Source organism: Coregonus clupeaformis, unplaced genomic scaffold, assembly GCF_020615455.1.
Source record: "Coregonus clupeaformis isolate EN_2021a unplaced genomic scaffold, ASM2061545v1 scaf0176, whole genome shotgun sequence".
In the NCBI taxonomy this organism is placed as follows: Eukaryota; Metazoa; Chordata; class Actinopteri; order Salmoniformes; family Salmonidae; genus Coregonus; species Coregonus clupeaformis.
Window position 1 is genome coordinate 28,575 of NW_025533631.1, and position 72,089 is coordinate 100,663.

At 44.6% G+C, this 72,089-nt stretch overlaps 2 protein-coding genes across 3 annotated transcripts; both read left to right on the forward strand.

Moving 5' to 3' along the window:
• The first annotated feature begins 7,695 nt into the window (after positions 1 to 7,695).
• LOC121567554 (toll-like receptor 4) lies at positions 7,696 to 38,593 on the forward strand. The gene is given in 7 exon segments (XM_045213943.1): positions 7,696 to 7,749; positions 9,355 to 9,473; positions 12,008 to 12,099; positions 13,242 to 13,288; positions 13,372 to 13,543; positions 20,547 to 20,877; positions 38,491 to 38,593. Coding segments are annotated over 7 exon segments (918 nt in total).
• A 25,456-nt stretch (positions 38,594 to 64,049) lies between these two features.
• On the forward strand, positions 64,050 to 68,040 carry LOC121574702 (zinc finger protein 883-like). 2 transcript variants are annotated; one of them, XM_041887249.1, is made up of 2 exons: positions 64,050 to 64,205; positions 66,127 to 68,040. In XM_041887249.1, exon 2 carries the CDS (start codon positions 66,277 to 66,279, stop codon positions 67,927 to 67,929), a length of 1,653 nt encoding a protein of 550 aa, XP_041743183.1. In that variant the 5' UTR covers positions 64,050 to 64,205; positions 66,127 to 66,276; the 3' UTR covers positions 67,930 to 68,040. The 2 variants fall into 2 exon arrangements, with proteins under 2 accessions (XP_041743183.1, XP_041743192.1); XM_041887258.2 differs by lacking the exon at positions 64,050 to 64,205 and adding an exon at positions 64,690 to 65,158.
• The last annotated feature ends 4,049 nt before the right edge of the window (positions 68,041 to 72,089 follow it).

Sequence of the window (72,089 nt, forward strand, 5' to 3'; positions counted from 1 at the left end):
CTCCTACAAAACCTCCCTGCTCATGGCTTAGGCCTTGGCTAAACATGTTGGGAACCTCCACGCGTTATCCATACACCCTTCCTGTACTCAGTTCGCCCTGGGGGACTCTAAGGTGACGTTGTGTCCAAATGTGGCCTTCGCCCTGAAAGTCATGGCTATGTCCTACAGGTCCTTAGCTATTTCCCTTTTCGCCTCCTCCATTTGCTTCTGAAGAGCAACAGAGGTTACATGCCCTGTGTCCAGTGAAAGCTTTACGCACATACATTGAACAAACCTGAATATCCGGTTATGTGACCAGCATTTTGTCTGTTTTGCTAATCCAGCTTGGTGGCAGGGCACTCTCTAAGCAGCGTCTCTCCCACTGGATTGTGGAGGCTATTTCCCTGGCATATAACAGCAAGGGACAAGGGTTACCTAGCGGTGTATGCGCAAACTCCACCATGGGTCTGGCAGCGTTTTGGCCGTTGTTTAAAGGTTGACTATAGGAGATATTTGTGCTGCGGCGAGTTGGGAATCACGACACACTTTTGTGAGGTTTTATCACTTGGATGTCACTGCTCCCATTATAGCACACAACGTGCTTACGGCTGGGATAGGGGAAAGTCACTAGGCAGTGCACCGGGTGCGCAATACCCAGGGGTCAGGTCTGGGTGGTCGTTTCATTTAGTATCCGTTGGGGTCGGCTTGGTGCATGATTATATTTCCCCATAGTATGTTGTACCAAAGTTGACTGACTGAAAGGGAACGTAAGGTTATGATTGTAACTACTGTTCCCTGAAGGAGGGAAACTAGGTACAACACCTGTTTGGCCCCGCACCGCCTGTTCCTGGGCTCGGTGAAGAGCGGTATTAAATTGAAGGAATGAATCCGAGCCTCAAGCTTATCAACTGTGGAAGGCGGGACTTCCAGCGAGGCGTGGATTTCATTGGCTGTGTCAGGTGTGATTGTATATCCTTTACTATGGGGAGTTGTGAGCGTGTGACTCCCCATAGTAACAGTAGTTATAGTCATAACGTTAATTTTTCTTAAAAATATATATACAGTGCATTTGGAAAGTATTCAGACCCCTTGACATTTTCCACATTTTGTTACGTTACAGCCTTATTCTAAAATGGATTACATTGTTTCCCCCCCTCATCAATCTACACACAATACCCCGTAATGACAAAGCAAAAACAGGTTTTTAGAAATGTTGGCAAATGTAAAAAATGAAAAGATCACATTTACATAAGTATTCAGACCCTTTACTCAGTACATTGTTGAAGCACCTTTGGCAGCGATTACAGCCTTCTTGGATATGACGCTACAAGCTTGGCACACCTGTATTTGGGGAGTTTCTCCCATTCATCTCTGCAGATCCTCTCAAGCTCTGTCAGGTTGGATGGGGAGCGTCGCTGCACAGCTATTTTCAGGTCTCTCCAGAGATGTTAGATCGGGTTCAAGTCCAGGCTCTGGCTGGGAATGTGAAATGTCAAAATAATAGTAGAGAGAATTATTTATTTCAGCTTTTATTAATTTCATCACATTCCCAGTGGGTCAGAAGTTTACATGCACTCAATTAGTATTTGGTAGCATTGCCTTTAAATTGTTTAACTTGGGTCAAATGTTTCGGGTAGCCTTCCACAAGCTTCCCACAATAAGTTGAGTGAATTTTGGCCCATTCCTCCTGACAGAGCTGTTGTAACTGAGTCAGGTTTGTAGGCCTCTTTGCTCGCACACACCTTTTCAGTTCTACCCACAAATTTTCTATAGGATTGAGGTCAGGGCTTTGTGATGGCCATTCCAATACCTTGACTTTGTTGTCCTTAAGCCATTTTGCCACAACTTTGGAAGTATGCTTGGGGTCATTGTCCATTTGGAAGACCCATTTGCGACTAAGCTTTAACTTCCTGACTGATGTCTTGAGATGTTGCTTCAATATATCCACATAATTTTCCTTCCTCATGATGCCATCTATTTTGTGAAGTGCACCAGTCCCTCTTGCAGCAAAGCACCCCCACAGCATGATGCTGCCTCCCCGTGCTTCACGGTTGGGATGGTGTTCTTCGGCTTGCAAGAACCCCCTTTTTCCTCCAAACATAACGATGGTCATTATGGCCAAACAGTTCTATTTTTGTTTCATCAGACCAGAGGACATTTCTCCAAAAAGTATGATCTTTGTCCCCATGTGCAGTTGCAAACCGTAGTCTGGCTTTTTTATGGCAGTTTTGGAGCTGTGGCTTCTTCCTTGCTGAGCGGCCTTTCAGGTTATGTCGATATAGGACTTGTTTTACTGTGGATATAGATACTTTTGTACCTGTTTCCTCCAGCATCTTCACAAGGTCCTTTGTTGTTGTTCTGGGATTGATTTGCACTTTTTGCACCAAAGTATGTTCATCTCTAGGAGACAGAACGCGTCTCCTTCCTGAGCGATATGATGGCTGCGTGGTCCCATGGTGTTTATACTTGCGTATTATTGTTTGTACAGATGAACGTGGTATCTTCAGGCGTTTGGAAATTGCTCCCAAGGATGAAACATACTTGTGGAGGTCTACAATTTTTTTTCTGAGGTCTTGGCTGATTTCTTTTGATTTTTCAATGACGTCAAGCAAAGAGGCACTGAGTTTGAAGGTAGGCCTTGAAATACATCCACATGTACACCTCCAATTGACTCAAATGATGTCAATTAGCCTATCAGAAGCTTCTAAAGCCATGACATCATTTTCACAGTCAACTTAGTGTATGTAAACTTCTGACCCACTGGAATTGTGATACAGTGAATTATAAGTGAAATAATCTGTCTGTAAACAATTGTTTGAAAAATTACTTGTGTCATGCACAAAGTAGATGTCCTAACCGACTTGCCAAAACTATAGTTTGTTAACAATACATTTGTGGAGTGGTTGAAAAACAAGTTTTAATGACTCCAACCTAAGTGTATGTAAACTTCCGACTTCAACTGTACATGTACAATACCCATCAATCCAATGCAAAACAGTTGCTAATTACCGTAATAACACTTCCTCATGCCAATACAATTCATTTCCAATCGCGGAAAGCAAACAATAATGTACAATGCACTACCACGACTTATCTGTACAATGCAGCTTGGACGCAGCTACCAAGCTGTCTTCCCACAAGTATTCCATAGCATCGAGTTGTTTATGGCAACACTATAGCTACATTGTTACTCAACCATTGGTCAAGGTCTGCCCATCCTCATCAATGTAATGCAAAGCACCTCTTCTACATTATAAAACAACATAAAAAACAATCCGATTATATTATAAACCAAACATTTCCAATCCAATCACATCACAGAAATCAAGCAGTAGACTCGGCAGCAACGCCAATAAAGAAAATCACGTCTACGCCTATTTCTGACATTTGCCATGCATTTCCAAAAGCTAGAAAATAACAAAATAATACAAGCCCAGCCAAGCTGCCTGTTCTTACCCAGATTCAAAAGAGTTGCAGCCGCCTTCATGCTGTGTTGAACCTCCTCAGCAGTCTCTTGTTCCACTTCCCACGGAATTTGCTTGTAAGATCCCTCTCAAATGCCAGTTGAATCAGCACAGGAGCTTTCCTCCTGTGCAACATGCTCCGTCTGTGCTCACTGAATACGTTTTTCAACGTTGAAAAAGAGTTCTCGCAAGTTGCCGTGGATGCTCCAAATGTTAATCCCAGTTTAAATGCCATCATCACAGTAGACATTGCTGTTAGAGGCCCGGAGTATCTATCCAAAATGCTCTGCGTTGTCAATTTTTCTTCTCCAGATCGGCCGATTTCAGTCTGTAGAAACTGGTATGCGACAGTAAACGCAGTTTCCACAACATCTCCTGAGATTAAGTCCAGCAGTGGTTTCACTTTTTCCACACCACATCCATAAAGGTTTCATTCTATGGGTGCAAGGCACACATGGCCTCAACAAGTTGGCTGTTTCGTTTGTTAAATGTTGCTGACATTTCACCCAGTACAGTATCCAGAGTGCTGAAAAACTGTATTTTGCACTCCCTCTCATTATCCTCTTCTCGCTGGCCCATTGTTGTTTCGACCACATATTCTTTCAGATTACTACTCACTACTCTTTACTTGGAGCGGGGGTTTCCGTGTGCTTGTATTTCTCCCATAACTCATCAAACTGCATCTGCCTTGCAGGAATATTCCATTCACTCTCTGCCTTTGAACCACGCACTACAAAATGCCAGTTTTCTCCCACAGTACAGGCGGGTTGGGTATTTCCCCAGACAAACCTGCGCTGGCTCCTCATCGCTGAGGTCGTCAGGCACTAATGGAGGCGTCGGTGCTTGTAATATACTGGCGGTACTGCTGCTAGGTTTGGTTTTGGTGGCTGCAGGCTCCTCCTCGGGTTGGTTACCTCCTATGTCACCAGGCTGCAAGACGGTTGCGCAGTGCCTTTGCTGCTGGGCTCGGCGGCCTTGGCCTCAGTGATTAGTGTCGGCTCAGCGGCCTTGCCTTTGGCAGGCTTCTCCCCCTCCCCGCCGCTTTGATCCGATGCTGCCATTGTGCCCTGGCGAAGCCACTTTCTAATAGTCCTCTGTAGCTCAGCTGGTAGAGCACGGCGCTTGTAACGCCAAGGTAGTGGGTTCAATCCCCGGGACCACCCATACACGAAAAAATTTATGCACGCATGACTGTAAGTCGCTTTGGATAAAAGCGTCTGCTAAATGGCATATTATTATTATTATATCCGTCACATTCTCAGCGCAGTGATTATTTTTTTTATTTTTTTTAATGTGTATGACGTACGTATGATGCGTACAAGGGAGTTGCATGAATGAAGCATACACAACAAATCAGTTGAGCATGACGGCGGGGGTAGATTGTGGGACAGAATAGGGATACAAACCTGAGGGGGCACAATATTCCAACTAAGGGGCATTGCCCCCTTTTGCACCCTCATGGCGCCGGGCCTGCATAAAGGCCTGATTGGTATAGTGCTGCAGAGATGGTTGTCCTTCTGGAAGGTTCTCCCATCTCCACAGAGGAACTCTGGAGCTCTGTCAGAGTGACCATCGGATTCTTGATCACATCCCTGACCAAGGCCCTTCTCCACCAATTACTCAGTTTGGCCGGGCGGCCAGCTCTAGGAAGAGCCTTGGTGATTCCAAACATCTTTCATTTAAAAATGATGGAGGCCACTGTGTTCTTGGGAACCTTCAATGTTACAGACATTTTTTGTTACCCTTCCCCAGATCTGTGCCTTGACACAATCCTGTCTCAGAGCTATACAGGCAATTCCTTCAACCTCATGCCTTGATTTTTGCTCTGACATACACTGTCAACTGTGGGACCTTAATACAGTGCCTTGCAAAAGTATTCATCCCCCTTGGCGTTTTTCCTATTTTGTTGCATTACAACCTGTAATTTAAATGGATTTTTATTTGGATTTCATGTAATGGACATACACAAAATAGTCAAAATTGGTGAAGTGAAATTAAAAAAATTACTTGTTTCAAGAAATTCTATAAAATAAATTACAGAAAAGTGGTGCGTGCATATATATTCACCCCCTTTGCTATGAAGCCCCTAAATAAGATCTGGTGCATCCAATTACCTTCAGAAGTCACATAATTAGTTAAATAAAGTCCACCTGTGTGCAGTAAGTGTCACATGATCTGTCACATGATCTCAGTATATATACACCTGTTCTGAAAAGCCCCAGAGTCTGCAACACCACTAAGCAAGGGGCACCACCAAGCAAGCGGCACCATGAAGACCAAGGAGCTCTCCAAACAGGTCAGGGACAAAGTTGTGGAGAAGTACAGATCAGGGTTGGTTTATAAAACAATATCAGGAACTTTGAACATCCCACGGAGCACCATTAAATCCATTATAAAAAAATGGAAAGAATATGGCACCACAACAAACCTGCCAAGAGAGGGCCGCCCACCAAAACTCACGGACCAGGCAAGGAGGGCATTAATCAGAGAGGCAACAAAGAGACCAAAGATAACCCTGAAGGAGCTGCAAAGCTCCACAGCGGAGATTGGAGTATCTGTCCATAGGACCACTTTAAGCCGTACACTCCACAGAGCTGGGCTTTACGGAAGAGTGGCCAGAAAAAGCCATTGCCAAAAGGCATGTGGGAGACTCCCCAAACATATGGAAGAAGGTACTCTGGTCAGATGAGACTAAAATTGAGCTTTTTGGCCATCAAGGAAAACGCTATGTCTGGCGCAAACCCAACACTTCTCATCACCCTGAGAACACCATCCCCACAGTGAAGCATGGTGGTTGCAGCATCATGCTGTGGGGATGTTTTTCATCGGCAGGGACTAGGAAACTAGTCAGAATTGAAGGAATGATGGATGGCGCTAAATACAGGGAAATTCTTGAGTGAAACATGTTTCAGTCTTCCAGAGATTTGAGACGGGGACGGAGGTTCACCTTCCAGCAGGACAATGACCCTAAGCATACTGCTAAAGCAACACTCAAGTGGTTTAAGGGGAAACATTTAAATGTCTTGGAATGGCCTAGTCAAAGCCCAGACCTCAATCCAATTGAGAATCTGTGGTATGACTTCAAGATTATTGTACACCAGCGGAACCCATCCAACTTGAAGGAGCTAGACAAGTGTGTGCCTTTCCAAATCATGTCCAATCAATTGAATTTACCACAGGTGGACTCCAATCAAGTTGTAGGAACATCTCAAGGATGATCAATGGAAACAGGATGTACCTGAGCTCAATTTTGAGTCTCATATTAAAGGATCTGAATACTTATTCTAAAATCGATTAAAGTACTTTTTCCCTCATCAATCTACACACAATACCCCATAATGACAAAGCAAAAACAGGCTTTTAGAAATGTTGGCACACTTATCAAAAATAAAAAACTTAAATATCACATTTAAAAAAGGCTGTAATGTAACAGAATGTGGAAAAAGGGAAAGGGTCTGAATACTTTCCGAATGCACTGTATATATAATGGCTAAGTAATATAACAGTGCACCAGGAGTACTTGCTACTGTGATTCCTGAAATGTATTTTTCAAATGCGAAATTATACTTTTGTTACATTGTTTGCTAGCGCAGCTGGTTAGCCATGTCTCTGTCTCATTGACCACCAAATGTTGCTAACGCTGGCTGTTTTCTCAAAATGTATGTTAGCTAGCTAAGTTAGCAATGTTATGAATACAACTCCCATCTGCTGTCGACATCAGGATACAATTTGAGTGCACTAGTTAGCTCCAAAAGTGGTTATAGCTTTGACTGCATGCTGACAGTGAATTCAGAGCCATTCAGTGGCTAGCTACACTACAAACATAATTCTACCATGTTCCCGTGAAGCAATTGTAATGACAGTCCACCACAACATACCCAATAGTTTCCTGATTAGCAATGGGTAGTCTGTGTTTAATTTAATTGTTTATTATAAACACAGTTTGAGATCATTGTGAGGGGATTTCGCTAATGGTTGGATGGGGATTTGAGCTTCCCGGGAAAATATTGCAAAGGTTGCAACAGTAACCAAGGGGGCGTAGCTTAGCGAAGGGTCAATTGGGTGACCATTCATTTAAATTTGGCCACAAAAAAGTATGTTTTATAGATTTATGTTGGTTGATTTATGTTGTATTGTTGCTTGCTTGACAAAAATGACAAATGTTATCAGTTCTACCAGTTGAATTCAATGTTGAATGATACTATCTAATTGTGTAAGTAGTTGTATTCGTGTGAATAAATAATATATCACAATGTTCCAGGTAATTCAAAACATGCACTATTCATGAGCAGGTAGAAACCTCAGCTACAGTGGGGGAAAAAAGTATTTAGTCAGCCACCAATTGTGCAAGTTCTCCCACTTAAAAAGATGAGAGAGGCCTGTAATTTTCATCATAGGTACATGTCAACTATGACAGACAAATTGAGATTTTTTTTCTCCAGAAAACCACATTGTAGGATTTTTAATGAATTTATTTGCAAATTATGGTGGAAAATAAGTATTTGGTCACCTACTAACAAGCAAGATTTCTGGCTCTCACAGACCTGTAACTTATTCTTTAAGAGGCTCCTCTGTCCTCCACTCGTTACCTGTATTAATGGCACCTGTTTGAACTTGTTATCAGTATAAAAGACACCTGTCCACAACCTCAAACAGTCACACTCCAAACTCCACTATGGCCAAGACCAAAGAGCTGTCAAAGGACACCAGAAACAAAATTGTAGACCTGCACCAGGCTGGGAAGACTGAATCTGCAATAGGTAAGCAGCTTGGTTTGAAGAAATCAACTGTGGGAGCAATTATTAGGAAATGGAAGACATACAAGACCACTGATAATCTCCCTCGATCTGGGGCTCCACGCAAGATCTCACCCCGTGGAGTCAAAATGATCACAAGAACGGTGAGCAAAAATCCCAGAACCACACGGGGGGACCTAGTGAATGACCTGCAGAGAGCTGGGACCAAAGTAACAAAGCCTACCATCAGTAACACACTACGCCGCCAGGGACTCAAATCCTGCAGTGCCAGACGTGTCCCCCTGCTTAAGCCAGTACATGTCCAGGCCCGTCTGAAGTTTGCTAGAGTGCATTTGGATGATCCAGAAGAGGATTGGGAGAATGTCATATGGTCAGATGAAACCAAAATAGAACTTTTTGGTAAAACTCAACTCATCGTGTTTGGAGGACAAAGAATGCTGAGTTGCATCCAAAGAACACCATACCTACTGTGAAGCATGGGGGTGGACACATCATGCTTTGGGGCTGTTTTTCTGCAAAGGGACCAGGACGACTGATCCGTGTAAAGGAAAGAATGAATGGGGCCATGTATCGTGAGATTTTGAGTGAAAACCTCCTTCCATCAGCAAGGGCATTGAAGATGAAACGTGGCTGGGTCTTTCAGCATGACAATGATCCCAAACACACCGCCCGGGCAACGAAGGAGTGGCTTCGTAAGAAGCATTTCAAGGTCCTGGAGTGGCCTAGCCAATCTCCAGATCTCAACCCCATAGAAAATCTTTGAAGGGAGTTGAAAGTCTGTGTTGCCCAGCGACAGCCCCAAAACATCACTGCTCTAGAGGAGATCTGCATGGAGGAATGGGCCAAAATACCAGCAACAGTGTGTGAAAACCTTGTGAAGACTTACAGAAAACGTTTGACCTGTGTCATTGCCAACAAAGGGTATATAACAAAGTATTGAGAAACTTTTGTTATTGACCAAATACTTATTTTCCACCATAATTTGCAAATAAATTCATTAAAAATCCTACAATGTGATTTTCTGGAGAAAAAAAATCTCATTTTGTCTGTCATAGTTGACGTGTACCTATGATGAAAATTACAGGCCTCTCTCATCTTTTTAAGTGGGAGAACTTGCACAATTGGTGGCTGACTAAATACTTTTTTCCCCACTGTATATACCAGCTGTCTCTCCATACACAGAATGTCTGGATTTCAGCTTTAACTACTTAAACAACTTGAACCTGACAATATTCCCCATGCTCCGTCATTTAAAGGTCCTGGATCTCACAAGGTAATTTGATTAAAGGTTGGAAAAAGAAAAGGAAACCCGCACACTCTAGGAGCTCAGATGCAATAATTTCATATCTTAATAACCAACGTTTCGACAGACAAGCTGTCTTCATCAGGGTGTAATGACAAACACTGCGGGTCACTAGTTTATACAGTGAGGGAAAAAAGTATTTGATCCCCTGCTGATTTTGTACGTTTGCCCACTGACAAAGACATGATCAGTCTATAATTTTAATGGTAGGTTTATTTGAACAGTGAGAGACAGAATAACAACAAAAAATCCAGAAAAACTAATGTCAAAAATGTTATTAATTGATTTGCATTTTAATAAGGGAAATAAGTATTTGACCTTCAGCTCCCTCCACAGATTTTCTATGGGATTAAGGTCTGGAGACTGGCTAGGCCACTCCAGGACATTAATGTGCTTCTTCTTGAGCCACTCCTTTGTTGCCTTGGCCGTGTGTTTTGGGTCATTGTCATACTGGAATACCCATCCACGACCCATTTTCAATGCCCTTGCTGAGGGAAGGAGGCTCTCACCCAAGATTTGACGGTACATCGTCCCTTTGATGCGGTGAAGTTGTCCTGTCCCCTTAGCAGAAAAACACCTCCAAAGCATAATGTTTCCACCTCCATGTTTGACGGTGGGGATGGTGTTCTTGGGGTCATAGGCAGCATTCCTCCTCCTCCAAACACGGCGAGTTGAGTTGATGCCAAAGAGCTCGATTTTGGTCTCATCTGACCACAACACTTTCACCCAGTTCTCCTCTGAATCATTCAGATGTTCATTGGCAAACTTCAGACGGGCCTGTAGATGTGCTTTCTTGAGCAGGGGGACCTTGCGGGCGCTGCAGGATTTCAGTCCTTCACGGCGTAGTGTGTTACCAATTGTTTTCTTGGTGACTATGGTCCCAGCTGCCTTGAGATCATTGACAAGATCCTCCCGTGTAGTTCTGGGCTGATTCCTCACCGTTCTCATAATCATTGCAACTCCACGAGGTGAGATCTTGCATGGAGCCCCAGGCCGAGGGAGATTGACAGTTATTTTGTGTTTCTTCCATTTGTGAATAATCGCACCAACTGTTGTCACCTTCTCACCAAGCTGCTTGGCAATGGTCTTGTAGCCCATTCCAGCCTTGTGTAGGTCTACAATCTTGTCCCTGACATTCTTGGAGAGCTCTTTGGTCTTGGCCATGGTGGAGAGTTTGGAATCTGATTGATTGATTGCTTCTGTGGACAGGTGTCTTTTATACAGGTAACAAGCTGAGATTAGGAGCACTCCCTTTAAGAGTGTGCTCCTAATCTCAGCTCGTTACCTGTATAAAAGACACCTGGGAGCCAGAAATCTTTCTGATTGAGAGGGGGTCAAATACTTATTTCCCTCATTAAAATGCAAATCAATTCATAACATTTTTGACATGCATTTTTCTGGATTTTTTTGTTGTTATTCTGTCTCTCACTGTTCAAATAAACCTACCATTAAAATTATAGATTGATCATTTCTTTGTCAGTGGCAAACGTACAAAATCAGCAGGGGATCAAATACTTTTTTCCCTCAATGTATAGTGTCAAAGGACACACACAGGTGTCTGTAATCATGGCCGGGTGTGGCCTAATAGCATTGGTTAATTCACAGTTAAACAGAACATACAAAAAACATGGATAGCATACGATCATAGATACAACTTACATTTTACATTTACATTTTAGTCATTTAGCAGACGCTCTTATCCAGAGCGACTTACAGTTAGCGCATACATTATTTTATCGAACCCACAACCCTGGCGTTGCAAACGCCATGCTCTACCAACTGAGCTACATCCCCTTGGCTTCATAGGCCCACAAACATTAACAATGAATAGCAAAATCACAAGAATGGCTTCAAATCAAAGTCTACGTTGAGACCGAAGGGAGCAAGGGTCTTTAAATTAAAGATCCAGGCATCCTCTCGTTTTAACAATAATTTGTCGAGGTCACCCCCTCTCCTAGGGAGGGTGACATGTTCAATGCCGATATAACGTAGGGACGAAATCGAGTGGTTCGCTTCCAAAAAGTGGGCAGCGACTGGGTATGTCGAGTTTTGTACCTAATGGTGCTGCGATGCTCAGAGATTCATACTTTTAATTTGTGCTTTGTTTTACCCACATAATGTTTACCACAAAGACAAGTTATAAGATAAATAACTGCCTTAGTGGAGCACGTAATAACACCTTTGATTGGGATCTGTTTCCCTGTTTGGGGTGTTTAAAGGATCTACATTTGTAAGTGCCATTGCATTGAGTGCAGCAATTACACTTGTAGTTTCCATCCGGCAGAGGCGCAAATAGACGTTGTGCAGGGATATTTAGGGGTGCTAAATCAGAGATTTCAGCTTTAACTACTTAAACAACTTGAACCTGACAATATTCCCTATGCTCCGTCATTTAAAGGTCCTGGATCTCACAAGGTAATTTGATTAAAGGTATCTTATGTCAGTATTTGCTACTTGTAGTGGATGTTGTACTTATTATTTTGTCATATCCCTTGGTTCAACAGATGTCATATTAAGGTTATTGCTGCCAATACTTTCCACACCGTGAGGGATGTAACAACGTTGATTCTTACTGGGAACCCCATTGAACACATTGTAAATAATGTCTTAAAGGTCCAATGCAGCCGTTTTTATCAGTATCAAATAACTGGGTAACAATTAAATACCTTAGTGTGATTGTTTTCAATTAAAATGGTCAACAAGAAACAAAAATAGCTTCTTAGCAAAGAGCAATTATCAATCAATTAGCTGGTACTGGCAGAGAGGTTTGGAACTCTCTTTCTCAAGACACTGGCACTTAAAATTAGGGTGAAATTCGAGCTGGCTCGAACAGAATTCTCAAATTCGAGTTGGGTCGAGGGAAACCCGTGCTAGCGCAGCCCAGTTTCACAACTGGTGCCAGCTCGATTAGAATTTGGGCTGGTGACGCCATTACTATGCAACCACCAGCTGATCACTGCTGGATGCTGACACCACGTTTAGCTAGCTCGTCTGGGCTTGTTGCTGTTAGCTAGCACATGGACAAGCAGTACTGCAGTATTCAGACATGACACAAATTACCACCATAGCTGGATCCTTCATTAATTTTTTGCCCTACAAAATAAACTTTTATGAGAACAGTCAGCTCTCAAATGCTAGCGACCTAACGTTAGCTAGCAAATCAGAGTTGAAACAAGCTTGCTAGCTAGCTAACGTGAGTTGCAGGAATTTTAGCTGGCCAGGTCATATTGAAAGCTACATCATATCAAACCTGTCGTCTGGTTTGCTTTGTTAGCAAGCTAGCTAATAGCCAATGCCATGGCAAGCAAGGTAGGAATTAAGCTAGCTAGCTAGCCTGAGTCTGGCTGACACTGGCAGGAGTATGGGGTAATGTTAGTTACAACATGGTGAGGGTGAATCAAATTCTTCAACATCTTGCTAGTTAGCTAGCAACATTAGTGAAGCCAGCAGCACAGTCACATATTGGCTACCTAGCAACATGGCATCATTTCTCATTTCTGGAGGTAGTGGAAACGCAATTCGAGCTAGCACACCAAGGCCAGCGTAATCCAGGTTGACTTCAAAGTGCCAATGGAAACTAATGGGAGGGAGTTTTGGCCTTCAACAGGCTGAAATTTCAGACAGTCTTTTCAAACAGCTCTTACACTAAATGGGCATAATTTTCACAATTTCAAAGTATTATTCCAACCTCATAATGTGGATATATATATAAAACACAGGAAAATCATATTTTTGACTGCACTGGGCCTTTAAACTCACTGCATCTCCTACAAAAGCTTGTTCTTGCTGATACTGGTCTTCTATTTATTTTGTTGTATTTTTACCCCTTTTTCTCCCGAATTGGTATTTACAGTGTTGTCCCATTGAGGCCGATAGTGGTCTTCTCTACATTGAGAATCAGCATATAAACAATTTAACCAACCTGCAGGAGGTAAATCTCAGGATAAACAATCTCCTCTCCATGTCCATCCCATCTTATGCCATCAACTTCACAGACTTCAGGATGATGGACCTGCATGCTAATAACATACCGTGCCTTCAGAAAGTATTCATACCCCTTGACCTATTCCACATTTTGTTGTGTTACAGCCTGAATTCAAAATGGATAAAATATTATTTTTTCTCAACCATCTACATACAATACCCCATAATGACAAAGTGAAAGTATGGTTTTAGAAATGTTTGCCAATTTATTGAAAAGGAAATACAGAAATATCTCATTCACATAAGTATTCACACCCCTGAGTCAATACATGTTAGAATCACCTTTGGCAGCGATTACAGCCATGAGTCTTTCTGGGTAAGTCTCTAAGAGCTTTGCACACCTGGACTGTACAATATTTGCCCATTTATTCTTACATTTTTTTTTGAAGCTGTGGTTGTTGATCATTGCTAGACAACCATTTGGAAGTCTTGCCGTAGATTTTCAAGCAGATTTAAGTCAAAACTGTAACTCGGCCACTCAGGAACATTCACTGTCTTCTTGGTAAGCAACTCCAGTGTAGATTTTGCCTTGTGTTTCAAGTTATTGTCCTGCTGAAAGATGAATTCATCTTCCGGTGTCTGGTGGGAAGCAGACTGAACTAGGTTTTCCTCTAGGATTTTGCCGGTGCTTAGCACCATTCAGTTTATTTTTTATCCTAAAAAACAGGCTTCCTTCTTTTCACTCTGTCAATTAGGTTAGTATTGTGGAGTAACTACAATGTTGTTGATCCATCCTCAGTTTTCTCCTATCACAGCCATTAAACTCTATAACTGTTTTAAAGTCACCATTGGCCTCATGGTGAAATCCCTGAGTGGTTTCCTTCCTCTCCGGCAACTGAGTTAGTTACACCATCCAAGTGTAATGAATACCTTCACCATGCAAAGGGATATTTAATGTCTGCTTTTTTTATTTACCAATATGTGCACTTCTTTGCGAGACATTGGAAAACCTCCCTGGTCTTTATGGTTGAATCTGTTTTTGAAATTCACTGCTCGACTAAAGGAACCTTACAGATAATTGTATGTGTGGGGTACAGAGATGAGGTAGTCATTCAAAAATCATGTTAAACACTATTATTGCACACAGAGTGAGTCCATGCAACCTATTATGTGACTTCTTAAGTACATTTTTACTCCTGAACTTATTTAGGCTGCCATAACAAAGGGGTTGAATACATATTGACCTAAGAATTTTTACCTTCTTATTTATAATAAATGTTTAAACATTTAGAAAAAACATAATTCCACTTTGACATTATGGGGTATTTATTGTGTGTAGGCCAGTGTCAAAAGGCTGATGTGGATGCGGTGTTGGAGTCAGGCGCACGACACAGAAGCTTAGTCGATCTGACTTTAATAGTCACAGGAGCAAAATACAAATCCAACGGGCCTCATAAACAGGAGGCGAGCGAATACGCAAAACACTGCGTAAAGTGCGAACAGCACTAACAATAAGCAAACAAATAACCTACACCAACAGACAGGCGTACAACGACACACAACTACAAACAAAACCAAAGGAAACTTATAGGTGACATAATCAATACGTGATAAAGAACAGGTGCACTAATCAGACAAAACCAAACAAACATAGATAACATCAAACGGTGGCAGCTAGTACTCCGGGGACGACGAACGCCGAAGCCTGCCCGAACAAGGAGGAGGAGCAGCCTCGGCGGAATTCGTGACAGTACCCCCCCCCTTGACGCACGGCACCAGCCGTGCGCCGACCCCGGCCTCGGGGACGGCCAGGAGGACGTGGAGCAGGGCGCGTAGGATGACTACGATGGAACTCAGTCAGGAGGGATGGATCTAGAATGTCCCTCCTAGGCACCCAGCACCGTTCCTCCGGACCGTACCCCTCCCACTCCACGAGATATTGTAGACCCCCATCCGACGTCTCGAATCCACGATGGACCGGACTGAGTACGCCGGAGCCCCTCGATGTCCAGTGGGGGCGGAGGGGTCTCTCTTATCTCACTCTCCTGGAGTGGACCAGCTACCACCGGCCTGAGGAGAGACACATGGAATGAGGGGTTAATGCGATAGTCATTAGGCAGTTGCAACCTGTAACACACCTCATTCAATCTCCTCAGGACTTTAAATGGCCCCACAAACCGCCGGCCAAGCTTCCGGCAGGGCAGGCGAAGGGGCAGGTTTCGAGTCGAGAGCCAGATTCGATCTCCAGGGGCGTAGACTGGACCCTCACTGCGGTGGAGGTCGGCGCTCGCCTTCTGCCTGCGGATGGCCCGCTGCAGATGTACGTGGGCAGCGTTCCACGTCTCCTCCGAGCGCCGAAACCACTCATCCACCGCAGGAGCCTCGATCTGGCTCTGATGCCATGGTGCCAGAACCGGCTGATAACCTAACACATACTGAAAAGGGGTCAGGTTAGTTGAGGAGTGGTAGAGAGAGTTCTGAGCCATCTCTGCCCAGGGGAAATACCCCGACCACTCCTCCGGCCGGCCCTGGCAATAGGATCTCAGAAAACTACCCACATCCTGGTTCACTCTCTCCACCTGCCCATTACTCTCCGGGTGGTAACCCGAGGTAAGGCTAACCGAGACCCCCAAGCGTACCATGAACGCCCTCCAGACTCTAGAGGTGAATTGGGGACCCCGATCAGACACTATATCCTCGGGAACCCCGTAGTGCCGGAAGACGTGGGTGAACAAAGCCTCAGCGGTCTGTAGGGCAGTAGGGAGACCCGGCATTGGAATAAGACGACAGGCCTTAGAGAACCGATCCACAACGACCAGAATAGTGGTATTCCCCTGAGAGGGGGGAAGGTCCGTGACAAAGTCCACCGAGAGGTGAGACCACGGCCATTGTGGAACGGGCTGAGGTTGTAACTTCCCCCTGGGCAGGTGTCTAGGCGCCTTACACTGAGCGCACACCGAGCAGGAGGAGACATAAACCCTCACATCCCTAGCCAATGTTGGCCACCAGTACTTAACACTAAGGCAGTGCACTGTCCGACCAATACCTGGATGTCCAGAGGAGGGTGACGTATGAGCCCAATAGATGAGACGATCACGGACCTCGAGCGGCACGTACGTCCGACCCACTGGACACTCTGGGGGAGTAGGGTCTGTGCGTAACGCCCGCTCAATTTCCGCATCGACCTCCCATACCACCGGTGCCACCAGACAAGACTCCGGCAGTATGGGAGTGGGCTCAATGGACCTCTCCTCTGTGTCATACCGCCGGGACAGGGCGTCTGCCTTACCGTTCTGGGACCCTGGGATGTAAGTGATCTTAAAAACGAACCGGGTCAGGAACATGTTCCACCTAGCCTGACGAGGGTTCAATCTCCTCGCTGCCCGGATGTACTCCAGGTTGCGATGGTCAGTCAGAATGAGAAAAGGGTGTTGAGCCCCCTCAAGCCAATGCCTCCACACCTTAAGGGCTTGAACCACGGCTAACAGCCCCCTGTCCCCTACGTCATAATTACGCTCCGCCGGGCTGAGCTTCTTAGAATATAAAGCGCAGGGACGGAGCTTAGGAGGTGTGCCGGAGTGTTGCGATAGTACTGCCCCAATACCGGCCTCTGACGCGTCCACCTCTACCTGGAACGCTAAAGTGGGGTCCGGGTGCGCCAGCACCGGAGCTGAAGTGAACAGGTCCTTCAGTTTACGAAACGCCCTGTCCGCTTCAGCCGACCACTGCAAACGCACCGGGCCCCCCTTCAGCAGGGAAGTAATGGGAGCTGCTACCTGTCCAAAACCCTGGATAAACCTCCGGTAGTAATTGGCAAAACCCAAAAACTGCTGCACCTCTTTAACAGTGGTTGGGGTTTGCCAGTTACGCACGGCTGACACCCGGTCAATCTCCATCTTCACCCCTGACGCGGACAACCGATGACCCAAGAAGGAGATAGATTCCTGGAAAAACAGACATTTCTCTGCCTTGACATACAAGTCATGCTCCAACAGCCTACCCAACACTCGGCGCACCAGGGCTACATGCTCGGCTCGTGTAGCAGAGTACACTAGGATGTCGTCAATGTACACTACCACTCCCTGCCCATGCAGGTCCCGGAAGATCTCGTCCACAAATGATTGGAAGACTGAAGGAGCATTCATTAACCCGTATGGCATGACAAGATACTCATAATGACCTGAGGTGGTACTAAATGCTGTCTTCCATTCTTCCCCCTCCCTAATGCGCACCAAGTTATAAGCGCTCCTGAGATCCAGTTTTGTGAAGAAAAGCGCTCCGCGTAATGATTCAGTCATACTCGCAATCAGAGGTAGAGGGTAACTGTATTTCACAGTAATCTGATTGAGACTACGATAATCAATACACGGGCGCAAACCTCCGTCCTTCTTCTTCACAAAAAAGAAACTCGAGGACGCAGGGGAAGTGGAGGGCCGTATGTATCCTTGTCTCAGGGACTCCGCTATGTATGTTTCCATAGCCGCCGTCTCCTCTTGAGACAGAGGATACACATGACTCCGCGGAAGTGCCGCAGCTGTATGGCGGTTTATCACACAATCTCCCTGTCTATGAGGTGGCAATCACGTCGCCCTCGTCTTGCTGAACACGAGTGCCAAATCCTCATACTCAGGGGGAATGTGCATTGCGGGCACTTGGTTCGGACTCTCCACCGTGGTCGCCCCAACGGAAACACCTAAACATCGCCCAACACACTGGCCAGACCATTCCTTGAAAGCCCTCTGTTGCCACGAAATAGTGGGGTCATGGGTGATTAACCTAGGAAGCCCCAGCACCACGGGATACGCAGGAGAGTCAATGAGGTACAACTGAATAATCTCCTCATGACCCCCCCTGCATCTTCATCTTTAGTGGCGCTGTGACCTCCCTAATCAACCCAGATCCCAACGGGCGGCTATCTAGGGCATGGACAGGAAAGGGTGCATCTGTAACGATCCCGGCAGTCTGAGTCGGGTCCTGTCTGTGGACTAGTTTTTCTGCTCGTGATCTCCAGTTTCCCGAGGGTTCTGGAACGCTCCGGGGAGCTCTCTTGATTTCCGCACCTGCATCCCATCAGCAATCTGCACACCTGGTCCTGATCATCACCCTTCTTAGGCTCTGGCCTAACATCCATTCCCTGCCAGATCGTTAGCCATGAACAGTAGGTTTACCAGAGTATCAGTCTTAGAGCTTCTAGCGTTAGTTTTGTTGTTTTGCACCTTGTTGGTTTGTTGTTTACTTACCTCCGTTTTGTTCCATCTGCAGTCACTCGTCCGGAACCTTCATCCAACCTCTGCCTGGTGGTCGGCGGCTGCCGAGCCATGATTGGATCAACCACTGCACCCCCAACAACTAACCAACGCCGCCCGCTCTGTTCCCTGGATTATTCAGCATCACTCTTGAATTTGTAAATAAACACTCACCTTCGTTTCAACTAACCTTGTCCTGGTCTGCTTCTGGGTTCTGGCTTTGTAACTCGTGACAGCATCAACGGGCAGGAGGGGAATCCCTAACTTAGAACAACATTTCAGATCAATAAAATTCCCAGCTGCGCCTGAATCGACTAGCGCCTTATGCTGGGAATGAGATGCAACCTGAGGAAATACCACAGGTATACACAAGTGAACAACAGAGAGCTCTGGGTGAGTGGGGCGCCTACTCACCTGAAATGACTCCCCAGTGCGCGACCTGTTGCCTCGATTCCTCGGAGACCCTCCCCAGCACCTAGCCGCAGTGTGTCCTCCACGGCCACAGCTGGTGCAGGGGACGGCCCCCCTCGGGTTCTCTCTCCTACTCTCTCTTGCGCCAGCACCCCCGAGCTCCATCGGGCTCGGCTCGGAGGTGCTGGGGGATGGAATGGATGGCCCCATCTCGGGACGTCCGCGGGTGGCCAGCAGGGTATCCAGACGGATGGACATGTCCACTAGCTGGTCGAAGGACAGATTGGTGTCCCTGCAGGCCAGCTCTCGACGAACGTCCTCACGCAGGCTACACCGATAGTGATCGATGAGGGCCCTCTCATTCCACCCCGCATCCGCCGCTAGCGTCCGGAAATCCAGGGCGAACTCCTGTGCACTCCTCTTCCCCTGTCGGAGGTGGAACAGACGCTCCCCCGCCGCTTTACCCTCAGGAGGGTGATCGAAAACTGCCCTGAAGCGGCGGGAGAACTCCGCGTAGCTGATGGTGGCGGCGTCTATTCCCCTCCATTCGGCGTTGGCCCACTCCAACGCCTTGCCGGAGAGACAGGAGATGAGGGTGGAAACGCTCTCGTATCCCGAGGGCGCCGGGTGTATGGTGGCCAGGTAGAGTTCCACCTGAAGGAGGAACCCCTGACACCCGGCTGCAGTGCCATCATACGCCCTCGGGAGCGAGAGCCGAATCCCACTGGATTCCGGAGCTGGTCTGGTGGGGCTGGCCGATGGTGGTGGTAATGTAGGAGGAGGTGTGGGCACGCCTCCCCTCTCCCATCGGCGCAGGGTGTTCATTACCTCCTGCATGGCGGAGCCGAGTTGCTGGATCATGGCGTCCTGGCAGCTGACCCGATCCTCCAGCGACTCGGTCGCCGCCGCTGCTCCTGCTGACTCCATGTATGGTGTGTCGTTCTGTCAAAAGGCTGATGTGGATGCGGTGTTGGAGTCAGGCGCAGGACACAGAAGCTTAGTCGATCTGACTTTAATAGTCACAGGAGCAAAATACAAATCCAACGGGCCTCATAAACAGGAGGCGAGCGAATACGCAAAACAGTGCGTAAAGTGCGAACAGCACTAACAATAAGCAAACAAATAACCTACACCAACAGACAGGCGTACAACGACACACAACTACAAACAAAACCAAAGGAAACTTATAGGTGACATAATCAATACGTGATAAAGAACAGGTGCACTAATCAGACAAAACCAAACAAACATAGATAACATCAAACGGTGGCAGCTAGTACTCCGGGGACGACGAACGCCAAGCCTGCCCGAACAAGGAGGAGGAGCAGCCTCGGCGGAATTCGTGACAGCCAGTGACAAAAAAACAAAATCTTATCCATTTTAAATTCAGGCCGTAACACAACAAAATGTGGAAAAAGTCAAGGGGTGTGAATACTTTCTGAAGGCATTGTATCTGTTGTTGGAGTGGATCACACAGCTGTCTTAAGGCAAATTATGAACAACATCACAATTACACTCAACAGAAATCCAATACTACAAATAGAGCCAGGAGCATTTCAGAACTTTTACCTATGGGAACTCAACCTCCGTGATACATTTGTATCAACGGATGTGACTAAAGACTGTCTTAAGGCACTAGAGGGTCTCAATGTTGGGAAGCTACTGATAGGACATTTCCGCAGCAACGTTAGGATCAACACTTCAGATTTCAACTTCTTGGATGGACTGTGCCACATCAACATTCAGGAAATATATTTCTATGTACAAGATACAACCCCACCCCATAAACCAATGCATTTGTTGCGTTGTTTGAAAAATGCTGCAACAATTTATCTTGAAAATTGTAAATTGGAAGACATGGAAAAGCTTCATTTAAGACAGAGTAGACTAGCCAACATTCCAAGTCAGCAACTTTCACTTCAGCACACAATAGAAAAACTAACCACAGATAATGTACATTCTGTTGCATTTTTCGATGCCATCGAGGACATGCCTCTCCTGATTTAAGTAATAACGAAATATTCATAAGAGGCTGTTGTGAAACACTTTTCAAAGGTACCCCTAAACTCCAGCAACTCAATAATGGCCTCAACTCAGAAATTATGTTAATTTACTTGCCATTCGCTGGACTAGAGTCCCTTCAGGTGCTGGACTTCCACCATACAAAGCTCAATTCAGACTTTTTCAACCTGGAGAACCTTAAATAGCTGAGGTATTTGGACATATCCCACACAAGCATGAACTTCACAAATGAGTTTCTCTTCCAAGTACTTGGGAATCTGAGAGTGCTAAAGATGTCAGGCATTCGTTACCAAGGAGATTTCATTCCTCCAATGTGTTTTAACCTTAATCTTCTGGAAACATTGGACATTTCATCTTGTGGTATTGAGAAACTGCTTTGCAACTCTTTAGCTAATCTGGATAGGTTAAGACATTTCAGTCTCAATGGAAATAAATTGACAGCTGTGGATTTCTTGGTCAATCCTAGCCTTGCTGCACTTACATGGATGGACATAGGCCAAAATCGCATTACTACAATTCTTATCAACATTCACCATAATCTACAGGAAAACATGACAGCGTTTGATCAGTCTTCATTTTGGCACTCTTTTTTTTAGATTTAGTCTTTGTCATTTTGATTAAAATATCATTAAGTCACATTTTTGTCATTTGAATCATGATTTAGTCTACAGTTATTGTCAAAATAACGAAAACAGTGGGCAATTTTAGTCAAGTAAATGCTATTTCATTTTAGTCACATTTTAGTCACATCACATTTGTATTGCATCATTAACCTATAGTAAACATAAATCACTGACTTCCATGTGCACAAACATACATAGCCTTGTCCTACCAACATATTTTTCCTATTCTCTTCCCAACCACAGAAATATGACAAACATATATAAGAAACAATTATCTGGCCATGTAAATTCCTAATCCAGTTTACATAGATATTGCACATTACCTACAAAACCAACAGACACACACAAGCGCAGAGAGAGAGAGAGAGAGAGAGAGAGAGAGAGAGAGAGAGAGAGAGAGAGAGAGAGAGAGAGAGGAGAGAGAGAAGCACAATCATGAGATGGTGCCGCAAAGTATTGGCAAAATAGTATGGGTTGCACCTCTGTCACTTGGTCACATCATTGTCATTGTTATCAAAATTCCACAGCCACATTGATGTCCAAAAGTAGAACGGGGGCTAATGACTGTTTCGCCCAGTGATGTAGTAGAGTCACTTAACCTCGAGTCCGAATCGCAAAGTATTGGCAAAATAGTATGGGTTGCACCTCTGTCACTTGGTCACATCATTGTCATTGTTATCAAAATTCCACAGCCACATTGATGTCCAAAAGTAGAACGGGGGCTAATGACTGTTTCGCCCAGTGATGTAGTAGAGTCACTTAACCTCGAGTCCGAATCGAGTCCCAAGTCCCCTGTGCTCGAGTCCATGTCCGAAACACGAATGGTTGAGTCACGAGTCGAGTAAATGGTTTGCTATCCATTTTCCTTTCTTTATGTGCCACCAAATGTTTGCATATAGGCTACTGGTAATGTTACCAGGGCCACGTTCAGTTGCAAACATTGTTGAACGTTGCAGATAGAAATTCCATGAATAGAGACAACGTAATTCCTTATCCATACTAAGAGAGGCATGTTTGTTCTACATAGCATGTTTTTATCTGAACGTTCCAAAAAGTTGGGTCCTGCTGAACGCGCCCCAGGTTGTTTGCTATAGCTAGCTAATAAGGTAACATGACTGAACAAGGTGAAGCCTAAACAAGTGGATAACGGTCCGGTCTGCAAGTAGCTTAGTTTTAGAATGGCCTTCAATATTCTTTATGAATGTAAAATGCGGCCCGTCAATGCATGATAGAGAAAACGTAGCACCAGTATTATGGGTCTTATCTCTTGAACGTTAATGGCTAGAATCAAGCCGTTTTCTCTGAGGAAAAGAGGGAGACTTAACTAATAGGCCTACGTTGGCTACAGAACCTGGCTATGAAATGCAGTGGGGAAAGTGGGAGCGAGACTACAAATTAAAAAACGTTTCTATACTCAAGGGATAGTAAAACATAGCTAGACTGTTGTTTTACTATTAAACTTAATGCTGCTATTGTTTTTAGTTTCTTAAAGCAGCTTGTGTTTCTTAACCAGGCAAAGGGTAGCTAATTAGAAGGCTGGTGGTGACTGGTTAGCTACGGGAAAAGAGAGTTGCCAGCGCGATGTGCATAATTGGAGGTGGAGCCAAAGCAGAGCCTGTCTGCCTGTCTGCCCACACTCATCACTTGCTCCCCGCAGCTCACCAGCTGATGTAGGCTAGGCTGTGTGTGCCGGGTGTGGCACGTCCTTCCCACTGCTGAACAGAACTGCGCTGTGCGTCTGTGCTGCTAATATTAATTGTGCTTATACTGTAACTGAAAAGTTCTCAATCTTTCCAAAAACTCTTGTCTAGCCCACTTAGTGTTCCGATTTTAGTCACAGAGATAATTTAGTCTTGTCTCGTTTTAGTCAACTGAAATGAAAAATAATTTTTGTTTAGTTATCGTTTTTTCTGGGTCTATTTTTTTATGGGTAGATCATCTTTAATATTGCTGATAGATTGTAACTTCCATCAATATAATTGTCTGCATCGCTTCCAATCCCCCATATGTTTTTTGTTTTCTTCTCGCAAATATATATTTATATATATATTCACATACATACATACATATATACATACATAAATACATACATATCTATATATACATACACATACAGTGAGGGAAAAAAGTATTTGATCCCCTGCTGATTTTGTACGTTTGCCCACTGACAAAGACATGATCAGTCTATAATTTTAATGGTAGGTTTATTTGAACAGTGAGAGACAGAATAACAACAACAAAATCCAGAAAAATGAATGTCAAAAATGTTATAAATTGTTTTGCATTTTAATGAGGGAAATAAGTATTTGACCCCTCTGCAAAACATAACTTAGTACTTGGTGGCAAAACCCTTGTTGGCAATCACAGAGGACAGACGTTTCTTGTAGTTGGCCACCAGGTTTGCACACATCTCAGGAGGGATTTTGTCACACTCCTCTTTGCAGATCTTCTCCAAGTCATTAAGGTTTCAAGGCTGACGTTTGGCAATTCAAACCTTCAGCTCCCTCCACATATTTTCTATGGGATTAAGGTCTGGAGACAGGCTAGGCCACTCCAGGACCTTAATGTGCTTCTTCTTGAGCCACTCCTTTGTTGCCTTGGCTGTGTGTTTTGGGTCATTGTCATGCTGGAATACCCATCCACGACCCATTTTCAATGCCCTAGCTGAGGGAAGGAGGTTCTCACCCAAGATTTGACGGTACATTGTCCCTTTGATGCGGTGAAGTTGTCCTGTCCCCTTAGCAGAAAAACACCCCCAAAGCATAATGTTTCCACCTCCATGTTTGACGGTGGGGATGGTGTTCTTGGGGTCATAGGCAGCATTCCTCCTCCTCCAAACACGGCGAGTTGAGTTGATGCCAAAGAGCTCGATTTTGGTCTCATCTGACCACAACACTTTCACCCAGTTCTCCTCTGAATCATTCAGATGTTCATTGGCAAACTTCAGACGGGCCTGTAGATGTGCTTTCTTGAGCAGGGGGACCTTGCGGGCGCTGCAGGATTTCAGTCCTTCACGGCGTAGTGTGTTACCAATTGTTTTCTTGGTGACTATGGTCCCAGCTGCCTTGAGATCATTGACAAGATCCTCCCGTGTAGTTCTGGGCTGATTCCTCATCGTTCTCATAATCATTGCAACTCCACAAGGTGAGATCTTGCATGGAGCCCCAGGCCGAGGGAGATTGACAGTTATTTTGTGTTTCTTCCATTTGTGAATAATCGCACCAACTGTTGTCACCTTCTCACCAAGCTGCTTGGCGATGGTCTTGTAGCCCATTCCAGCCTTGTGTAGGTCTACAATCTTGTCCCTGACATCCTTGGAGAGCTCTTTGGTCTTGGCCATGGTGGAGAGTTTGGAATCTGATTGATTGATTGCTTCTGTGGACAGGTGTCTTTTATACAGGTAACAAGCTGAGATTAGGAGCACTCCCTTTAAGAGTGTGCTCCTAATCTCAGCTCGTTACCTGTATAAAAGACACCTGGGAGCCAGAAATCTTTCTGATTGAGAGGGGGTCAAATACTTATTTCCCTCATTAAAATGCAAATCAATTTATAACATTTTTGACATTCATTTTTCTAGATTTTTTTGTTGTTATTCTGTCTCTCACTGTTCAAATAAACCTACCGTTAAAATTATAGATTGATCATTTCTTTGTCAGTGGGCAAACGTACAAAATCAGCAGGGGATCAAATACTTTTTTCCCTCACTGTACATATGCATATACATATCCTTTAAAAATATATATATTTCCCTTTATTACTTTCCAACCCCACCACCCCTTCCCTAATTGGAGTAAACTAGTGAACAACAATGCTTAGGCTTCTACTTCCAGCTTATACATACATTTTATGGACACAATCAATTTTACAATAATTCTATTTTGTTTGTTTTTACTCCTGAACTTCCTCTACCCTCAACCTCTCCGATCATTTTCATGATGTCCATCCGGTTTGCTTCTATATGCCATATCTTTCTAGCTGTGCTCTTTCACAAAAGCTCTCAACCTATAACCTATATACTTATTATAGACACAGTATGCTTACATTATTAGTTATCTTGTTGTTATTAGTTGTTGTTAATTGTTATTAGTCCCATCCTTCAACTCCATTCAACACCACCCTTCTATCTCTTAACACCATCCATATTGGATTTCTATTTGCCATAGATTTTTCAACTGTACTGTGATGTTTTACAAAAGTTCTGAACCTTTTTATTCTCATTGTTTCTACAGATTGTAAATTGAAAATAAACATTTTTGCTAAAAGTATTATATATATATTATAAATGTATATTATTGATCGATTATTGACTATGACTTTTCAGATCACCCTGTAATGCTATCTGCAGGGTTAGCTCCAGGTAAATATTGCAATCCTTTAGCCATTCTTGGACCTGTGTCCAAAAACAAGCTACAAATGGACAGTACCAAAACAAATGATCTAATGATTCTGTCTCTTCGCAGCAAAATCTACAAAGCTGGGAAGATTGTATCCCCCATATAAATAACATTCTATTGGTAGCAAGAATTTTATATAATAATTTAAATTTTAAAAAATTAAGTTTTGAATCCGGCGTCGTTCTGCGTATCAGTTCATAAACACTATGCCATGGAATCGGTACGTCAAAAATCTCTTCCCAACTATTTTGCAATCTATATGGGACGGCTGTCCATCCTTTGGTCCTTCAATTAAACTGGTAAACTTTTTTTATTTATCACAGTTTTCTTTAACCAATTATGTTCTTTAATGCAAGGCCAACAGACAAGTTCCTTTTTCCCCCTTCCATTTTCCTCTTCCACTTTTGCGGTAATGCTGCAATTATTTGGTTGTAATTTTGGGTAGAGCAGACATTTCCATATGTTTTTGTTAGCTGCATGTGCGACATAACTCCACCAGTCCTACCGATGATATCATTTACGAAGATTATACCTTTTCTAAACATTTTGTCAAAAAAAATAGGTTTTATCAATTAGTATATTTGAGTTTAACCACAATATTTGTTGCATTATTTGTTCTGTAGTTTCTGGAGGATTAAATTGAAACTGCAACCAACTTTCTATGGCTTGTTTTAGAAATAGTGATATTTGGGAGATTATTTCCTTTTCAAATAACTGAAAGTTAGAGGTTGTAATCTGAATAAAGGGAAAAAGGCCATTCTTGAACATTGGGTGAGACAATCTTACTAATTTGCTAGAGAACCAGTTCAGATTTAAGTATAACTTTTGCATGACTGAAGCTTTTAGTGATAGGTCTAAATGCTTTAATATTTAATCATTTCTGTCTTCAGAATTCATATTCATTATATAAATAGACCCGTTTAATATTGTCTGGCTTGCCGTTCCAAATAAAATTGAATATTTTTTTCTCATATAATTAAAAAAACTGTTCGCTAGGCGTATGCAAGACCATAAGCAAATAGGTAAACTGGGATAATACTAAAGAGTTAATCAGGGTGATTTTTCCACAAATTGATAGGTACTTACCTTTCCATGGTAGCAAGATCTTATCTATTTTTGCTAACTTTCTATTAAAATGTATTGGAGTGAGATCATTTATTTCATTTGGGATATGTATTCCGAGTATATCCACATCACCATCAGACCATTTTATTGGTAAACTACATGGTAAGGTGAAAATTGTATTTTTTAGTGATCCAATACGTAATATAGTACATTTATCATAATTTGGTTGTAATCCAGAGAGGTTATAAAATGTATCTAGATCCTCTATGAGGCTGTGGAGGGATTCAAGTTGTGGATTTAAAAGAAAACATGAATCATCAGCGTACAATGACATCTTTGTTTCTAAGCCCTGGATTTCTAATCCCTTGATATTATTGTTGGATCTGATTTTAATAGCTAACATCTCTATGGCCATAATAAATAGATATGCCGATAGTGGACAACCTTGTTTCACTCCTGTTGATAGTTTAAAACTTTCAGAGAAATAGCCATTATTTACTATTTTACACCTAGGGTTACTATACATGATTTTAACCCAATTTATAAGAGATTCTCCTAAATTGAAATGCTCCAGGCATTTATATATAAACCTCTGTCGTACTTTATCAAATGCCTTTTCGAAGTCTGTTATGAATAGCAGGCCTGGTTTCCCAGATTTTTCATAGTGTTCTATTGTTTCCAGTACATGTCTTATATTATCTCCAATGTATCGTCCATGTAAAAAACCTGTCTGATTAGAATGAATATGTGATGAGGTGTGAATGACGGAGTCAGGCGCAGGAGGTAAAACACTGAAATCCAGAGTTTATTCAGTGTACATGAATAAAGCGCAGCAAGCGTCAAAACGAAACTAGTACAAGGGAAAAAACCACCTTGGCTACATACAAGGAAAGAGTAGCTCAACCGAGCTACTCACTCTCACAATGAACAATCACTCACAAAGGACAAGGGGGCAGAGGGAACACTTATACACAGACTAATGAGGGAATGAGTACCAGGTGTGTGATTGACAAGACAAGACAAGACAAGACAAATGGAGTGATGATAAATGGAGCGGTAGTGGCTAGTAAGCCGGTGACGAAGAACGCCGAAACCTGCCCGAGCAAGGCGGAGGGGCAGCCTCGGCTGAATTCGTGACAGAGTAATGTTCGACAATACCTTTTTAATTATATGCGCAATACATTTTTCTATAATTTTTGCATCACAACACTGAAGTGTAAGGGGCCTCCAATATTTTCCACTTGCATCCTGTTTCAGTAATAATGAAATCAGACCTTCTTCTTGAGTGTCTGATAATCTACCATTTACATAGGAGTGGTTAAAACATACTAATAACGGTCCTCTGAGTATATCAAAAAAGGTTTGGTATACCTCGACTGGTATGCCATCCAACCCTGGAGTTTTCCCGGACCTAAAGTCTTTAATTGCATCCAGAAGTTCCTCCTCTGTAATTTCACCTTCACATGAGTCTTTCTGTATGACTGTTAATTTTACATTATCAATAGAAAAAAAATCTCTACAATTAGCTTCAGTTAGATGAGATGGAGGCGACTGAAACGAAAACATATGCTTAAAGTGTCACGAACAGAAGAGGACCCAAGAGCGCAAGTTCAAATTCAGAGTTCTTTATTCAAGGTTACAGGCGGGAAGAGGAGTCCCAGGGGTGTCAGGGGTCTTTCAGGGTCCTCCTGTGGGTACCTGTGCTCGGGGGGTCACCAAATGTCCGGGGGTGTCCAGTCCAAGTGCTTAGTGTGTGTGTTCCCCAGTGATGGAGCGGCGTATCGGGCTGAGGGTGGTGAAACGTCTGGGCACGCTCATCTGGTGGTCGGAGACCTGGGGGAACACACACACACAACAGCAATATGAATGGCAGGCAGAAGTACAGATCAGGGGCTGGGCAAATATCGTGGTAGAGACAGAAGGCAGAAACGAGTTACCGGAGGGGCTGAAGATCGGAGAGTAGTCGAGGTCCAGAAGGCAGGTTGGGATAGACGGGGCAGTAGAACAAGGAGGCAGTCAAGAAAGGATCGGTATCACAAACAGGAGTCAGAGCGCAGACAGGCAGGTTACTGGTCCGGGTTTGAAGACGATCTGACAGGGGCTTGGCTGAAAAACAGGGCTTGATATACTGGGAGAGGTAGTGGGGAAATGCAGTTCAGCTGGCAGAGTAATTAGAACAGAGTGAGGCAAGGTGAGGATGGTGAGTGGGAAATGCAGTGCAGCTGGCCAGGTAACAAGAGCAGAGCAGGGCAGGTGGAGCTAGTTAGGCTGAGTAGAGAGAGGGAGGTGAGCAGAGTGGAAGATAATTGAATGCAATAAATGTTGCTACCAGGGAGAGAGAGTGCTCATGACAGGACCCCCCTCCAAGGGACGGCCCCAGAAGTCCCAAGAACAACATCATGCCGGGAGGGTGGAGGGGAGCAGGCGGCGGGTCAGAACTCCTCCGAGCGGTCGAGTGAATCTCCTCATCCTCAGAAGGAGCTGGAGGGTCACGGTCGGGAGACAGGACAGGCACTGAGACAGGAGCAGGCGGGCCGGACGGCTAGGAACCCCTCTTGGACGCCCCTACGGATTGCAGGCTGATCAGGATGTGGTCGGTGGAAGTCAGTGATAAGGGTCCGGTCCACTATCCTCCTGGCCGGGATCCAGGTCCTCTCCTCTGGACCATATCCCTCCCAATCAACGAGGTACTGGAGACCCCTACCCCTTCGCCTAGAGCGGAGCAGCCGCCGGACGGTGAAGACAGGACCGCCATCTACGAGGCGCGGAGGAGGTGGCGCCGGAGCTGCAGGGACCAGGGGACTTTCATGGACCGGCTTGACCTTGGGAGACGTGGAAGGTGGGGTGGACCCGCATGGAAGCGGGCAACTGAAGTCGGACCGCCGTTGGACTGATGACTTTCTGCACAGGAAAAGGACCAATGAAGCGAGGGCCAGCTTTCGTGATACAACCCGCAGCGGCAGATCCCGGGCAGACAGCCAGACCTTCTGACCAACCCGGTAAGTAGGTGCTGGGGTCCTCCGTCGGTTGGCACCGACGGCGTAGCTGGTTCCAGACTTCAGGAGCACAGTGCGAGCCTGGGCCCAAGTGCGGCCCGGCAGCGCGGGCATACGCAGAGCAGACGGACAGGTGGCATCCGCCTCCTGGCTGGCAAACAGTGGAGGTTGATACCCGTGAGACACACTGAAAGGGGGAGAGCCCGGTGGAGGAACTGGTGAGTGAATTATGGGCATATTCCACCCAGAGCAGGTGTTGAGCCCAGGCCCGGGGATTTTGGGAAGCCACACACCTCAGTGCCTTCTCCAGCTCCTGGTTCATGCGTTCAGTCTGGCCGTTTGACTGCGGGTGGAATCCAGACGATAGGCTGGCGGTGGCCCCAAGGAGATGACAGAACTCCTTCCAAAAGGTTGCTGAGAATTGCGGGCCCCGGTCTGACACTATATCCTGGGGTAGGCCATGGATACGAAACACATGTTCCAGGACCACCTGGGAGGTCTCTTTAGCAGAGGGTAGTTTGGGAAGGGGCACGAAGTGGGTCATCTTACTAAAGCGGTCAACAATGGTAAGGATGACTGTGTGTCCGTCAGAGGGCGGAAGGCCCGTAACAAAGTCCAGTGAAACGTGGGACCAGGGCCTCTTGGGTATGAGTAGGGGTTGCAGCAACCCAGCAGGAGGCTGGTTGGGAGTCTTGTTTCGGTTACAAGTGGGACAAGCTCGGATGAATTCTCGGACATCCCGTCTCATCCCCCGCCACCAGAACCGCTGGCGGACCAGATGAAGGGTGCGAGTGATGCCGGGATGACAGGCCAGGCGGGATTCGTGCCCCCACTGAATCACAGGTGACCTGAGATTTGCTGGAACAAACAGACGGTTGGGGGCGCTGGTGCTTGGACCTGGCTGGTCCCGAAGAGCCTCCATGACCTGCTTCTCGATCTCCCAGGTGAGGGCCGCACGACCAAGTGGCTGGGAAGAATGGGAGCTGTCATGGCGGTGGTCTCGTCCTTCTGAAACATCCGGGAAAGAGCATCCAGGTTTGATGTTGCGAGATCCCGGGCGGTAGGAGAGCGTGAAATTGAAGCGCGTAAAGAACAGAGACCACCGCTGTTGACGGGAGTTCAGCCTCCTGGCTGTTTGGATATACTCCAGGTTCTTGTGGTCTGTCCACACTACGAATGGTTCCTTTGACCCCTCTAACCAGTGCCGCCATTCTTCAAGGGGCTGAGCTTGACAGCCAACAGCTCGCGGTTCCCAATGTCGTAGTTGCATTCGGCAGGGGGTTAGCCGACGGGAGTAGAAGGCACAGGGGTGCATCTTGCCATCCTCAGCTGCTCTTTGAGAAAGCACTGCACCCACTCCACGTCCGAAGCATCTACCTCCACCACAAACTGCCTTGCTGCATCTGGCATCTGGAGGATGGGAGCAGAAGTGAAACATGTCTTGAGGATATTGAAGGCCTTATCAGCAGCTGATGTCCATTGGTACGGTTGTTTAGTGCTGGTTAGCGCCGTGAGGGGTGCAGCCACTGTGCTATAGTTTCTGATGAATCTCCTATAAAAGTTGGCAAAGCCCAGGAACTGTTGCAACTTCTTCCGAGACTCAGGAACTGGCCAGGAAGTGACAGCCGACACCTTCGTGAGATCCATCTGAATGCTGCCCTCGGTCACCACATACCCCAGGAATGAAACGGTCTTGGCATGGAACTCGCACTTCTCTGCCTTCACGAAAAGAGAGTTCTCCAGCAGGCGGCGCAGGACCAACCGGACGTGGTGCGTGTGTTCTGACAGAGTCTTTGAGAATATTAAAATATCGCCAAGGTACACAAATACGAACGTATTTAGCATGTCCCTGAGGATATCATTCACTAGGGCTTGAAAAACTGCTGGGGCATTGGTGAGGCCGAAGGGCATGACGAGATATTCATAGTGGCGGTTGGTGTGTTGAACGCTGTCTTCCATTCGTCTCCCTCCTCATCCGCACCAGATGGTAGGCATTGCGAAGGTCCAGCTTAGTGAATACAGTGGCTCCCTGCAGCAGTTGAAGGCAGACGAGCAAGGGGCAGTGGGTAGCGATTCTTAACCGTGATGTCGTTCAGACCCCGGTAATCTATGCATGGACGAAGAGAACCGTCCTTCTTGCCGGACAAAGAAGAATCCCGCTCCTGCGGGGGAAGACGACGGGTCTAATTATCCCGGAGGCAGAGAGAGTCATTAATGTAGTCCTCCATGGCCTTTCTTTCCGGGGCTGACAGTGAATACAGACGACCCTTGGGAGGTGCTGTGCCAGGCAGGAGATCAATCGCGCAGTCATAGGGTCTGTGTGGGGGGTAGAGATGTCGCCTTGGATTTGTTGAACACCTCTTTCAGGCTGTGGTAACAGGCCGGAACATTGGATATGTCGGAGGTAGCGCTAGATCCTTCCCGGTGAACGGGCAGGGTGGCCCCCTTAAACAGGTCTGGTGACAACTCCTTCCCCACTCACGGACTGTTCCTGTCTCCCAGTCGATGTGGGGGGTTGTGCTGACGGAGCCACGGGTATCCAAGAATGAGTGGTTGGCCAGGTGAGTGTAGGAGGTGAAACTGGATGGACTCCTGGTGGTTTCCTGACAGCAGGATTGTCACAGGGGCGGAGATATGAGTGACAGTACCAAGATGATGCCCATCCAGGGCTCGTGCAGGAATGGGTTGTGTCAGTTGATGATGGTTCACGCCCAGTTGCTGTGCAAGCTCAGGGTCCATGATGTTTGCTTCGGCTCGGAATCCACAAGGGCGGCCAATGTATGAGTCTTGTCAGAAAGCTGAAGGCGGAGATGAAGCAGGGTCTTTCGGATGGGAGGAGACTGAAGGCTTGTTGAGCTCACCCGGATCTCCCCTACACCTGGTGAGCTGCGGCTTTTGCCGGACAAGTAGCGACACGGTGATTCTCGCCACCACAGTAGAGGCAAAGGTTGGAGCTTAGACGGCGCCGACGCTCCTCGGGAGTCAGAGAGGCACGGCCAATCTCCATGGGCTCAGGCTGATTGAGTTGGCTATGGGACTTGACAGGCAGGGGCTGGACAGAAGCGGTATCGACCCGAGTACGGATGGCAGGTTGACTGAGACGGCCCTTCTCCCTCCTCCCGGGTCTGTATACGGCGGTCAATGCGAACGGCAAGGTCAATGGCGGCATCAAGCGTTGAGGGCGGGTCATGGGAAACAAGCTTCGTCCTTGATATAGTCCGCCAGGCTATGGAGGAAGGCTTGCACCAGTGCCTCTGGGTTAAGCGAGCTTTGACTGGCCAGGGTACGAAAGTCAATGGAGAAGTCTGCCACTGTCCGATTGCCCTGACGGATGGTGAGCAGAGCTTGTCAGCTTCGGCTGTTGGCGAGCCTAGGTCAAAGACCTTTAACATCTCCTCCTCAAAGGCACTGAAGGAGGCACAGGCTGGGGTTGCAGTCGAATTCCGCCGTTCCCCACAACCGAGGCTCGACCGGTGAGATGTGTGATGACATACCCCACCTTGGCTCCCTCTGTTGAGAAAGTCCTGGGCTGTAGTGCAAACTGGATTCGGCAGCTGCTCAAGAATGGTCTTACTTGCTTCTGGTTGCCATCAAAACGTTCCGGGTTCCCAATCCTTGGTTCAGGAGCGTGGGGATCTGGTGGCAGCACTGCCGGGCCTGCAGCATTGGGACCTCCAGCGGAGGGATGAAGGAGTATCGGTGGTACAGGAACAAAAGGACCAGGGGGGTGCAGGTGGAGTAGCCGGGCTTGAGAGTAGTTGCAGGGCTTGGGCTGGCTGTTGTTGCTGCAGTTGGAACTGTTGTTGCTGCTGGTTGAATAGCTGGAGAAGGGAAGCGATGTCGCCAGCCATCCGATTTATGTCTCCCTCAGAGCGTTCCAGTCGCTGTAGGGCAGTCCTCTCTGGCTCTTCCTCCATCGTGGTCAGGGAGTGCGCTGGGTCCATGATGGTCAGATCGTTCTGTCACGAACAGAAGAGGACCCAAGAGCGCAAGTTCAAATTCAGAGTTCTTTATTCAAGGTTACAGGCGGGAAGAGGAGTCCCAGGGGTGTCAGGGGTCTTTCAGGGTCCTCCTGTGGGTACCTGTGCTCCGGGGGTCACCAAATGTCCGGGGGTGTCCAGTCCAAGTGCTTAGTGTGTGTGTTCCCCAGTGATGGAGCGGCGTATCGGGCTGAGGGTGGTGAAACGTCTGGGCACGCTCATCTGGTGGTCGGAGACCTGGGGGGAACACACACACACAACAGCAATATGAATGGCAGGCAGAAGTACAGATCAGGGCTGGGCAAATATCGTGGTGAGAGACAGAAGGCAGAAACGAGTTAACGGAGGGGCTGAAGATCGGAGAGTAGTCGAGGTCCAGAAGGCAGGTTGGGATAGACGGGGCAGTAGAACAAGGAGGCAGTCAAGAAAGGATCGGTATCACAAACAGGAGTCAGAGCGCAGACAGGCAGGTTACTGGTCCGGGTTTGAAGACGATCTGACAGGGCTTGGCTGAAAAACAGGGCTTGATATACTGGGAGAGGTAGTGGGGAAATGCAGTTCAGCTGGCAGAGTAATTAGAACAGAGTGAGGCAAGGTGAGGATGGTGAGTGGGAAATGCAGTGCAGCTGGCCAGGTAACAAGAGCAGAGCAGGGCAGGTGGAGCTAGTTAGGCTGAGTAGAGAGAGGGAGGTGAGCAGAGTGGAAGATAATTGAATGCAATAAATGTTGCTACCAGGGAGAGAGAGTGCTCATGACATAAAGTACTTTGTTTCCTCCGTCAAAATATCATTTGGTGAATCATGGGTGACTCCGTCACTTGTAACCAGTTTCAGTAAATTATCTTTGGTAGTATTTCTATGTTGAAGATTTAAAAATAATTTGGTGCATTTTTCCCCATATTCCATCCAGTTTGCTTAATTTTTTATAAGATATTACAGTTGATATTTCTTGAATAAGTTTCTCAATTTCTTTTTGTTTTTCCTGTAATTTATTCTGAGCCTCTATGTTACAGTTTTTATTGCTATCTATCTGTTCTGTTAGACCTTCTATTTCCTTTGTTAGTATGGACTCTTTTGACCTAAATTGCTTTTGTTTTCGAGATGAGTACTGAATTGCATGGCCTTTAAAGGCACATTTAAGGTGTCCCATACAATAAGGGGATTTGCTGTTCCTATGTTATGTCGGAAAAAATCAGTTATAAATTCCTCTGTCCTAGTTAAAAACAAGTTATCATCCAATAGGCTTTGATTATATTTCCATTATCCTCACCCACGTGGAAATTCAGTAAGAATAATGTATATGCCAAATATATGATGGTCCGACCGCATTCTGTCCCCTATCAACACTTTTTAAACTTTTGGTGCCAATGAGAATGACATAAGAAAGAAGTCCAGACGACTAGCTTGATTGAGTCTCCGCCATGTATATCTCACTAGATCAGGATATTTAAGCCTCCACATATCTACTAGTTCTAATGTATCCATGACATTTACGATTTCCTTAAGAGCATGAGGGTGATTGTTTGTAGTGTGATTTCCTTTACGGTCCATTGAGCTATTTAAAACGGTATTATAATCTCCCACCATAATAATAGAGTCTTGAATTGCTTGCAGGGTTGATAATTTATTACATATATTGTCAACGAAGTGTGGATCATCATTATTTGGTCCCTATAATGACTTTTTTGATACAAGAGATTATTCAGGTATACAGTGCTTTATATCAAACTGCACTGCAGTACTGCACGTGTACCTCAATTTGGTCATTTGTTGACTTAAGACAATGTGATTGTAAAAAGGCATGACTGCAGCTTCTTCTCTTCTTCTCTACATATATTCACGTGGTCCATCTGCATTATTTCTAATAAACTCATGGGAATTTACAAACACTCCCTTTTGCACGATTAACTACATACAGAATTGTGTTTTAATTCTCAGAGAACATTTTGACTACCAGAGAAACATGAAGTCCATAATATAGGCCAAGCAGGAGGATGAGAATTGTGGACATCATGCATCTTCCCAGTTGTGTGAATGGCCTGATTGTCCTGGCACTGTAATACAAATGCTTCCATTTATAAGACAACGCCTGCAGTGAATTACAGGGACGTCCGGGGCCATTGACACCAAGCCTACAGCTATCGGATTTCATCTATCAGATTGGTTGTTGTTTACAGGCAAGAATTTGGATGGTCTGAATAGTGAAGACTTCCATTGGAAAAAAGTTACTGCTTTTCGGTTTGACATGACTCGCCTACAGACAGCGGGCTCTAGCTGCTGATTTACCATAGACACACACATCAAGTGCCAAAAAATGTGTGTGTGAGAGAGAGATGACGTGTGACAGAGAACAACCCATTAGAGAGCTGGCCACCCCCGCAGAGAAGCCAGAAGAACAGCCCACCTCAAATCCTGACCAAAGTCTCGACACCACAGCAGAACAGAACAGCCCACCTCAGACCCTGACCAAGACCCTGACCATAGCCTCAACATCACAGCAGGACAGATAAATGAAGAACCCCAAACCCAGGGGATCCCACCCCCTCCGAGTACCCCCCCTCCCTGTCAGCCCCCCTGATAGTCCTCTTGAAAACCCCCCCACACCCACTGAGGACATTCACAAGCCACCGATTGTACTTCTCATGGACTCAAATGGGAAATACAGTTGAAGTCGGAAGTTTGCATACACTTAGGTTGGAGTCATTAAAACTGGTTTTTCAACCACTCCACAAATTTCTTGTTAACAAACTATAGTTTTGGCAAGTCGGTTAGGACATTTACTTTGTGCTTGACACAAGTCATTTTTCCAACAATTGTTTACAGACAGATGATTTCACTTATAATTCACTGTATCACAATTCCAGTGGGTTAGAAGTTTACATACACTAAGTTGACTGTGCCTTTAAACAGCTTGGAAAATTCCAGAAAATGATGACATGGCTTTAGAAGCTTCTGATAGGCTAATTTACATAATTTGAGTCAATTGGCGGTGTACCTGTGGATCTATTTCAAGGCCTGCCTTCAAACTCAGTGCCTCTTTGCTTGACACCTAGAGATGAACGTACTTTGGTGCTAAAAGTGCAAATCAAACCCAGAACAACAGCAAAGGACCTTGTGAAGATGCTGGAGGAAACAGGTACAAAAGTATCTATATCCACAGTAAAACAAGTTCTATATCGACATAACCTGAAAGGCCGCTCAGCAAGGAAGAAGCCACAGCTCCAAAACCGCCATAAAAAAGCCAGACTACGGTTTGCAACTGCACATGGGGACAAAGATCGTACTTTTTGGAGAAATGTCCTCTGGTCTGATGAAACAAAAATAGAACTGTTTGGCCATAATGACCATCGTTATGTTTGGAGGAAAAAGGGGGGCTTGCAAGCCGAAGAACACCATCCCAACCGTGAAGCACGGGGGTGGCAGCATCATGCTGTGGGGGGGCTTTGCTGCAGGAAGGACTGGTGCACTTCATAAAATAGATAGCATCATGAGGAAGGAAAATTATGTGGATATATTGAAGCAACATCTCAAGATATCAGTCAGGAAGTTAAAGCTTGGTCGCAAATGGGTCTAGGATTAAATGTCAGGAATTGTGAAAAACTGAATTTAAATGTATTTGGCTAAGGTGTATGTAAATCTCCGACTTCAACTGTATATACAACTTTTTCCCAAACACACAGTCTCTAAACTCTGGTGTCCAAACACCCAGCGCGCCCTAAACATTCTGTCTGAGGACCAACTAGGGTCACCCAGCCACATAGTAATACACACAGGCACAAACGACCTGAGAGCACAGCAGGAAAGGGTGGCCACAGCACTCAAGGGAGTGATTGAAAAAGCTTCTTCTACTTTCCCCAACACACAAGTGGTTATCTGCTACCACGAAAATACTTTCACCCTGCTACCATACAGCGGGTCAACGCAAGTATTTCCCATGACTGTGCTTCAAAACCAAATGTTTACCTGGCCCACCACTCCACCCTGGACTTGAACAGCCTTTACGACCAGGTCCACCTCTACAAGGCAGCCATCCCAGCTTTTACCAGGACCCTGAAGGAAGTCACCCTTAACCGCAGCCCCAGCACCTCACACAGGAGCAACAGAGCAACGGACACCCCGCTCAGACCAGCGAGACACCCTCCCAGACCTGCAAGACCCCCTCCCAAAGGACCTGCACCGAGATAATCCACGCCAAGAGGACCTACACCCAGACCACAGCTTCACCAGCCACACCCCAACCATCTGAGACCACTCCAAACCCTGGCCACACCCTATATAGGCCCCCCCAGATCAGACCTATGCCCCCCCCATGCCCCCTACCCTGCAGCAAGGACCTCAACATGATAGCCGCACATATGCCCAGGACGTTAGCAGAGCAACAGGCCCAACCCCCACTAATGCACCCGCCCAAGCCACATCCTGTGACCTAAGAGGTATGTATCAGATGCTCAACATGCTCTGCTCACACCTACTGTAATGGTCCGAGCCTAAACCACACAAAAACAACACTAGACACTATGGAACACAAAGCTTTTAGAATCTCATCCTGGAATATACAGTGCCTAGCAAAAGTATTCATCCCCCTTGGCGTTTTTCCTATTTTGGTGTATTACAACCTGTAATTTAGATGGATTTTTATTTGGATTTCATGTAATGGACATACACAAAATAGTCCAAATTGGTGAAGTGAAATGAAAAAAATAACTTGTTTCAAAAAATGCTAAAAAATAAATAACGGAAAAGTGGTGCGTGCATATGTATTCACCTCCTTTGCTATGAAGACCCTAAATAAGATCTAGTGCAACCAATTACCTTCAGAAGTCCCATAATTAGTTAAATAAAGTCCACCTGTGTGCAATCTAAGTGTCACATGATCTGTCACATGATCTCAGTATATACAGTGGGGGAAAAAAGTATTTAGTCAGCCACCAATTGTGCAAGTTCTCCCACTTAAAAAGATGAGAGAGGCCTGTAATTTTCATCATAGGTACACGTCAACTATGACAGACAAATTGAGAAAAAAAATCCAGAAAATCACATTGTAGGATTTTTAATGAATTTATTTGCAAATTATGGTGGAAAATAAGTATTTGGTCACCTACAAACAAGCAAGATTTCTGGCTCTCACAGACCTGTAACTTCTTCTTTAAGAGGCTCCTCTGTCCTCCACTCGTTACCTGTATTAATGGCACCTGTTTGAACTTGTTATCAGTATAAAAGACACCTGTCCACAACCTCAAACAGTCACACTCCAAACTCCACTATGGCCAAGACCAAAGAGCTGTCAAAGGACACCAGAAACAAAATTGTAGACCTGCACCAGGCTGGGAAGACTGAATCTGCAATAGGTAAGCAGCTTGGTTTGAAGAAATCAACTGTGGGAGCAATTATTAGAAAATGGAAGACATACAAGACCACTGATAATCTCCCTCGATCTGGGGCTCCACGCAAGATCTCACCCCGTGGGGTCAAAATTATCACAAGAACTGTGAGCAAAAATCCCAGAACCACACGGGGGGACCTAGTGGAGGAATGGGGGAGGAGTGGGCCAAAATGGAGGAATGGGCCAAAATACCAGCAACAGTGTGTGAAAACCTTGTGAAGACTTACAGAAAACGTTTGACCTGTGTCATTGCCAACAAGGGGTATTTAACAAAGTATTGAGAAACTTTTGTTATTGACCAAATACTTATTTTCCACCATAATTTGCAAATAAATTCATAAAAAATCCTACAATGTGATTTTCTGGAGAGAAAAAAATCTCATTTTGTCTGTCATAGTTGACGTGTACCTATGATGAAAATTACAGGCCTCTCTCATCTTTTTAAGTGGGAGAACTTGCACAATTGGTGGCTGACTAAATACTTTTTTTCCCCACTGTATACACCTGTTCTGAAAGGCCCCAGAGTCTGCAACACCACTAAGCAAGTACAGATCAGGGTTGGGTTATAAAAAAATATCAGAAACTTTGAACATCCCACAGAGCACCATTAAATCCATTATTAAAAAGTGGAAAGAATATGACACCACAACAAACCTGCCAAGAGAGGGCCGCCCACCAAAACTCACGGACCAGGCAAGGAGGGCATTAATCAGAGAGGCAACAAAGAGACCAAAGATAACCCTGAAGGAGCTGCATTTAAATGTATTGGAATGGCCTAGTCAAAGCCCAGACCTCAATCCAATTGAGAATATTTGGTATGACTTAAAGATTGCTGTACACCAGCGGAACCCATCCAACTTGAAGGAGCAGTTTTGCCTTTAAGAATGGGCAAAACTCCCAGTGGCTAGATGTGCCAAGCTTATAGAGACATACCCCAAGAGACTTGCAGCTGTAATTGCTGCAAATGGTGGCTCTACAAAGTATTGACTTTGGGGGGGGTGAATAGTTATGCACGCTCAAGTTTTCTGTTTTTTTTGTCTTATTTCTTGTTTGTATCAAAATATAAAATATTTTGCATCTTCAATGTGGTAGGCATGTTGTGTAAATCAAATGATACAAACCCCCAAAAAATCAATTTTAATTCCAGGTTGTAAGGTAACAAAATAAGAAAAATGCCAAGGGGGGTGAATACTTTCGCAAGCCACTGTACAAGGTCTGAGGTCATCTGCCTTTGGCCTAAAGAGCAGGAACCCAGACTTAATCAAAGACATTGGAAATACAGACATTGTCATCCTACAAGAAACATGGTATAGAGGAGATAGACCCACTGGTTGCCCTCTAGGTTACAGAGAGCTGGTAGTCCCATCCACCAAACTACCAGATGTGAAACAGGGAAGAGACTCAGGGGGTATGCTAATTTGGTATAGAGCAGACCTAACCCACTTCATTATATTAGTCAAAACAGGAACAATTTACATCTGGCTAGAAATTAATAAGGAAATGATCTCAACAAAAATGTCCTTGTGTGCTACCTATATCCCGCCAATAGAATCCCCATACTTTAATAAAGACAGCTTCTACATCCTAGAGGGGGAGATCAACCATTTCCAGGTACTAGTCTGTGGCGACCTAAATGCCAGAACTGGACAAGCATCTGACACTCTCAGCACACAGGGGGACAAACACCTACCAGGAGGTGACAGTATTCCCTCCAAAATATGCCCCCCTAGACAAAACTATGACAAAACAACCAACAAAAATGGGTCACAACTCCTGCAGCTCTGTCGCACGCTGGGTCTGTACATAGTCAATGGTAGGCTTCGCAGAGACTCCTATGGTAGGTACACCTACAGTTCATCCCTTGGCAGTAGTACATTTACATTTTACATTATAGTCATTTAGCAGACGCTCTTATCCAGAGCGACTTACAGTTAGTGAGTGCATACATTTTCATACTGTAGTACTGTAGATTACTTCATCACTGACCTCAACCCAGAGTCTCTCAGAGCGTTCACTGTCAGCCCACTAACACCCCTATCAGATCACAGCAAAATCACAATCTATCTGAACAGAGCAATACTCAATCATGAGGCATCAAAGCCAAATAAACTGCACAATATTAAGAAATACTATACATGGAAGGAAAGTAGTGTAGAAACCTACCAAAACACAATTAGGCAATTACAAATTAAATCAATTTTAGACAACTTCCTGGACAAAACATTTCACTGTAATAGTGAAAGCATAAACTTGGCAGTAGAAAGCCTAAACAGTATATTTTACCTTTCAGCTTCCCTATCAAATCTAAAAATGTCAAGAAGACAACCTAAGAAAATTAACAACAATGACAAATTATTTGATGAAGAATGCAAAGACCTAAGAAAGAAATTGAGAAACCTATCCAACCAAAAACATAGAGACCAGAAAACCTGAGTCTACACCTTCACTATGGTGAATCACTTAAACAATACAGAAATGCACTACGGAAAAAGAAAAAACAGCACGTCAGAAATCAGCTCAATGTAATTGAATAATCCATAGACTCTAACCACTTCTGGGAAAATTGGACAACACTAAACAAACAACAACACAAAGAGTTATCTATCCGAAACGGAGATGTATGGGTAAACCACTTCTCCAATCATTTTGGCCCTATAACAAAGAACAAACAGCAAAAACATATACATGATCAAATCCAAATCTTAGAATCAACTATTAAAGACTACCAGAACCCACTGGATTTTCCAATTACATTGAATGAACTACAGGACAAAATACAAAGCCTCCAACCCAAAAAGGCCTGTGCTGTTTTTTTATTTATTATTTTTCTTCTATTTTTTAATATTTTTTCTATTTATTTATTTTTGTATTTTATTTTAGGGGGTAGGTCAGCTTTAATATTGCAGATACAGTGCTATGAAAAAGTATTTGCCCCCTTTCTAATTTTCTCTACTTTTGCATATTTGTGATACTGAATGTTATCAGATCTTCAACCAAAACCTAATATTAGAGAAAGGGAACATAAGTGAACAAATAACACAACAATTACATATTTATTTAATAAACAAAGTTATGCAACACCCAATTCCCCTGTGTGAAAAAGTAATTGCCCCTTACACTCAATAACTGGTTGTGCCACCTTTAGCTGCAATGACTCCAACCAAATGCTTCCTGTGTTGTTGATCAGTCTCTCACGTCACTGTGGAGGAATTTTGGCCCACTCTTCCATGCAGAACTGCTTTAACTCAGTGACGTGTGGGTTTTCAAGCATGAACTGCTCGTTTCAAGTCCTGCCACAACATCTCAATTGGGATTAGGTCTGGACTTTGACTAGTGTTGGGTTCTATTTTTCTCATAATTGGATCTGTATGTGATGAATAGCTTAGAAGGAATGCATTAATGAGGAGCATAGGTTTGAACTGTACTGATATAAATTGTTTCACATAACAGGCTGTGATTCATGTGAGGAACGTTAGGGGCTAGGATGAGATAAAACTTGTATTTCTTATAGATAAGACTTGTATTTCTCACAGATACGAACACTGCCTCTTTGTTGCCTGTGAACCGTCCTTGAACGTAGTACAGTGGAATGGTGTCTTTTGGGTGCTGACTCCACAGGTTGTTATGATAAACTTGTGCCTGGCAACAGTGTGCAACAAATGGAGCGCCGAGGAGTTGGGACCAACCCCTGCGCCAACGGATTGGTTGAGTAAAGTCTAAACCACACTCAGTCCTTTACTCTGATTGGCCAACAGAAGAGGTGGGAACTCTCTGTCAGAGTATTTGAGAAAGAACCTGTAAACAATAGTTTAGTTCTCTGTCTGCCCTGCGTGGTTTTTCAGTGAGCCCGTATACGAACCTTCATACTTATCATACATACATTTTGCATATAATAAATTTAGCTTGGATTGAATATCTCTTGATTATGTTTTCTCTTATTCCAATACCAGATTTGAATTACGCAATTTCTAACAATTGGTGACCCCGACGTGATCTGGTAGCGGAACTTCGCTGGAATTCACCCAGCCTATTGGACATCACTGTCTTCGAACCGTGTGTTTCACAAAGTGCCCGGGCTTCTAAAAAGGTAAGCAAACACCTATTGTAATATAACTAAAGTTTTGCACATTGGCTTTATCCAAATTAATTTTGTGAAGCACCTGTTTGATGTAAGTGAACCCTATTGTACTATAAATAACGATTACAGTATACTATTTCGATTTCATAATATACTATGCAAATGTTTGATAATTGTGATGGTTAAACCCATGGGAGTGCGAGCTATGACTAGAGACTCATAGGAGGCACTTTAAAATAGATTAGACAGTGCGACGCTATGACTGAAGGCTCATAGGAGGTACTTTAAAATAGATTAGACAGTGCGACGCTATGACTGAAGGCTCATAGGAGGTACTTTAAAATAGATTAGATAGTGCGACGCTATGACTGAAGGCTCATAGGAGGTACTTTAAAATAGTTTAGATAGTGCGACGCTATGACTGAAGGCTCATAGGGGGTACTTTAAAATAGATTAGACAGTGCGACGCTATGACTGAAGGCTCATAGGAGGTACTTTAAAATAGATTAGATAGTGCGACGCTATGACTGAAGGCTCATAGGAGGTACTTTAAAATAGTTTAGATAGTGCGACGCTATGACTGAAGGCTCATAGGGGGTACTTTAAAAGTTAGACAGTGCGAGTGTTGTCGTATGCATGAGAGTGTGAATGACAAACCTGTATACCTTGATAGAAAACTAATTGGGAATTAAAACGTCTGTGGCTGTCCAAACTGTATAATTTGGGGATAACTGTTGGGTTTGTGGTTGCTTAAACCATATAACCCGTTAATAACAATTAGGAACATAAAGCTAAAGTGATTAATTGTGTGACTGAACTGAAACGTTTGAGCTGATATGATTGAACTGTGGCGTTTGATGTTTGACCTAGCATAACACTGGTTTTGAATAGTTGTGTTGAAACAATTCGGTTTATTATTTGATTCAGTGTTTGATGTTTGACATAGCATAATACTGGTTCTAGGTGTTTGGGTTGAAGCTTTTTGGTTGATTATTTGATGTAACGTTTGATGTTTGACCCTGCAAAATACTGGTTAAACAATTAGACTGAAATAATTCGGTTTATCGTTTAAATATAAACATGCACCAACTTTAACTAATTAGGTGGGAATAATTTGATTTAAATAAATAGATTAAAGTACTTTAAATAACGACAGAATATTGGAAACACTAACACAAAACACAACTCCTCAAAAGAGCCTACTTCCACAGGAGAGGAAGGAAGAGAGAGTTGCAAGGGGAGGGGCTGGAGACAGGAGAGAGAAGGGGGGTGATTTAGGTTGATACAAACAATTATTGAGGGGGTTAGGACTGGGGATATCTGTATCATGTTTTGTGTGTACTAACATTTTAATGGTATTACTATTACCCATTTCATTACTATTACCTATTTCAGTTTTTAAACTAAAACTATTAAACCATTAACATTAAAAGCACTTTTTATACAAAATATTGGAGTCAGTAAGGTTTTAAATTACAATTAAGAATAAATAATAAAGTTCTTAAAATAAAAGTATAGATACAACAACATTGGCAAAAATGACAGATAAAGTAATTAAAGTGTTGAAATCCGCCCTCGAGATAAATGGGGGAAAAGACAGGAAGGAATGGAAGAGGAGAGGAGAAAAGTTATACAAAGAATGGATAGCAGATGGATGGATAATGGCAATGAATGGAATCCCAGGGGAAGGAGAACCGAGGACAATACTGACAGCCCTGAAGAAGAGAACAGAGAAGGCAGTAAGTGAGTGGAAAGAGGAAGGAGAGCCCCTCAAAGGGAAGTCCAAAGACGCGATGGAGAAAGCCAGGTTAAAGGAGCGGATTGGTTTGGCTATGTTGGAGAAACTGAAGAAAATGTGGGAAGACAAAGCACCACCCAAGATAACAAATCGGTTGTATCCAGCCCTGCCATCGGCCCCACCACCGTATGAAAACCCTCCAAAAACAATGGCACCAGTGCTGGAACTGACTGGGCAGGTACAGTATCAGCAAAAAGATGGAGTGCTGCAGGATACGTGGGTGGGGGATGAAGAGGTAAATAGACGAAGAAGTGACACCGAACAGGTGTTGAAAGCCACACGAGAACTGAAAGAACAGATTTCTCAGCTGAGTAGACTGGATAAAGAGGAAGAAGGCTCAGAGAGAAGTACAGAGTACCGGGACTTGTGTCGAACCAGAGCAAGTGAGAGAGAAAATGAGGAAGTAGGAGGAAGTACAGCCAGTTCAACCAGTTATGACAACTATGCCGAATTAAGAAAGGAACTGAAAGTACTGGAACAGCAAGTGAGAGGAGACAGAAAGGAGTTGGCACTCACATCACTGCAAAGAGTACCAGAGCAAAGGGGGGGCCATTGTATTGATCTGGGAGAAGAAGAGGAAGAGTATGAAGACACAAAGCCGACAAAAATGCTCTATGGAGCTTTCCAAGGAGACATTTGGGATGAGGAAGGGCCTGCACAACGCACACGAGCCAAAACTCAAGGGAGAGGGGGTAACTGTGGGGGTCAGTACCCTCTGAGAGAAACAACAGGGGGAGCTTCAGTATACAAGCCCTGGCCACACAGGGATGTGCAAACTCTGGTTGACAGTTTACCCCAGCCTGAAGAATCAGGACACAGGTGGGTGAAGGCTTTTGAGAGCCTTACTGCAGCAGATGAACACACCATAGGGGATATGGTGGCAGTGATGAACAGGTGCATGGGAGATCATGAATGCAAAGAGATACTCATACAAGCAGGCCTGAGAGGAATAGTAGGAGCAGCAACTGGTTTTGATCGATACCGAACTGTCATATGGGATGCAGTTAGAAGGAAGTATCCCACTCAGGCAAGGCCAGATCTCATGAGAACACTGACGCTGAATGATGATGAAACCATACCAGCCTACATGAAGAGGGCAAAGTGCCTCTGGAGACAAGCATGGAATGAAGAGCCCACCAAAAATACAATGAGTCACCTCTTCCTTGCAAACTGCCTGGGGGGACTCCCAGACCAGGCCCGTGTAGAGTGTGAAAAGGTTGTGGCACTCACAGCAAAATCCATCCCAGAGTTCACAGAAATAGCCCAACATCATGTGAAGTGATGGAGGGAAGGCAAGCGGAAGGAGGAAGATGAACTAAAGCAGCTACAGAAGAAAGTTCTGAAAAAACAACTGGCTGAAGACAAACCAAGCAAACAGATGGTTGTGACCAGTACCCCGAATCCACAGGGTGTGCCAGGTATTGATCCAGCTGCAGCCGCGGCTGCTGCAGCAGTACAGGCAATGGCTGGGATGATGGCACCCCAGATGATGGCTCCTGTGGGGCCAAATGGGTATTTCTCTGTCGGGATGTACACAGAACCAGACCCACCTCAACAGCCTGGCTATGCACCCCGCAGATACGCAGATAGAGGATGTTTTAATTGTGGGAAAGAAGGACACATGGCAAGATTTTGCCCACACTCACACCAGCTATCAAGACAACAAAAAGGAAGAGGGTATGGTGGACAGCAAAGAAGAGGAATGCCAAGGTTCCGACAGGGACGAGGAAGCTGGCAAGGAGGCCCCCAATTTCAATCACCCCAACACTAGGCCATTCCAAAACTTCCAATTTGTTGCTTTTTAGCAATTTTCATGTAGACTTGATTGTGTGTTTTGGATCATTGTCTTGCTGCATGACCCAGCTGCGCTTCAGCTTCAGCTCACAGACGGATGGTCTGACATTCTCCTGTAGAATTCTCTGATACAGAGCAGAATTCATGGTTCCTTCTATTAAGGCAAGTCGTCCAGGTCCTGAGGCAGCAAAGCATCCCCAAACCATCACACCACCACCACCATGCTTGACCTTTGGTATGATGTTCTTACTGTGGAATGCAGAGTTTGGTTTTCGCCAGGCATTACTGGAACCATGGACGAGATGGGTCCCATTATGCCTGGCGAAAACCAAACACTGCATTCCACAGTAAGAACATCATACCAAAGGTACCATTGCAGCTAAAGGTGGCACAACCAGTTATTGAGTGTAAGGGGGCAATTACTTTTTCACACAGGGGAATTGGGTGTTGCATAACTTTTTTATGAAAGAAATATGTAATTGTTGTGTTATTTGTTCACTTATGTTCCCTTTATCTAATATTAGGTTTTGGTTGAAAATCTGATAACATTCAGTATCACAAATATGCAAAAAAATAGAAAATTAGAAAGGGGGCAAATACTTTTTCATAGCACTGTATATTGTAACTTCCATCAATGTAATTGTCTACATCACTTCCAATCCCCCATTTGTTAGTTTTTTCGCGCAAATATATATATATATATATATATATATACATACACATGCACATAAATACATATAAATACATATACATACACATACATACATATAAACACATATACAGTGGGGAGAACAAGTATTTGATACACTGCCGATTTTGCAGGTTTTCCTACTTACAAAGCATGTAGAGGTCTGTAAGTGATTTTCTGTAAAATCCAGAAAATCACATTGTATGATTTTTAAGTAATTAATTTGCATTTTATTGCATGACATAAGTATTTGATCACCTACCAACCAGTAAGAATTCCGGCTCTCACAGACCTGTTAGTTTTTCTTTAAGAAGTCCTCCTGTTCTCCATTCATTCCTGTATTAACTGCACCTGTTTGAAGTCGTTACCTGTATAAAAGACACCTGTCCACACACTCAATCAAACAGACTCCAACCTCTCCACAATGGCCAAGACCAGAGAGCTGTGTAAGGACATCAGGGATAAAATTGTAGACCTGCACAAGGCTGGGATGGGCTACAAGACAATAGGCAAGCAGCATGGTGAGAAGGCAACAACTGTTGGCGCAATTATTAGAAAATGGAAGAAGTTCAAGATGACGGTCAATCACCCTCGGTCTGGAGCTCCATGCAAGATCTCACCTCGTGGGGCATCAATGATCATGAGGAAGGTGAGGGATCAGCCCAGAACTACACGGCAGGACCTGGTCAATGACCTGAAGAGAGCTGGGACCACAGTCTCAAAGAAAACCATTAGTAACACACTACGCCGTCATGGATTAAAATCCTGCAGCGCACGCAAGGTCCCCCTGCTCAAGCCAGCGCATGTCCAGGCCCGTCTGAAGTTTGCCAATGACCATCTGGATGATCCAGAGGAGGAATGGGAGAAGGTCATGTGGTCTGATGAGACAAAAATAGAGCTTTTTGGTCTAAACTCCACTCGCCGTGTTTGGAGGAAGAAGAAGGATGAGTACACCATCCCAACCGTGAAGCATGGAGGTGGAAACATAATTCTTTGGGGATGCTTTTCTGCAAAGGGGACAGGACGACTGCACCGTATTGAGGGGAGGATGGATGGGGCCATGTATCGCGAGATCTTGGCCAACAACCTCCTTCCCTCAGTAAGAGCATTGAAGATGGGTCATGGCTGGGTCTTCCAGCATGACAACAACCCGAAACACACAGCCAGGGCAACTAAGGAGTGGCTCCGTAAGAAGCATCTCAAGGTCCTGGAGTGGCCTAGCCAGTCTCCAGACCTGAACCCAATAGAAAATCTTTGGAGGGAGCTGAAAGTCCGTATTGCCCAGCGACAGCCCCGAAACCTGAAGGATCTGGAGAAGGTCTGTATGGAGGAGTGGGCCAAAATCCCTGCTGCAGTGTGTGCAAACCTGGTCAAGACCTACAGGAAACGTATGATCTCTGTAATTGCAAACAAAGGTTTCTGTACCAAATATTAAATTCTGCTTTTCTGATGTATCAAATACTTATGTCATGCAATAAAATGCAAATTCATTATTTAAAAATCATACAAAGTGATTTTCTGGATTTTTGTTTTAGATTCCGTCTCTCACAGTTGAAGTGTACCTATGATAAAAATTACAGACCTCTACATGCTTTGTAAGTAGGAAAACCTGCAAATTCGGCAGTGTATCAAATACTTGTTCTCCCCACTGTACATACACATATACATATCCTTTTTTAAAATATATTTCCCTTTATTACTTTCCAACCCCACCACCCCTTCCCTAATTGGAGTAAACTAGTGAACAACAATGCTTAGGCTTCTACTTCCAGCTTATACATACTATATACATTTTATGGACACAGTCAATTTTACAATAATTATATTTTGTTTGTTTTTACTCCTGAACTTCCTCTACCCTCAACCTCTCCGATCATTTTCATGATGTCCATCCGGTTTGCTTCTATATGCCATATCTTTATAACAAGTGCTCTTTCACAAAATCTCTCAACCTATAACCTATATACTTATTATGGACACAATATGCTTACATTAGTTATCTTGTTGTTATTAGTTGTTGTTAGTTGTTATTAGTCCCATCCTTTAACTTCATTCAACACCACCCATCTATCTCTTAACACCATCCATATTGGATTTCTATTTGCCATGTATTTTTCAACTGTACTGTGATGTTTTACAGAAGTTCTGAACCTTTCTATTCTCATTGTTTCTACAGATTGTGAATTGAAAATAAACATTTTTGCTAAAAGTATTATGATATTATTGATCGATTGACTATGACTTTTCAGATCACCCAGTAGTGCTATCTGCAGGGTTAGCTCCAGGTAAATATTGCAATCCTTTAGCCATTCCTGGACCTGTGTAGAAAAACAAGCTACAAATGGACAGTACCAAAACAAATGATCTAATGATTCTGTCTCTTCGCAGCAAAATCTGCAGAGCTGGGAAGATTGTATCCCCCATACAAATAACGTTATATTGGTAGCAAGAATTGTATATAATAATTAAAATTGAAAAAATATACTTTTTGAATCCGGCGTCGTTTTGCGTATCAGTTCATAAACACTATGCCATGGAATCGGTACGTCAAAAATCTCTTCCCAACTATTTTGAAATCTATATGGGATGGCTGTATATCCTTTGGTCCTTAAATGAAACTGGTATACTTTTTTATTTATCACAGTTTTCTTTAACCAATTATGTTCTTTAATGCAGGGCCGACAGACAAGTTCCTTACTTTTTCCCCCTTCCACTTTCCTCTTCCATTTTTGCGGTAATGCTGCAATTATTTGGTTGTAATTTTGGGTAGAGCAGACATTTCCATATGTTTTTGTTAGCTGCATGTGCGACATAACTCCACCAGTCCTACCTATGATATCATTTACGAAGATTATACCTTTTTTAAACATTTTGTCAAAAAATTATGGTTTTTTATCAATTAGTATATTTGAGTTTAATCACAATATTTGTTGCATTATTTGTTCTGTCGTTTCTTGAGGATTAAATTGAAACTGCAACCAACTTTCTATGGCTTGTTTTAGAAATAGTGATATTTGGGAGATGATTTCCTTTTCAAATAACTGAAAGTGAGAGGTTGTAATCTGAATAAAGGGAAAAAGGCCATTCTTGAACATTGGGTGAGACAATCTTACTAATTTGCTAGAGAACCAGTTCGGATTTAAGTATAACTTTTGTATGACTGAAGCTTTTAGTGATCTAAATGCTTTAATATTTAATAATTTCTAAATGCTTTAATATTTAATAATTTCTGTCCTCAGAATTCATATTCATTATATAAATAGGCCCGTTTAATTTTGTCTGGCTTGCCGTTCCAAATAAAATTGAATCTTTTTTTCTCATATAATTTAAAAAACTGTTTGCTAGGCGTAGGTAAGACCATAAGCAAATAGGTAAACTGGGATAATACTAAAGAGTTAATCAGGGTGATTTTTCCACAAATTGATAGGTATTTACCTTTCCATGGTAGCAAGATCTTATCTATTTTTGCTAATAATAATTAATAATAATAATAATTAATCATTTAGCAGACGCTCTTATCCAGAGCGACTTACAGGAGCAATTAGGGTTAAGTGCCTTGCTCAAGGGCACATCGACAGATTTTTCACCTAGTCGGCTCGGAGATTAGAACCAGCGACCTTTCGGTTACTGGCACAACGCTCTTAACCACTAAGCTACCTGCTAACTTTCTATTAAAATGTATTGGAGTGTGTCACGCCCTGGCTCGGGGGACTCTTAAATGTTGAGCCAGGGTGTGGAATTTCTGTTACATTTTCTATGTTTTCGTTCTAGATCGTTTAGATCTATGTTGGCCAGGGTGGTTCCCAATCAGAGGCAGCTGTAGCTCGTTGTCTCTGATTGGGGACCATACTTAGGCAGCCTGTTTTCACTAGTTTATGGTGGGATCTTGTTCCGTTAAGGTTTTGTGTTGTAACCTAGGACTTCACGTATCGTTCGTTTGTTGTTTTGGTTCGTGTGTGTACACAATAAAGTATGTACGCTTATCACGCTGCGCCTTGGTCCGCTTCATCTGTCGACGATCGTGACAGAAGATCCCACCATAAAAGGACCAAGCAGCGTGCCCAGGAGGAGAAGCTGGCGATGTCGCAGGTGGGCACATGGTGGTCTTGGGAGGACATATTCGCGGGCAGAGGGCCATTGGCAAAAGTAAATGCCCAGGCAGGAGAGGAGAAACGGCGCCAACCGTGCCGATGTCGGACACGCGAGAGGCAACCCCAATAATTTTTTTTGGGGGGGGGGCACACGGCGTGGACGACGGGGCTGCTGGAGGCAGCTACAGGGCGAATCGGCGGACTAGGAGAGGAGGCCACCAGGTTACGGGGGCTATTGGTCACGAGGGAGAAGGAGAGTGTAGAGGCACGGCGAGAGGAACTGGTTAGGCAGCAGAGGGAGCGGAGGTTTATGTGGAAACCCAGTCCCGCTCCTCGCACCAAGCAAGTGGTGTGTGTCACCAGTCCGGTCCGGCCCATTCCTGATTCCCGCACAAGGCCAGTGGGGTCTGTTCCCAGTCCGGCCCGACCTGTTCCTGCTCCCCGCACCAAGCCAGTGGTGCGCGTCGTCAGCCCGGTCCGGCCCGTTCCTGCTCCCCGCACCAAGCCAGTGGTGCTGCGTCGTCAGCCCGGTCGGCCCGTTCCTGCTCCCGCACCAAGCCAGTGGTGCGGCGTCGCCAACCGGTCCGGCCTGTTCCTGTCCCCCGCACCAAGCCTGTGGTACGCGTCGTCAGCCCGGTCCGGCCTGTTCCTGCTCCCCGCACCAAGCCAGTCGTGCGTGTCGCCAGCCCGGTCCGGCCTGTTCCTGTCCCTCGCACCAAGCCTGTGGTGCGCGTCGCCAGGCCGGTCCGGCCTGTTCCTGCTCCCCGCACCAAGCCAGTGGTGCGCGTCGTCAGCCCGGTCGGCCCGTTCCTGCTCCCCGCACCAAGCCAGTGGTGCGGCGTCGCCAGCCCGGTCCGGCCTGTTCCTGTCCCTCGCACCAAGCCAGTGGTGCGGCGTCGCTCAACCGGTCCGGCCCGTTCCTGCTCCCCGCACCAAGCCAGTGGTGCGGCGTCGTCAGCCCGGTCCGACCCGTTCCTGCTCCCCGCACCAAGCCAGTGGTGCGCGTCGTCAGCCCGGTCCGGCCCGTTCCTGCTCCCCGCACCAAGCCAGTGGTGCGCGTCGTCAGTCCGGCACGGTCCGTGCCTGTTCCACCGGTGTCCAGTCCAGCTCCGGCCAGCGGGGCCAGACCAGACCAGGGGCGCTACGGGGGGATAGACAGAGAGTGGTGGTCACGCCCGGAGCCGGATCCGCCTCCGAGGCGGAATGCCCACCCGGCCCCTACCCCGTTGTGTTGGTGTGGCGCGGTCACAGTCCGCCCCTTTGGGAGGGGGTACTGTCACGCCCTGGCTCGGGGGACTCTTAAATGTTGAGCCAGGGTGTGGAATTTCTGTTACATTTTCTATGTTTTCGTTCTAGATCGTTTAGATCTATGTTGGCCAGGGTGGTTCCCAATCAGAGGCAGCTGTAGCTCGTTGTCTCTGATTGGGGACAATACTTAGGCAGCCTGTTTTCACTAGTTTATGGTGGGATCTTGTTCCGTTAAGGTTTTGTGTTGTAACCTAGGACTTCACGTATCGTTCGTTTGTTGTTTTGGTTCGTGTGTGTACACAATAAAGTATGTACGCTTATCACGCTGTGCCTTGGTCCGCTTCATCTGTCGACGATCGTGACAGAGTGAGATCATTTATTTCATTTGGGATATGTATTCCGAGTATATCCACATCACCATCAGACCATTTTATTGGTAAACTACATGGTAATGTAAATTTTTTATTTTTTAGTGATCCAATACGTAATATAGTACATTTATCATAATTTGGTTGTAATCAAGAGAGGTTAGAATATGTATCTAGATCCTCTATGAGGCTGTGGAAGGATTCAAGTTGTGGATTTAAAAGAAAACATGAATCATTAGCGTACAATGACACCTTTGTTTTTAAACCCTGGATTTCTAATCCCTTGATATTATTGTTGGATCGGATTTTAATAGCTAACATCTCAATGGCCATAATAAATAGATATGCCGATAGTAGAAAACCTTGTTTCACTCCTCTTGACAGTTTAAAACTTTCAGAGAAATAGCCATTATTTACTATTTTACACCTGGGGTTACTATACATGATTTTAACCCAAATTATAAGAGATTCTCCTAAATTAAATTGCTCCAGGCATTTATATATAAACCCCAGTCGAACTTTATCAAATGCCTTTTCGAAGTCTGCTATGAATAGCAGGCCTGGTTTCCCAGATTTTTCATAGTGTTCTATTGTTTCCAGCACTTGCCTTATATTATCTCCAATGTATCGTCCATGCAAAAAAACGGTCTGATTAGAATGAATAATGTCTGACAATACCTTTTTTATTTTATGCGCTATACATTTTGCTATAATTTTTGTATCACAACACTGAAGTGTAAGGGGCCTCCAATTTTTTAAATGGACTGGATCTTTATATTTTCCACTTGTATCCTGTTTCAGTAATAATGAAATCAGACCTTCTACTTGAGTGTCTGATAATCTACCATTTACATAGGAGTGGTTAAAACATTTACATTTACATTTACGTCATTTAGCAGACGCTCTTATCCAGAGCGACTTACAAATATGTGTATTCACCTTATAGCCAGTGGGATAACCACTTTACAATGTTTTTATTTATTTATTTATTTTATTTTTTGGGGGGGGTGGGGTGGGTTGGGGTAAGGGGGGGGTAGAAGGATTACTTTATCCTATCCCAGGTATTCCTTAAAGAGGTGGGGTTTCAAATGTCTCCGGAAGGTGGTGAGTGACTCCGCTGTCCTAGCGTCGTGAGGGAGCTTGTTCCACCATTGGGGTGCCAGAGCAGCGAACAGTTTTGACTGGGCTGAGCGGGAACTATGCTTCCGGCAGAGGTAGGGGAGCCAGCAGGCCAGAGGTGGATGAACGCAATGCCCTCGTTTGGGTGTAGGGACTGATCAGAGCCTGAAGGTACGGAGGTGCCGTTCCCCTCACAGCTCCGTAGGCAAGCACCATGGTCTTGTAGCAGATGCGAGCTTCAACTGGAAGCCAGTGGAGTGTGCGGAGGAGCGGGGTGACGTGAGAGAACTTGGGAAGGTTGAACACCAGACGGGCTGCAGCATTCTGGATGAGTTGTAGGGGTTTAATGGCACAGGCAGGGAGCCCAGCCAACAGCGAGTTGCAGTAATCCAGACGGGAGATGACAAGTGCCTGGATTAGGACCTGTGCCGCTTCCTGTGTAAGGCAGGGTCGTACTCTCCGAATGTTGTAGAGCATGAACCTACAGGATCGGGTCACCAAGCATTTATATTAGCGGAGAACGACAGGGTGTTGTCCAGGGTCACGCCAAGGCTCTTCGCACTCTGGGAGGAGGACACAACGGAGTTGTCAACCGTGATGGCGAGATCATGGAACAGGCAGTCCTTCCCCGGGAGGAAGAGCAGCTCCGTCTTGCCAAGGTTCAGCTTGAGGTGGTGATCCGTCATCCATACTGATATGTCTGCCAGACATGCAGAGATGCGATTCGCCACCTGGTTATCAGAAGGGGGAAAGGAGAAGATTAGTTGTGTGTCGTCAGCGTAGCAATGATAGGAGAGGCCATGTGAGGATATGACAGAGCCAAGTGACTTGGTGTATAGCGAGAATAGGAGAGGGCCTAGAACTGAGCCCTGGGGGACACCAGTGGTGAGAGCACGTGGTGCGGAGACAGCTTCTCGCCACGCCACTTGGTAGGAGCGACCGGTCAGGTAGGACGCAATCCAAGAGTGAGCCGCGCCGGAGATGCCCAGCTCGGAGAGGGTGGAGAGGAGGATCTGATGGTTCACAGTATCAAAGGCAGCAGACAGGTCTAGAAGGACAAGAGCTAATAACGGTCCTCTGAGTATATCAAAAAAGGTGTGGTATACCTCGACTGGTATGCCATCCAACCCTGGAGTTTTCCCGGACTTAAAGTCTTTAATTGCATCCAGAAGTTCCTCCTCTGTAATTTCACCTTCACATGAGTCTTTCTGTATGGCTGTTAATTTTACATTATCAATAGAAAAAAAATCTCTACAATTAGCTTCAGTTAGAGGAGATGGAGGCGACTGAAATGAAAACATATGCTTAAAGTACTTTGTTTCCTCCGTCAAAATATCACTTGGTGAATCATGGGTGACTCCGTCATTCGTAACCAGTTTCAGTAAATTATCTTTGGTAGTATTTCTATGTTGAAGATTTAAAAATAATTTGGTGCATTTTTCCCCATATTCCATCCAGTTTGCTTAATTTTTTATAAGATATTACAGTTGATATTTCTTGAATAAGTTTCTCAATTTCTTTTTGTTTTTCCTGTAATTTATTCTGAGCCTCTATGTTACAGTTTTTATTGCTATCTATCTGTTCTGTTAGACCTTCTATTTCCTTTGTTAGTATGGACTCTTTTGACCTAAATTGCTTTTGTTTTCGAGATGAGTACAGTGGGGAAAAAAAGTATTTAGTCAGCCACCAATTGTGCAAGTTCTCCCACTTAATAAGATGAGAGAGGCCTGTAATTTTCATCATAGGTACACGTCAACTATGACAGACAAAATGAGATTTTTGTAGGATTTTGTAGGATTTTTAATGAATTTATTTGCAAATTATGGTGGAAAATAAGTATTTGGTCACCTACAAACAAGCAAGATTTCTGGCTCTCACAGACCTGTAACTTCTTCTTTAAGAGGCTCCTCTGTCCTCCACTCGTTACCTGTATTAATGGCACCTGTTTGAACTTGTTATCAGTATAAAAGACACCTGTCCACAACCTCAAACAGTCACACTCCAAACTCCACTATGGCCAAGACCAAAGAGCTGTCAAAGGACACCAGAAACAAAATTGTAGACCTGCACCAGGCTGGGAAGACTGAATCTGCAATAGGTAAGCAGCTTGGTTTGAAGAAATCAACTGTGGGAGCAATTAATTAGGAAATGGAAGACATACAAGAAACATCATGCTTTGGGGCTGTTTTTCTGCAAAGGGACCAGGACGACTGATCCGTGTAAAGGAAAGAATGAATGGGGCCATGTATCGTGGAATTTTGAGTGAAAACCTCCTTCCATCAGCAAGGGCATTGAAGATGAAACGTGGCTGGGTCTTTCAGCATGACAATGATCCCAAACACACTGCCCGGGCAATGAAGGAGTGGCTTCGTAAGAAGCATTTCAAGGTCCTGGAGTGGCCTAGCCAGTCTCCAGATCTCAACCCCATAGAAAATCTTTGGAGGGAGTTGAAAGTCCGTGTTGCCCAGCGACAGCCCCAAAACGTCACTGCTCTAGAGGAGATCTGCATGGAGGAATGGGCCAAATACCAGCAACAGTGTGTGAAAACCTTGTGAAGACTTACAGAACACGTTTGACCTGTGTCATTGCCAACAAAGTATTGAAAAATGTTTGTTATTGACCAAATACTTATTTTCCAACATAATTTGCAAATATATTCATAAAAAATCCTACAACGTGATTTTCTGGATTTTTTTTCCTCATTTTGTCTGTCATAGTTGACGTGTACCTATGATGAAAATTACAGGCCTCTCTCATCTTTTTAAGTGGGAGAACTTGCACAATGGCTGATGTAGTGTCGAGTAACGTTGCTAATTATGCTGTGTGACCAAGGAGGACCCGCTGACGCTGAATTTTCATCATAAGGTTTATTCATAACAAAGGGTTACAGCGTCGATTTATAGATACCTGCAGATACCCGGAGAATAATCGCCCCATCTCTAATATGATTATTCTGACCTCTTTTGTCTTTACTGTGGTATATATATTCTATGTAATCTGATATGGGTGTTCCCCTACAGACCAATCCCAGGAGGACACCTAACAGACTTCCTCTGTTCTATGGTGTGTCACCACAAAACTACTCCCTCTAACACTGAATAAACATCCTCTCAGGTTCCACTTGAAAATATTAGCAAAGTCATAATTCTTCATACACTACACTAACTAAATACTTTTTTTCCCCACTGTACTGAATTGCATGGCCTCTAAAGGCACATTTAAGGTGTCCCATACAATAAGGGGATTTGCTGTCCCTATGTTATGTCGGAAAAAATCAGTTATAAATTCTTCTGTCCTAGTTAAAAACAAGTTATCATCCAATAGGCTTTGATTATATTTCCATTATCCTCACCCACGTGGAAATTCAGTAAGAATAATGTATATGCCAAATATATGATGGTCCGACCGCATTCTGTCCCCTATCAACACTTTTTTAACTTTTGGTGCCAACGAGAATTACATAAGAAAGAAGTCCAGACGACTAGCTTGATTGAGTCTCCGCCATGTATATCTCACTAGATCAGGATAATTCTCCATATATCTACTAGTTCTAATGTATCCATGATATTCACGATTTCCTTAAGAACATGAGGGTGATAGTTTGTAGTGTGATTTCCTTTATGGTCCATTGAGCTATTTAAAACGGTAATATAAAAAACTACATTGTTGGTTAAGGGCTTGTAGGTAATCATTTCACAGTAATCATTTCTACACCTGTTGTATTCGGTGCATGTGACAAATAAAATTTGATTTGATTTGATATTTACAATGGTGTTTGTTCTTCACTGGTTGCCCTTTTCTTGTGGCAACAGGTCACAAATCTTGCTGCTGTGATTGCACACTGTGGTATTTCACCCAATAGTTATGGGAGTTTATCAAAATTGGGTTTGTTTTTGAAGTCTTTGTGGATCTGTGTAATCTGAGGTAAATATGTGTCTCTAATATGGTCATACATTTGGCAAGAGGTTAGGAAGTGCAGCTCAGTATCCACCTCATTTTGTGGGCAGTGTGCACATAGCCTGTCTTCTCTTGAGAGCCAGGTCTGCCTATGGCGGCCTTTCTCAATAGCAAAGCTATGCTCACTGAGTCTGTACATAGTCAAAGCTTTCCTTAATTTTGGGTCAGTTACAGTGGTCAGGTATTCTGCCACTGTGTACTCTCTGTTTAGGGCCAAATAGCATTCTAGTTTGCTCTGTTTTTTTTGTTAATTCATTCCAATGTGTCAAGTAATTATATTTTTGTTTTCTCATGATTTGGTTGGGTCTAATTGTGTTGCTGTCCTGGGGCTCTGTGGGGTCTGTTTGTGTTTGTGAATAGAGCCCCTGGACCAGCTTGCTTAGGGGACCCTTCTCCAGGTTCATCTCTCTGTAGGTGATGGCTTTGTCATGGAAGGTTTGGGAATCGCTTCCTTTTAGGTGGTTGTAGAATTTAACGGCTCTTTTCTGGATTGTGATAATTAGCGGGTATCGGCCTAATTCTGCTCTGCGTGCATTATTTGGTGTTATACATTGTACACAGAGGATATTTTTGCAGAATTCTGCATGCAGAGTCTCCATTTGGTGTTTGTCTCATTTGGTGAATTCTTGGTTGGTGAGTGGACCCCAGACCTCACAACCATAAAGGGCAATGGGTTCTATAACTGATTCAAGTATTTTTAGACAGATCCTAATTGTTATGTCGAATTTGATGTTCCTTTTGATGGCATAGAAGGCCCTTCTTGCCTTGTCTCTCAGATCGTTCACAGCTTTGTGGAAGTTACCTGTGGCGCTGATGTTTAGGCCGAGGTATGCATAGTTTTTTGTGTGCTCTTGGGCAACGGTATCTAGATGGAATTTGTATTTGTGGTCCTGGAAACTGGACCTTTTTTGGAACACCATTATTTTTGTCTACTGAGATTTACTGTCAGGGCCCAGGTCTGACAGTATCTGTGCAGAAGATCTAGGTGTTGTTTCATGGGCCTGCTGTGAGTTGCCTATATGCAGCCAAAACAGAAAAATAAATGCGGTCAGAGACCTACTTGAGCAGCACCGCCCCCTCAAGATTCTGAGCATGCCTGGCAGGGTTGGTCCTACAAAGCCAGAGCCCCCTGATGGGAGAGCATAATATACAAGGAAATTCTCAAAGCTGCTAATGAGAACCTTGACGACCTTGTACCTAGCCGGTGGGGATTCCGGTGGGGTACCCCCACCCAGGTAGTGGCAGTGCTGGCAACACTGGCTGCAGTAACCCATGGGGAGGGGGTCACACTCGGACAATCAGAGAGGGGGCTTATTATTGTGGCCCAGGTGGCACAAAATAATCAAAGGTCTGACTGCACAGAGATGCTTGGGGAAAATGGTTAAAATGGGGGACCAGAGTGTTTGTGTCTCAGGTGAAGAGGGTGGATCTGATCTCCATCACCTAGGACTTGACATAGATTAATCAAATCTCACATTGTTGTCAATTTTTGCTAAATTCTGCATATTTTCTCAAACAGCTGTAACTGTATATGCATTCCTAAATCAGGTCCTTTCTTGAGTTGGGCTCTGGGATGTAACAACCGTTGCGCATCTGATCTTATGGTTGTTGTGGAGGAAAGGGGTTGAGTGTGTTAGAGTATGTGTTTATCCCACATCTGTTGCAAGGGGGTAGGATGTTAGGGAGAATATAGGATGAACCACAATAATTGTTTGCTAAAATAATAATTGCTTGTCAAAAATGTAATGTAATACAATGGCAATCCGGGTAATAGGTAACAATCCTACGCATGAACTGCCAACATTATTACGCATATTAATAGATAATGATGGAAAATAAGATATGCAAGATATTTGAATAGATATATATTTTTAAATAGCTATATATATATTGAGGTGAGAGCATTGGAAATGCTTTTGGCGGTTGACCTGCTTCTGTTTTGTGGGTGGCACTGTGTGCTGTTTTCGATGGATGGGTCCTGGCCTCTCGGGGGCCTAGGGATCCGGGGGGATCACTGGGATGACGGCCCAACTTGGGATGGGGAGGGGCTTTAGCGGGGGCATTAGTGGAGAACAATTGGAGGGTTACTTAGTAGCAATGCAAATATCATGGTACAGCTATGTGGACACTCAATCACTATGGTATTATTATTATAATAATTTTTTTACCTTTATTTAACTAGGCAAGTCAGTTAAGAACAAAATATTATTTACAATTACGGCCTACACCGGCCAAACCCGGACGACGCTGGGCCAATTGTGCGCCGCCCTATGGGACTCCCAATCACGGCCGGTTGTGATACAGCCTGGAATCGAATAAGGGGGTCTGTAGTGACGCCTCAATATATACATGTAGGTAGTGTTATTAAAGTGACTATGAATAGATAATAAACAGAGAGTAGCAGCAGCGCAAAAGGGGGGGCAATGCAAATAGTCTGGGTAGCCATTTGATTAGATGTTCAGGAGTCTTATGGCTTGGGGGTAGAAGCTGTTTAGAAGCCTCTTGGACCTAGACTTGGCGCTCCGGTACCGCTTGCCGTGCGGTAGCAGAGAGAACAGTCTATGACTAGGGTGGCTGGAGTCTTTGACCATTTTTAGGGCCTTCCTCTGACACCGCCTGGTATAGAGGTCCTGGATGACAGGAAGCTTGGCCCCAGTGATGTACTGGGCCGTACGCACTACCCTCTGTAGTGCCTTGCGGTCGGAGGCCAAGCAGTTGCCATACTAGGCGGTGATGCAACCAGTCAGGATGCTCTCGAAGGTGCAGCTGTAGAGCCTTTTGAGGATCTGAGGACCCATGCCAAATCTTTTCAGTCTCCTGAGAGGGAATAGGTTTTGTTGTACCCTCTTCACGACTGTCTTGGTGTGCTTGGACCATTTTAGTTTGTTGGTGATGTGGACACCAAGGAACTTGAAGCTCTCAACCTGCTCCACTACAGCCCTGTCGATGAGAATGGGGGCGTGCTCGGTCCTCTTCTTTTTCCTGTAGTCCACAATCATCTCCTTTGTCTTGATCACGTTGAGGGAGAGGTTGTTGTCCTGGCACCACACGGCCAGGTCTCTGACCTCCTCCCTATAGGCTGTCTAGTTGTTGTCGGTGATCAGGCCTACCACTGTTGTGTCATCGGCAAACTTAATGATGGTGTTGGAGTCGTGCCTGGCCATGCAGTCATGAGTGAACAGGGAGTACAGGAGGGGACTAAGCACGCACCCCTGAGGGGCCCCCGTGTTGAGGATCAGCGTGGTGGATGTGTTGTTACCTACCTTTACCACTTGGGGGCGGCCCGTCAGGAAGTCCAGGATCCAGTTGCAGAGGGAGATGTTTAGTCCCAGGGTCCTTAGCTTGGTGATGAGCTTTGAGGGCACTATGGTGTTGAACGCTGAGCTGTAGTCTATGAATAGCATTCTCACATAGGTGTTCCTTTTGTCCAGGTGTGAAAGGGCAGTGTGGAGTGCAATAGAGATTGCATCATCTGTGGATCTGTTGGGGCGGTATGCAAATTGGAGTGGGTCTAGGGTTTCTGGGATAATGGTGTTGATGTGAGCCATGACCAGCCTTTCAAAGCACTTCATGGCTACAGACGTGAGTGCTACGGGTCGGTATTCATTTAGGCAGGTTACCTTAGTGTTCTTGGGCACAGGGACTATGGTGGTCTGCTTGAAATATGTTGGTATTACAGACTCAGACAGGGAGAGGTTGAAAATGTCAGTTAAGACACATGGTCAGCGCATGCTCGGAGTACACGTCCTGGTAATCCGTCTGGCCCTGCGGCCTTGTGAATGTTGACCTGTTTAAAGGTCTTACTCACATTGGCTACGGAGAGCGTGATCACACAGTCGTCCAGAACAGCTGATGCTCTCATGCATGTTTCAGTGTTACTTGCCTCGAAGCGAGCATAGAAGTAATTTAGCTCGTCCGGTAGGCTCATGTCACTGGGCAGCTCGCGGCTGTGCTTCCCTTTGTAGCATGTAATAGTTTGCAAGCCCTGCCACATCCGATGAGCGTCGGAGCCGGTGTAGTACGATTCGATCTTTGTCCTGTATTGACGCTTTGCCTGTTTAATGGTTCGTCGGAGGGTATAGCGGGATTTCTAATAATCTACCGGGTTAGAGTCCTGCACCTTGAAAGCGGCAGCTCTACCCTTTAGCTCAGTGCGGATGTTGCCTGTAATCCATGGCTTCTGGTTGGGGTATGTACGTACAGTCACTGTGGGGACGACATCATAGATGCACTTATTGATGAAGCCAGTGACTGATGTGGTGTACTCCTCAATGCCATCGGAAGAATCCCGGAACATATTCCAGTCTGTGCTAGCAAAACAGTCCTGTAGCTTAGCATCTGCTTCATCAGACCACATTTTTATTGACCGAGTCACTGGTGCTTCCTGCTTTAGTTTTTGCTTGTAAGCAGGCATCAGGAGGATAGAATTATGGTCAGATTTGCCAAATGGAGGGCGAGGTAGAGCTGCCAATACAGTGTATAACCCGCCAGCTTTATGTTATTCATGTCGTCGTTCAGCCACGACTCGGTGAAACATAAGATATTATAGTTTTTAATGTCTCGTTGGTAGGATATACGTGCTTTTAGTTCATCCACTTTATTATCCAGCAATTGTAAATTGGCCAATAGTACCGATGGCAAAGGCAGATTAGCCACTCGTCGCCGGCTCCTTATCAGGTGCCCCGATCTCCTTTCGCGATATCTCTTTCTCTTGCGAATGATGGGGATGAGGGCCGTGTCGGGTGTCTGGAGCAAATCTCTCTTGTCTGACTCATTAAAGTTAAAGTTAAAATTATTCGTCCAGTTCAAGGTGAGTAGTCGCTGTTCTGATGTCCAGAAGCTCTTTTCGGTCATAAGAGACGGTAGCAGCAACATTATATACAAAATAAGTTACAAACAATGTGAAAAACAAACAAAATAGCACGGTTGGTTAAGAGTCCATAAAACGGCAGCCATCCCCTCCAGCGCCATATTTATGTTTATTTATTTTCCCTTTTGAACATTAACTATTTGCAAATAATATGACATTTGAAATGTCTTTATTCTTTTGGAACTTTTGTGACTGTAATGTTTACTGTTAATTTGTATTGTTTATTTCACTTTTGTTTATTATCTACTTCACTTGCTTTGGCAATGTTAACATATGTTTCCCATGCCAAAAAAGCTCTTAAATTGAAATTGAAAATTGAATTTGAATTGAGAGAGAGAGAGAGATAGTGAAGGCAACTTTGTAAGTTTACAGTTGGGGCAGTCGGCATGTATTACTCCGGGGCTATAGGGGGCAGTCTTGATTGCATGTGCAAGTGACAAGCCACAACGCATACGCTAATGCCCTCCAACGTTGTTGGCGCCAGAAGGAAGATCAGTGGCGCCAGCTCTACAGAAAGAGAGGAAGACATTGCAGACAGTCGCAGGCAGCAAGCAAGCATCAAGGAGCTAGCTATCCGTTGTGCAGAGCCCATATTTTTTTCTCCATCACTCTAACGTTAGCTAGTTAACATAACCAGAAGACAAAAAGGTGGGTACCCGCAGACCTACACGAATTAAGCTCCCAATCCGCTGTCGATTGTTTTGTCTGCGTATTAATAGTCTATACGATCATTGTCTTTATTTTATTTTATTCATTTATAGATTAATTACTTATGCACAAATGGAAAATATGCCACTGTCAAATTTCATTTTACCTCGGCATTCAATGATTCATGTTCACCCAGTGATGGTCCCAAGAAAATGACAGTTGGGCCCCGTACGGGCTTGGTAGCTATAACGTTAGCTGGCTTGGAAGATAGCCGGCTAGTTAGCCGCGATATCACGCTAAGTAGCCTGCTACCAAAGGACGCTAGCGAGGCTAGGCCATATTGAATGTGAGCTGAAAATATACTAATGGAATGCTGTCTCATCTCGATGACAGATTTGGGTAACTTGATGCTCGAGCTTTCTCAATCTTACAATACATAGCTAAATGCAATTAACTGTAACATTATACAGTAATTTGTCTTGTGTATTTTATTACTTCTAAGGCATTTGAGACGTGTTTTATTATGCATTGTTGATTATATAAGATGGGGTCGCCTTTCCCGGGCTTTTTAGCTGTGTGAACACTCCTCAACCGGATAATGTTAGCCATCTTTGTTTCAGGCTGATTTATCGGATTATAGTGGGAAAACTACCCCATCTGAACCTCGGTGTTGTAATTTGTGTTGTATACAAAAGTTTTCTGCTCGTGTGGCTCAATTTACTTGAATATGGAATGTGCAAGGTTTTTAATAACCCCCTTGTAGTTCTGAAATGCGCTGTGAAGGGCGGAACTTAGCGTAGTGGCAGCCATCTTATGCTTATCCCTGGCTAGCTGGAAAGTGGTGGTGTGGCAAAGACAAGATGGCCTGTTAAAACTGCGCACAAGCTCAGGGAGAATTTCCGCATTCGTGATTGTATTCCTAACCATTGAAAAATGACTTCGGCGCATGTGAGGTTTGTTGCATGTTCGGGGGAAACTCTTGTTTTGTTGATCAACCATGCGGCTAGCCAACTAGTTGTCTGCTACTACGCTAGTTAGCGCGCTAACTTGGCAAACATTAGCCGCTAACAATGCTGTGTCGTCAAGTTGTTTTCCCCCTACCCTAGCCAGCTAACTAGCGGGCTAATGTGGGCTATGTAGCCAAGATGGTAAATGTTATCTTCCATTGGCTAGCTAGCTAAACGCTGTGTTTATACTATTTTCATGCCATTTCAAATCATGTTTAAATAACTTATGGCTTCTGTGCAGTCCGCGTGCAATGTCTTTTATCAGAAACCCGCATGCAATGTCTTATCGGTTATTGCAGAGTCATTCATTGTATGTCTTCCATTCTGCCTCTGCCTAGATAGCCAGGTAGCCGCAGCTCCTGAGCTTAACTTGGGATAGCAATTTAAAGCCAGCTAATGAAGCATTAAGATGCATTTCAACTGTTTCAAATCATATGTATATTCGTGACATTTATATCCACTGTTAGAGGACGGTACACACCCTTGGTCTCTGTTGCAGAATGAATGCAATTATTTTATCATATTATTTTGTGGTGCGTGTTGCCCTTGGTCCTCCTGTCACTTGGCTAGTTAGCCGTAAATGTATTGCTAGTTGGTGGTCTTGGCTGGCTAATACCAACAAGTGTCATAGTGCAGAAGCTATGGCTCCATCGCGTTTTGGGTGTTTTCTTGGGTTATATTGCACAAAAGCAGAATAGTGTTCTTCATAGTCACTTTTCACACCAATCTCTGCAAAAATAGAGTAGGTCCAAATATAATTTCACTTACACCAGCAGTATCAGTAGCATTGAATATGCCCCACAGTTCTACAGGTCTTCCCTTCATTTGCATGGAAACACTTAGTTGAGATATAAATTATGCTTCTTGTCACATCACTTAATCCTAGCTGTATGTTGTATTTTCTCCCCTGGCAGGCCTTTGTGACTGACTGCTGATCCAAGCACTACTACCAACCCGCTGTGCTCGCCATACTAAGTGGAGCTCTCTTACCCCCCCCTCCCCAAGTCCCTCTAAGCTTCTCGTCCAGCACTAAAACGGAGGTCGTCGGGCTGGAGTGTGTTCTCATGGCTGAGTCAGAGACTGAGTGTGACACACCCGGCCTTGACACGCTGGGGTCGGAGTGTGTCATCGCCCACAGCCAGGTTGACCTGCACTATGCGGCCGAGACGGAGATCATGACCGAGGAGAAACGCGGCCTGGAACTGGAGATCCACGGGGCCGACCTGGCCAAGATCGAAGGGCTCACCGCTGTGGCCTGTGTGGACGCCATCGTTACAGAGACGGACCACGACTACGTGACCAAGTTGGACCACCATGGGGAGATCCAGTGCTTCACCATGGGGGGCGAGGGCAAGGGGGAGGCACTGCTGGGAGAGGTGCTGTTAAAAACCGAGACGGAGCATGTGGTTAAGGTGGAGTCCGACCACGTGGGCGGCGAGCTGACGGTGGAGTCCGAGAACGGCATGGTGATCCACGAGGCCCATGGCCTGCAGTGCAACGAGTGCGGAGAGATCTTCGGCAGCATGGCTGACCTGCACCAGCACTTCGAGATCCACAAGGCCACCAACCCTTACATCTGCGTGCACTGCGGTGAGAGCTTTGCCGTGGAGTCGAGCCTCAAGCAGCACATGAAGATCCACATGAAAGAGAAAGCCTACGCCACCACAGGCGTGGAGATGGTGGGCAAAGGGGTGATCGACGCTTTCAACCTCAAGTCTCACCAGATGATCCACACCCCGGAGAAGCCCCACCGTTGCTCCGAGTGCGGCAAGAGCTTTGCGGCAGCCATCACCCTGCGGGAGCATATGAAGATGCACTCGGAGGACAAGCCATATAAGTGCACCCAGTGCAGGAAGAGCTTCATCCGCCGGCGCCACCTCAAGAAGCACCAGGAGCTCCACGCCAGGGAGAAGCCCTTCACCTGTTCACAGTGTGGAAAGGGCTTCACCACGTCCTCCAACCTGAAGCAGCACCAGAGGACCCACGCAGGGGACAAGCCCCACCGCTGCACGCAGTGCGGGAAGTGCTTTGCTGCTGCCTCCACCCTGCGGGAGCACCAGCGGATCCACTCTGGGGAGAAGCCCTACAAGTGCAACCAGTGCAGGAAGAGCTTTGTCCGCAAGCGCCACCTCAAGAAGCACCAGCAGGTCCACTCTGGCGGTAAACCCTACTCCTGCTCCCAGTGTGACAAGAGCTTTAACCACTCCTCTTCGCTCTCCCGGCACCACAAGGTCCACCTGGAGGCCCGCATCTACTCCTCTCCTCCCCAGGGCAAGGCCTTCTCCTACGGGTCCACTATGAAGCAGCAGGCAAGGCTGCACCAGGGGGGAGGCAGAGGCTCGGGGGACAAACCGTACAGCTGCAACCACTGCGACAAGGGCTTCAATCATTCCTCCTCCCTATCCCGCCACCAAAGAGTGCACTCGGAGGGGAAGAGCTACACCTGCGGCCACTGTGGGAAGAGGTTCAACCACTCCTCTTCCCTGTCCAGGCACCAGCGTGTTCACCAAGAGGAGAAGCAGCAGCAGGTGCAGCAGCAGGTGGTGGTGCAGCAACAGTACAGCGCTGTGCCCTCGACAAAGGGATTCCCCCACACCACCATCCTCAAACAGCGCATCCTGGCCAGCGAGAAGCCATACAGGTGCTCCCAGTGTGGCAAAGGCTTCAACCATTCATCTTCTCTCTCCAGGCATCATAGGATCCACATAGACCAGTGAGCTTCTAGTACACGCACTCAAACGTAGTCCCATACACACAGCCCTGACCGACGCCCACCCCTGTGATGTTTATTTTCTACCAATTGATCCCGAGCTCCAGACATGACACAACAACTACAGTGAATAAAACCAGGCCAGCTCTCCCAGTAAACAGTGTAGAGGTCAGGGGCCAAGAGTTTGTTAGTTTGTCTGTGTGGAGCAGTCAAAACAAATGGACAATGACAGAACAAAAATGTCCTCTTTTTCAAGAGGAGGAAAAAATAAGTTATTGCCTGAACTTAAAGGACTTATAACCCTTTACAGAGGAGCTGTTGACAAGTTGCTTGGACTTTGAGATCAGTTCGTTTTGAATAAATTGTCTGTTGATAGACATTTTGAATGAGCCTGTAATTCTCATTTGTGATTGTGCTTAAACTTCTGCTCCGGAGCCCCTCTTTTTCATTGATTGTTTTAAAGAAAGAAAGAAAGAAAAAAGTGATTTGACCATCTAGATCAGGGTTTCCCAAACTCTGTTCTGGGCTGTTTTGGTTTTTGCCCTAGCACTACACATCTGATTCAAATAATCAAAGGTTGATGATGAGTTGGTTATTTGAATTGGCTATGTAGTGTTGGGCAGAACAGAGTTTTGGAAACTGATCTACATGATGAAAATGTTACCTGACTAATGGAGAGAAACTCCTGTAGTTATTTAATTCATGCATAATACCACCTTCTCTTAGTGTGACCACTTACTCGCTTTACTCTGAGAATTCAAGTCATGATGTAATTAACTGGCCCATATGGGGGCGTCTCATTGTATAGGACTATATGGAGTGCTTTTCAGATCTAACGTTTGAGGTCAAGCTCCCACACTTGGCTACTGATGCAACTTGCCATCAAGTCATACTGTCTTGATGGCATAAATTAGCCATTTCTCCATTGTAGTTTTTTTTCTTCCCATCTTAGCACCTCACCTGTAAACTCATGAAATCCTATGTAAATAATTGTTGATTTATCCTTTTTTATATATATCTGTATAGGTGAATAGTGTGCCGTTTTGTTCCAGAAATAAGATCTTTTTTATAGTAATATCCAGCCCCCCCCCCATCCCAGTTTTCCTTTTATTAATTGTTTTTGTTAGGTGTTACAGAGCTACCAGGAAATGTTGCTACGGCTCTCTTATGTACATACTGTCAAATCTCAGATCTGGGGCTCCATCCAGTGTGACGCAGCTCCATGTGTATCAGGTAAAGCGGATGGGAATGTACCTAATGATGTGGTCAATACAGCTGAACAGACTGGAGAGCAATACTGCCTCAAGCCAACGTATTATGGGATGCAATTAAGTCAAGACGATGAGAAGTGGACAAGATGCATCGTTTAAAAAAATAAAACCATCTGGTAGCTTTATTTGAAGTTGACTTGTGTCCTTTTTCATTGAGTCCCTATTCATTTCTGTGTTCCAGCACCAAATGTACATCATTATTACAGATTGACGACGGACTGGACTCAGATGTTCAAGAGTTGTTTCTTGCTTTTGCTTTGGAGACTCATTAGATTAGCAGTATATAGAATTATAGTTAGCTTCATTGGTCTTCAGCATAGAAGTTCTCATCTGAGTGTAGTAATAGATTATGTATGCTAATCTAGACTACAGCACTAGGTTGATTTTACTGACAACACCCTTCATTTTGAATTTCCAGGTTGATTTTTGCAAATTCCATGGGATTGCGCTTTCTATTTACTGTTTCTGTGTAAAAACTATATTTTACAAACAGATTTTTATATATATATATCGAGTTGGTCACTCAAAAAGGAAAAAATAGATACTGTTTTTGTGGGATGGAATATTTTGAGCAGGTTCACCCCCATCTGAATAAGAATTGTGCTTGAAACCGTAGCATAGGCTTATTCCTTGTTTGTTAGGTGCCTTATTGCATGCTATGTAGAAATGTATGCCGAGCTGTCGACAAAAAACGTATTAGTTGTGTGGTTTTGACAACTCCTTTTTGTTATTCATACTAACTTACCCCAACATTTTAAGTTGTCATTACTTTACTTTTAGTCTTCTATGTATATTACCAATGTGTTTACACACATCTTCATTGTCAATTTTCTCTCCTGTCTTTGTTGATTGGCCTCAATGTAGGTTTTCTTATTGAAGTTGAATTAAGGAAAATAAAGTGAGTTACAATGTAATTTATTCATATAGAGGCCCCACCTTTCCCCCCAGATCTCTGAGTAGAACATATGGATAAATAAAGGTTGTTGACTGTCAACATTGCATCAACGGTTTCTTGTCTGATTCCTGATTCTGTCATTTTGATATATAAATATAACGCCTGGAAATGACACCCACAGGCTTCCCATTACACATTGACTCAGTTTGGGATTCCCTAAAAATACAATAGTGGCCCAATGTTAATTTTTTTATGTTCATGATCGCATCCATGACTTTTGAAAACTACCACAGACAACTGTAAGCGTCATCTTATTGGCTCTTGAGTTTGACACATGCCTACATTGCTGAGTCCACTTGGTGGCAGCCTTACCTAAAGTAAAGTAACTGTCCAGTGAATATCATTTCTTAATGCTCATATTCTGTTTTCTCATACCCAAATAATGTTGACTTGTCCTTTACTTGTAGTTGTGGCCAAAGTATAAATTTGAGAAAACCCCATCTCAAACATATTTTTCAAACAAACTGTTTTTTTTAAATGCTTGAAATTTGCTTCTAGTCATTACGACTTGCTAGCTAGCTGGTAGCTAGCTAACAACAAAAATATCAGGAATATTGACAAAGCAATGGACAGAAATGACTCAAGCTTGTAAAATAATCATTCTGCATTTATTGCTATTATAATTAAATGCTCTAGTAATTCCATCATGTTTCCAAATCCTGAATCCAGCCATACTATTTGACTATAGGCAGTAGAAAGTGGTACTTCCTGTTGTCTCGTTTTGTAGGCTAAGAATGGCCTTCAACTTTCCATCGTCAAATTCATGAAAATGTGGTCATATAAGATATACAGTACCAGTCAAAAGTTGACACACCTACTCATTCAAGGGTTTTTCTTTATTTTTACTATTTTCTACATTATAGAATAATAGTGAAGACATGAAAACTATGAAATAACACATATGGAATCATGTAGTAAGCAAAAAGGTGTTAAACAAATCAGAATATATTTTACATTCTTCAAAGTAGCCACCCTTTGCCTTGATGACAGCTTTGCACACTCTTGGCATTCTCTCAACCAGCTTCACCTGGAATGCTTTTCCAACAATCTTGAAGGAGTTCCCATATATGCTGAGCACTTGTTGGCTGCTTTTCCTTCACTCTGCGGTCCAACTCATCCCAAACCATCTCAATTGGGTTGATGCCGGGTGATTGTGGAGGCCAGGTCATCTGATGCAGCACTCCATCACTCTCCTTCTTGGTCAAATAGCCCTTACACAGCCTGGAGGTGTGTTGGGTCATTGTCCTGTTGAAAACAAATGATAGTCCCACTAAGCGCAAACCAGATGGGATGGCGTAACGCTGCAGAATGCCTTCAATTCTGAATAAATCACAGACAGTGTCACCAGCAAAGCACCCCCACACCATCACACCTCCTCCTCCATGCTTCACGGTGGGAACCACACATGCGTAGATCATCTGTTCACCTACTCTGCGTCTCACAAAGACACAGGGGTTGGATCCATAAATCTCATATTTGGACTCATCAGACCAAAGGACAGATTTCCACTGGTCTTGGCCCAAGCAAGTCTCTAATTTTTATTGGTGTACTTTAGTAGTGGTTTCTTTGCAGCAATTTGACCATGAAGGCCTGATTCATGCAGTCTCCTCTGAACAGTTGATGTTGAGATGTGTCTGTTACTTGAACTCTGTGAAGCATTTATTTGGGCTGCAATCTGAGGTGCAGTTAATTGCCAATTTCTGAGGCTGGTAACTCTAATTAACTTATCCTCTGCAGCAGAGGTAACTCTGGTTCTTCCTTTCCTGTGGCGGTCCTCATGAGAGCCAGTTTCATCATAGCGCTTGATGGTTTTTGCAACTGCACTTGAAGAAACTGTCAACGTTTTTTGAAACTTTCCAGATTGACTGACCTTCATGTCTTAAAGTAATGATGGACTGTCGTTTCTCTTTGCTTATTTGAGCTGTTCTAAGGACTTGGTCT

Bases quoted from the DNA above. Each gene is read 5' to 3' on its own strand.
- LOC121574702 (XM_041887249.1), top strand. From the start codon at position 66,277: ATGGCTGAGTCAGAGACTGAGTGTGACACACCCGGCCTTGACACGCTG.